This window comes from Salvelinus alpinus, chromosome 26 (genome assembly GCF_045679555.1).
Source record: "Salvelinus alpinus chromosome 26, SLU_Salpinus.1, whole genome shotgun sequence".
NCBI classification, from domain to species: domain Eukaryota; kingdom Metazoa; phylum Chordata; class Actinopteri; order Salmoniformes; family Salmonidae; genus Salvelinus; species Salvelinus alpinus.
Window position 1 is genome coordinate 24,317,710 of NC_092111.1, and position 71,557 is coordinate 24,389,266.

Genomic DNA, 71,557 nt, shown 5'->3' on the forward strand with positions numbered 1-71,557 from the left:
TATGTAGTAGAGTGTAGCTGTATGTAGTAGAGTGTAGCTGTATGTAGTAGATTGTAGCTGTATGTAGTAGATTGTAGCTGTATGTAGTAGAGTGTAGTAGAGTGTAGCTGTATGTAGTAGAGTGTAGCTGTATGTAGTAGAGTGTAGCTGTATGTAGTAGAGTGTAGCTGTATGTAGTAGAGTGTAGCTGTATGTAGTAGAGTGTAGCTGTATGTAGTAGAGTGTAGCTGTATGTAGTAGAGTGTAGCTGTATGTAGTAGAGTGTAGCTGTATGTAGTAGAGTGTAGCTGTATGTAGTAGAGTGTAGCTGTATGTAGTAGAGTGTAGCTGTATGTAGTAGAGTGTAGCTGTATGTAGTAGAGTGTAGCTGTATGTAGTAGAGTGTAGCTGTATGTAGTAGATTGTAGTAGATTGTAGCTGTATGTAGTAGAGTGTAGCTGTATGTAGTAGAGTGTAGCTGTATGTAGTAGAGTGTAGCAGTACGTAGTAGATTGTAGCTGTATGTAGTAGATTGTAACTGTATGTAGTAGAGTGTAGCAGTATGTAGTAGATTGTAGCTGTACGTAGTAGATTGTAGCTGTATGTAGTAGATTGTAGCTGTATGTGATTGTTCATACTCTATGTTTATGCAACATCACTGATCTCCCTTCTCCCCCTTCACCTCCATCGCTCCTTCGCTCACTGCAGAAGTTTATACAGTACCCCCTCTAACATCCAACACACACACATACACAACCACACACACTTGAACACCTAAATTAACAATTCATTACAATACTTATACCAACACCAAACTTTCAAGCACACTGACACTTCCCACTAGCAACAAACTCTTAATAAACTATTCTAACACAAAAACAAAATACTTTGAAACTATAACATCCATTCAATGTTCCCTGACTGACTCAATTGGAGTCAGTATCCAGCCACATACAGCTAGAACTCTATTCACCTCTATGCCCTAAAGAGCTTGGACCCAGCACCAGCTTGGACCCAGCACCAGCTTGGACCACCAACAATCATTGAGACAGATTTCTCTGTGTGATTCTATTTTTTATGTAAACTTTATTTAACTAGGCAAGTCAGTTAAGAACAAATTCTTATTTACAATGACAGCCTACTCCGGCCAAACCCGGACGACGCTGGGCCAATTGTGCGCCGCCCTATGAGACTTCCAATTACAGCCGGATGTGATGCAGCCTGGATTCGAACCAGGGACTACAGTGACGCCTCTTGCACTGAGATGCAGTGCCTTAGACCAGCAGCCATATAATCTCTCTCTAGAACCCACTCTGGCTGTTCCACTCTACACAGCAGACACCGCCAGGAGGAGGAAAGACCGAAAGATGGAGAGATGCAGGGGTTAGGAATAATGGGTTAGGGGTTAGGAAAGGGTACGATGGTTGTTTAAGGGGCTCTGAGGTTAAGTGACTGCACCATTTGGGGTCAGGGGCAAACTGGGGTTAGGAATAATGGGTTAGGGGTTAGGGTTGGGCTAAGAGTCCAAGTCAGTGGATCATGATTCTTGACCCATTGTGGAGGCAATATGGGTTATAACTAATGATAAGAGGTTTTAAGGGATACAATTAATGTTTAGGTTTAGATTATGGGTCAGGGTTAGAGGTCAGGAGGTTCTTACCCATGGCGGCGGCGGTGCGGAGGTCCACGGACACGGGAGCGGTGGCATGCGCTCCCATGAGGCCGAGCAGCAACAGGAACAATGGCGGAGTGGGTATCATGATGACTGAAAGATCCAACTGGAACAGGACCCAAAAAGTACCGAAAAGGGACCAAAAACGACCTTAGCACCAGAGAAGAGGGAGAGCAGTCCTAGAGCGGTGGCCCAGGAGAGAGTGACTAGGCGAGGGGAGAGAAGAGGGGATAGTGACTAGGCGAGGGGAGAGAGGAGGAGATAGTGACTGGACAAGGGAGGAGGAGATTGACTAGGCGAGAGGAAAGAGGAGGAGATAGTGACTGGGCAAGGGAGGAGAGGAGGAGAAGAGGAGAGAGTGACTGGGCGAGGGAGGAGTGGAGGAGAGGAGGAGAGGGGGAGAGCGAGGCGGGACGGACACACAGTCTCCCAGTCACAGCTACTGGTTATCAATGCAACGGCTTCAAACTCAAACCACAGACAGCCACCCTCTGTACCACTGCCACGACTGTGTGTGTGTGTGTGTGTGTGTGTGTGTGTGTGTGTGTAGGGGGGAAATACCTGCTTTGGGAGGACCTACACTGTAAAATGGTGGTCAGGGAAGAACAAATACACCTTGATATGGGTAGACTGACTGACTGAGTGTGTGTGTGTGTGTGTGTGTGTGTGTGTGTGTGTGTGTGTGTGTGTGTGTGTGTGTGTGTGTGTGTGTGTGTGTGTGTGTGTGTGTGTGTGTGTGTGTGTGTGTGTGTGTGTGTGTGTGTGTGTGTGTGTTGCTTGGCTGGTGCAACAGTTCAAGGTTGGATTTGGCCAAAGCTCAAATAAACAGCAACATGAATTCCTCTTTTCTCCTCATGTTCCCTCGTATAGCAAACACACCTTTACTGCAGGATGTTGAAGAGCTGCCTTACACAGCATACAGTGTTCCTGCTAGACTGTGCATGGTGAATGTGTGTGTATGTGTGTGTGTGTGTGTGTGTGTGCATGGGCAAGCGTGTGTAATCACTCTACTAATGAATGTAGCTTACATTCAGGCTGCGGACGCGTTCCATTTCCCAAAGGTTTTCTCCTTTACTTGTTTCAATACTTTAGACATGCATCCTTCCATCCTTTCCGACATTAAGGGCAGGTCTTCGTCAGGATCATCACCCATTGCACAAATCCTTGAGGTAAGAAGTACTGCTGGTTGCCATTCTTCCCCTCTAATCAGGGAATGATTCAGACCTGGTTGAGTGGACTAACCAATCAATGACATTAATCAATCAATTAACTATTGGGGGGAAAGACAACTAGCAGTACTGCCGACCTCAGCTTTCGATTAGAGAACACCTGACAGAGGAAAACAGAGAGAGGAAGGATGTCAAAGTACTCCCTGTACTGCATCATGCTGTGAGAGGAAGGATGTCAAAGTACTCCCTGTACTGCATCATGCTGTGAGAGGAAGGATGTCAAAGTACTCCCTGTACTGCATCATGCTGTGAGAGGAAGGATGTCAAAGTACTTCCTGTACTGCATCATGCTGTGAGAGGAAGGATGTCAAAGTACTCCCTGTACTGCATCATGCTGTGAGAGGAAGGATGTCAAAGTACTTCCTGTACTGCATCATGCTGTGAGAGGAAGGATGTCAAAGTACTTCCTGTACTGCATCATGCTGTGAGAGGAAGGATGTCAAAGTACTTCCTGTACTGCATCATGCTGTGAGAGGAAGGATGTCAAAGTACTTCCTGTACTGCATCATGCTGTGAGAGGAAGGATGTCAAAGTACTTCCTGTACTGCATCATGCTGTGAGAGGAAGGATGTCAAAGTACTTCCTGTACTGCATCATGCTGTGAGAGGAAGGATGTCAAAGTACTCCCTGTACTGCATCATGCTGTGAGAGGAAGGATGTCAAAGTACTTCCTGTACTGCATCATGCTGTGAGAGGAAGGATGTCAAAGTACTTCCTGTACTGCATCATGCTGTGAGAGGAAGGATGTCAAAGTACTTCCTGTACTGCATCATGCTGTGCCATCCTCTCCTCTACCAGGTAGGCAGTGTGCCCCTGCAGCCAAACAGCAAACATCCTCCATCTGAAAACACACACACAAACACATACACAGAACAGAGACCTCTTTTCTCTCTGACATACCCGACCCAACCTCGCATTCCAATGTGCCCCACACCCCACCCACCCCCACACACACACTCTCTTACACACACACACCACCCGAACAAGCCCTGATTGAGGAGAACAGGGGAATGTGAGTTGAGGCTGTGTACTACCTATCCAGACAGATTTCCTACTGAACACGCTGCTAAGTCAACAGTCGGTGTGTGTGTGTGTATGTCTACACATGAGTGTATGTGTGTCTGTGTATCTCCAGGGTGAGAGATGAATGATCAGATGGGGTGTTATTCCTGGATGCCACCTCTAGGAATAGTTAGCCTGGTATCCTTCTCACATGGAGAGAACACACACACCCCCTCCATCTCTCTCTCTCTCTCTCCCTCTCTCTCTCTCTCTCTCTCACACACACACAGACACACACCCTCCATCTCCCTCTCTCTCTCTCTCTCTCTCTCTCTCTCTCTCTCTCACACAGACACACACCCTCCATCTCCCTCTCTCTCTCTCTCTCTCTCTCTCTCTCACACACACACACCCTCCATCTCCCTCTCTCTCTCTCACACACATACAGACACACACCCTCCATATCTCTCTCTCTCACACACACACACACACACACACACACACACACACACACACACACACACACACACACACACACACACACACACACACACACCCTCCATCTCTCTCTCTCTTACTCTCTCTCACACACACACACACTCTCAATCTCCCTCCCTCTCTCTCACACACACACACAGACACACACCCTCCATCTCTCTCTCTGACACACACACACACAAACACACACACTTATGTAACAGCAGGTAGAGGAGAAACACCAACACGTGAGGTAGCTGTACTAACCATATACGTATACAGCACCTGCCTGCTAACCACACTGATGATTCTACAGATCATCTTGATCCAAGTCAGATTGTCTTGTGGGTAATCAACTCAAAACAAGAACATCTAACTTTGTCTTAATACAAGATGGAAAAGGTCTTGATAAGATAGATTGTATTTTTATAGTCTAAACTCGACCCAAATAAACTCAAGAAACTCGACGCAACCCAACTCAACAGACCAAAACTCGACAGACCAAGCCAAGATAACCTTATCGGAGGTCATTGTACAATGAATGGCCACTCTGGGAACAGGACATACAGGCAGGCGTCCATTGACACACAGGTAACCAGACATGACTAGTAAGGACCACCTTAGAAAAGCTGCTGTAAAACATACTTCAGATAACGTGTAGAAGAATCTGTTAGACGTGTGCACGCACACACAGCCTGACTGTATTTGAGAAATGAATAGCTTGTTAATGTGCAGGTTTTCAGATTCTCAAAGTGTATGTGGGGGGGCAGACTGTGTGGGTTTGGAAAGACTGCATGGATTTCTTGTTAGACCACAAACATAAATATTGAAACAAGTTCCCTTTTTACCATCTCAGAATAGTGAATAAATACTGACACAGCGGGAACGGACCGAGGCATCCCATCCCCCCAACCCATCACACCAATTCTGGGTGCCACTGGCGGACTTTGCTATGTTTAATCCGTTTCAATTTAAAACAGGCCCACAGGCCACGAGGTTCCCCGCGGACAATAGACAGATTTAGTTTTTCTCCCACTGTGTGGTGCATTAAACGGTGGAATGGGGGGTTGTAAAGCTGTGTGGTTAATCCATGTTGCATAATTACTTTTTGATGCGGTGTCACTAGCCTATAATATGTGATTGAATGAAGACCAGTTGGTGGACAAAACGCTTAAACCACCCCGATTGGTCAGGCAACTGTTGGGAGGGGCGGGGGGAGAAAATTCATTCCAAATGACAAATAAAATGCCAAGGAAAAGTCCAAATGTGCAGTCAGCCAAAAGTGAGTTTTGTATGCCAGGAAAACAGTATTGTTTGCATGATTGTTGAGATGAGAATAGGCCTGTTGTATTCATTTTCAACACATGGAAAGTGCCACAATGGACTCATCAGCTATTGGTTATGTGAGCAAAGCAACCTGATGGCCAGTTATAACTTGCCAACAAGTGTTTTATTAAACACTTTAGGCCCATATATATGTAAATTGCGCAGCAGGTAAGTTTGTCAACAAAGAATGTTGATATATACTGTACTGTTGCCTACACAGACACTGACTTGCCTGATTGATAAGATTGTCCATATAGCCTATGTCAGCACCAAAACAAGCTCATTGCTTTCTAGATATAGGCTATAGGCTTAATGGCCAGGTAAAGCATCTTACATTTTGTCATTTACCATTAAAAACATTTCGTAGAAGGTGAATAATCTGTGAATAATAAACTGAGAGAACTTGCATGGACAGGAGGGCCTCCAAATTGCTAAGCACTGTGTTCACACCGGGGAAGTCCTGGAAAAATGAATCACAAACCTAAATGAAGGGCCCCTCCTAATCACACAGAAAGACACACACACACTAAGAGTAGCAGTAATGTTATGACTGCGCGGAGCGTGAATAGAACTCCTGTGGGGCTCCACGGGCCTCTCTACTGCTGGAATGAGGGAGTGTGTGTGTGTGTGTGTGTGTGTGTGTGTGTGTGTGTGTGTGTGTGTGTGCTAGAGGTCTGTGAACAGTATACATTGCTCTTGCCTGATTTAGTGTAGTACAGGTATATATAGTGTGTGATTTAGTGTAGTACAGGTATATATAGTATGTGATTTAGTGTAGTACAGGTATATATAGTGTGTGATTTAGTGTAGTACAGGTATATATAGTGTGATTTAGTATAGTACAGGTATATATAGTGTGTGATTTAGTGTAGTACAGGTATATATAGTGTGTGATTTAGTGTAGTACAGGTATATATAGTATGTGATTTAGTGTAGTACAGGTATATATAGTGTGTGATTTAGTGTAGTACAGGTATATATAGTGTGTGATTTAGTATAGTACAGGTATATATAGTGTGTGATTTAGTGTAGTACAGGTATATATAGTGTGTGATTTAGTGTAGTACAGGTATATATAGTGTGTGATTTAGTGTAGTACAGGTATATAGTGTGTGTGGTGTGCTTCTCCAGCCAACAGTAACAGCTCGCTGGCCAGTGATTTTTTTTTTTTTACATAACCAACCCCTCTGTTCTCACACACACACGGCTCCTTTCCTTCCTTATCCTCCCCCTAGCCTTATCCTCAAACTTAGCCTTATCCTCCACCAGCCTTATCCTCCCCCTACCCTTATCCTCCCCCTAGCCTTATCCTCCCCCTACCCTTATCCTCCCCATAGCCTTATCCTCCCCTAGCCTTCCCCTCAACCCTAGCCTTATCCTCCCCCTAGCCTTATCCTCCCCTTAGCCTTATCCTCAACCCTAGCCTTATCCTCCCCATAGCCTTATCCTCCCCATAGCCTTATCCTCAACCCTAGCCTTATCCTCAACCCTAGCCTTATCCTCCCCCTAGCCTTATGCTCCCCTAGCCTTATCCTCCCCCCTAGCCTTCCCCTCAACCCTAGCCTTATCCTCCCCCCTAGCCTTCCCCTCAACACTTATCCTCTCCCCTAGCCTTCCCCTCAACCCTAGCCTTATCCTCCCCCAGCCTTATCCTCCCCCTAGCCTTCCCCTCAACCCTAGCCTTATCCTCCCCCTAGCCTTCCCCTCAACCCTAGCCTTATCCTCCCCCCTAGCCTTCCCCTCAACACTTATCCTCTCCCCTAGCCTTCCCCTCAACCCTAGCCTTATCCTCCCCCAGCCTTATCCTCCCCCTAGCCTTCCCCTCAACCCTAGCCTTATCCTCCCCCTAGCCATATCCTCCCCCTAGCCTTATCCTCAATCCTAGCCTTATCTTCCCCCCTAGCCTTCCCCTCAACCCTAGCCTTATCCTCCCTCTAGCCTTCCCCTCCCCCCTAGCCTTATCCTTCCCCCAGCCTTCCCCTCAACCCTAGCCTTATCCTCCCTCTAGCCTTCCCCTCCCCCCTAGCCTTATCCTCCCCCCTAGCCTTATCCTCCCCCCAGCCTTATCCTCCCCCTAGCCTTCCCCTCAATCCTAGCCTTATCCTCCCCCCAGCCTTATCTTCCCCCCTAGCCTTATCCTCCCCCCAGCCTTATCCTCCCCCTAGCCTTCCCCTCAACCCTAGCCTTATCCTCCCTCTAGCCTTCCCCTCAATCATAGCCTTATCCTCCCCCCAGCCTTATCTTCCCCTCAACCCTAGCCTTCCCCTCAACCCTAGCCTTATCCTCCCCCTAGCCTTATCCTCCCCCCAGCCTTATCCTCCCCCCTAGCCTTATCCTCCCCCCAGCCTTATCCTCCCCCTAGCCTTATCCTCCCCCTAGCCTTCCCCTCAACCCTAGCATTATCCTCCCCCTTAGCATTATCCTCCCCCCTAGCCTTATCCTCCCCCCAGCCTTCCCCTCAACCCTAGCATTATCCTCCCCCTTAGCATTATCCTCCCCCCCAGCCTTATCCTCCCCCTAGCCTTATCCTCCCCCTAGCCTTCCCCTCAACCCTAGCCTTATCCCCCCCCTAGCCTTATCCTCCCCCCAGCCTTATCCTCCCCCTAGCCTTATCCTCCCCCTAGCCTTCCCCTCAACCCTAGCATTATCCTCCCCCTTAGCATTATCCTCCCCCCTAGCCTTATCCTCCCCCCAGCCTTCCCCTCAACCTTAGCATTATCCTCCCCCCCAGCCTTATCCTCCCCCCTAGCCTTATCCTCCCCCTAGCCTTCCCCTCAACCCTAGCCTTCCCCTCAACCCTAGCCTTCCCCTCAACCCTAGCCTTATCCTCCCCCTTAGCCTTATCCTCCCCCTAGCCTTATCCTCCCCCTAGGCTCCACGGGTGGGAGAGAACGAGAGAAAGATAGAGATGTCACTGTGGGATGGGAGTGTCATCCATACTGTACATCAAATACACATTCAGAGACACAAAGGCAAGGAGACCCCAGCTAGTCCACTCCCTACCATCAAGGCCCTTCAGGTAGATCGGAGAGGATTGGATAAGCAGCACTTTATACTGTATGGTAGCAACTCCACCCCACACACACAGGGAAATGGCACTCTCTGGTGGAACGGCTTGAGTACTGGACATCAGTGTACAAACAAATCCACTATATGGAGAGGACAGAAAAACACACACACTAAAGCAACCAGATGGATCAATGGTAAGTAACATGCCTTTATTACAGTCCAACAACCTGAACAGAACCGTCTGTCTCAACAATGAGCCTCAAAATATATCAGTCACACACGTAGGCACATATACATTCATACTCACATAAACAACATACAGAAGACACACACACACCGATGTTTTATTTTTTGACTTAACCTTTATTTAACTAAGCAAGATATGAAGACAGGAATAACAACCCCCAGGTCTGTCAGAAGAGTATGGGTGAGAAGTCACAGTGGAAGTGGCTGCTGTGTATATGGGGAGGGCTCTCATTCTCAGCCTTCACACAGGTGGGGGGATCCAGGAGGGCCAAGGGCGGTGTGGGGGCTCTGGGCTGGGGGGCGCTGACCCCTCTGGGGTGGGGGTGTCGCAGGGTAGAAACTGGGGGCAGGACCTGGGCCTGGGTAGAGGTGTGTGTGAGAGTGTGTGAGGGTCTCTGGGAGTGTGTGTGTGAGCGGGGATAGTAAGTGGGTGGCAGGTAGGAGGAGGAGGTTGGGTGGTCTCGGCCCCCCAGTGTGGTGGTAGTAAACTGGGAACACTGGTTACGCTGCTGGATGACTGCTGGGTGGCTGTAGAGCTGATCCCACGGGTACGACTGGTAGGCTGTGATACCACCTAGACACCCACACACACACACACACACTGACTCTACTGTCCAATCTCAAATTTGGTGTTTGTGTCTAGGTGGTATCCCGACAGTGACTCACCGTGTATCCCAGACTGCAGTAGGATCTGTCCCCCTCCTGTCTGTGCCTGGAAGTAGGTGTGGCCTCCAGCTGCATAGGTCACTACCCCGGGCCCACCCCCTGGACCAAAGGTGAGGTAGGAGGGGGGAGGGGCGCTCCCCTCAGGGGGGTTTGGGTTGAGGTAGGGGGAGGGGGTGAGGTAGGCCAGGCGGGAGGCCTGGGGCTGGTAGGAGACTGTAGCGCCACCCTGGTGGCTGGAGGTAAGGTAGTGCTGAGGATCTATCTTCACTGAGCTGCTGCTGCTGGACAGGAGATCACTGCTGTAGTCAAACAGAGAACTGAGGACGACACACACGCACATAACGTAAAGGGGATGAGCAGTCACAGATATAGTCAATCATAAATCAATCTGGTTTAATTACAAGTTGCCACGGGGAGACACCTCCAGCACAGAAAATGTCTAACGTGCATTCTGTGAGAAATGTTCTGAGAGGCTGGTAGGAAGACAAAACAATAGACTGTGACTTTGCCAGCTGCTACAGGATCAGTGTTCAGAATGCCATTGTTTCTTCAGTAGCTCTGATGTCAATCACCATCAAACAATATGAGAACAACCCATAGATTTCAGTGGCAAGTCTAGTGACCATCAACCCATACAACCAGAACACTGGAAATAATGTGTATTACAGACAGGGAAAACATAGTGTTAATCACTCTAAAATGAACTGTATTAATCTTCGATATTTCCCATTACACATAGGCATGGATGTCTTATGAGTCACATTCAGCCTACGTCAAGTAATGTCATTCAATTACTCACCCAGAGTCAGTCTGCAGGGTGAGTCCCTGTGTGTCTCTGTTGGGGGGGTGGGGCTCCAACACATCCATGAAGAAAGGCGATGTTGGGGTTGGTTGCGGGGTTGGTGGAGTGGGGCTGGGGGTAGGGTTGGGGGGGTTCAGGAAGGTAGTCAGGAGGGGGAGGCTGGCACGTCGTAAAGGTGGTGGGCTATACATGATAGGAGGTAGGTGCTCCACTGACCCTCCCTGAGGTCCTGATGGTAGCCCTCTCTCTCCTCCTGACCTGCCTGGGAGCCACAAACATATACAGTCAAACATTAACAAACATCAACAATTGTTTGTGTAGTGTGATTGATGGATGGAAAGATTGACTGCCTACCTGTAGGGCTGGATGAGAGGCTGGCTAGCAGGGTGCTGTAGGAAGGGAGGGCCTGGGTGGTAGGATGGGGAGGCAAGGAGAGACCAGCAGGAGGGAGGAAGGGGGCGATGTGTCCTGCAGCTGCCCTATAGAGACAGAGTTAGTATAATCATAACTCAGCGGCCATTATCGCCCAGCTCAAGACCCTGTCAGCCCAACCAATGTGGGCAAGCTTCAAGACCCTGTCAGCCCAACCAATGTGGGGAAGCTTCAAGACCCTGTCAGCCCAACCAATGTGGGCAAGCTTCAAGACCCTGTCAGCCCAACCAATGTGGGCAAGCTTCAAGACCCTGTCAGCCCAACCAATGTGGGCAAGCTTCAAGGGAGGGTGCACATTGTCTGGAAGAGTTAATAATGGCTGTTTTGTTCTTTATTGTGGATGTCTGCAACCGGGGATCATATCATACTGCGGTCTGAGCCTACCTAGGGTGTGGGTGTGGTGCAAGGAGGGGGGTAGGGTTGGGGTCAGGGAGGCGGCTGCAGGTCTGTTTGTGTTCTGGCTTCACTGTAGAACGACTGGCCTTCCTCCACTTGGCCCTACGGTTCTGAAACCACACCTGACAAACAGAGAGGGGGGAGGGATGAGAGGAGAGACGGAGGAGGGTAGAGAGCGAATGAGGCAAAATATAAACCTCAAATCCTATTCCCCAATCCTAATAGTGTACGTAGGTCAAAGGTGACAAACCCTCCTCCTGGAGAGTACTAACCATGATCCTCTGGGGTGTGACGCCCACCGTGGCGGCAATCTCCTTCCTCTTCTCTCCATCTGGGTAGTGGTCCTCCTGGAACATTCCCTCTAGCTGCTCCAACTGGTCTACACACACACAGAGGTTACACACAGACAAAGGCAATAGGTCAGAGCGGAAACACACACACACACACACAGAGGTTACACACAGACAAAGGCAATAGGTCAGAGCGGAAACACACACACACACACACACACACACACACACACACACACACACACACACACACACACACACACACACACACACACACACACACACACACACACACACACACACACACACACACACACACACCTCACCAGTGCTGTAGAGTGTTCTTGTCTTCTTCTTGGGCAGGGAGGGCAATAGGGAGGGGTCTCCCATGGTTACCGCTGGCAACAGGGGGAGGGGAAGCACCTGGCCACGCCCCCGGGCGCTGTAGCCAATCGAACGGCGAGTAGAGTACACTCGAGTCACCTTTACCTGTGGAGGAGCAGTGTGTGTGTGTTCGTTCTATTTATCCAGTCCTTTCACAACTCCAAGTATCTAGGGGTTAGTGGCTGTGTGAACTTTTTAGAGCACTGTGCAGGACACCATTGTAATGACATCACTGCTGACAGTATGATGTCATCTCCTCCCATCTGTCTTACCTGTAGGCTTTGGGTGGGAGGAGGGCTGACACTATGTGGGCGCTTCACCCCACTGGGCAGAAGGGGTTGGGGGTGAGGTTTAGGCTGGGTGTGGAATAGGAGAGGTCCGGGGGGACAGTAGAACCCCATCCCAGAGCTCAGGTACCCAGAGTCCTCATGAGTGGTGCTCGTCATGCCGACAGGGTCAGTTGTCACGCCGACGAGGTCGAGAGACAGAGCAGGCTCCATCACACCTTTCTGCTTTTTTTCCTCCTCTACCTTCTCATCTCTCTCTCTCCTGTCCTTCATCTCCTCTTCACTCCCTCTCTTATCCTCAATTTCCACTGCCTCCTCCTCTTCCTCCTTCTCTTTTTCTGCCCTCCCTATCCTCTTTCTCAACTGTCTCTTCTCCATCTCCCCTCCCTCCTCTTCAAAATCAACTATCACCTCACTCTCCTTTTCTCTTTCTGTTACTCCATCCTCACCCATCTCTCCATTCTTCTCCATCTCTCCTCCATTCTCTTCTTCCTCCTCCACTCTCTCTCCTCCTCTTTGTCCAGTGTCCCATTCTTCTATCTCTCCCACCTCCTCTCCTCCGGTCTCATCATCTCCACGGTAACTCTCCTCCTCTTCATCCTCCTGTTCCTCACACAGGAGGCTTGGGCAGTCTGCATACAGCCACACAGAGCGAATTAGCATGACATAACACTGTCATAATATGAAAAAACACTCACTGACAGCATGATGGAGTGGCACAAAGTGACAAAAAGTTCAAAATAGCGACACTGAGTATCACTGGGTAATGACTAGTCAGGTAAAAGCAAATACTGGTTTGGGTAAAATGAGAAAAATCTAGATTGAGGTGATGTCATCATGTGGGCCTAGCTTCCGCATGCACATGACAGAGTGCTCCTCTGTGTTCTAAAGACTGTAATGAAAAGACCAGGTAGGCTGAGGCCACACGCTGCCTCACCTGCTTGTTAATTAGCTTCAACTGGGTTAGCTGAGGGAGTGAACGTTATTTATAATAAGGGTTACATGGAGAAAATCGGACCTCACTGAAATGAAAATGGATGGCCCTTCCTTCAGCAAAATATATTTGACCTAAAACCTCCCTGAATGCTTGACAAAAACAAGTGACCCTCCCCTCTACCCCGTACCTCTCTGATTCAGAGGGGCTGGGTTAAATGAGGAAGACACATTTCAGTTGAATGCATTCAGTGGTACAATTGACTATACCCAAAATAATCATTAAAACAAAGTGGATAGCAGAGAACATGTCTACCATTTACTCTCACTTCTTGGACAGACCAGCACCTAGATGTGTAGTTTTAGAAACAGTTTTTCGGCCTGTCAGCATTGCATGGCAACGCAGGAATTTTGATAGAGCACAGGGCTGCTGGTTACTCTTCTTCTGTAGCTTAACCCAACGACAGAAAGTCACAAGTGTTTCCCTAAAAGCTGTGTGGGTTTAAACATATTCTATTGAACAGAAAGTGAATAGCTTAATCAATTGAGTGACAGAATTAGATTACTTCCCAAGCAAAGTAAAAAAATAAAGAATCCTCAGCTATAGAAGGTTGTTGCTCAGCCTCTGAATGTCAAAGAAACGAAACAATGATATCCCCATATGCATCGGAGTCACGTCTTTACTGGGTATTTTACAGCTTGTTTCTAGCATAAAGTCACTAAAAGTGGCAGTAAAAGACTCTTTTGAAAAAGCCAAACGATCAGCCTATATCGAATCTCCCATTCCTCTCAAAATGTTTTGAAAAAGCTGTTGCACAGCAACACTGCCTTCCTGAAGACAAATAATGCATACGAAACACTTCAGTATGGTTTTAGACCCCATCATAGCACTGAGACTGCACTTGTGAAGGTGGTAAATGACCTTCTAATGGCGTCAGACCAAGGCTCTGCATCTGTCCTCGTGCTCTGCATCTGTCCTCGTGCTCTGCATCTGTCCTCGTGCTCTGCATCTGTCCTCGTGCTCTGCATCTGTCCTCGTGCTCTGCATCTGTCCTCGTGCTCCTAGACCTTAGTGCTGCTTTTGACACCATCGATCACCACATTCTTTTGGAGAGATTGTAAACCCTAATTTCTAAGCAAATACCTGGAGGCAGGGCTTTCTCCTATAGAGCTACATTTTTATGGAATGATCTGCCTATCCATGTGAGAGACACAGCCACAGTCCCAAACGTTAAGTCTTTACTTAAGCCTCATCTCTTCTGTAGGTCCTATGATTGAGTTTAGTCTGGCCCAGGGGTGCGAAGGTGAACGGCAAGGCACTGAAGCAACGAACCGCCCTTGCTGTCTCTGCCTGGCCGGCTCCACTGGGATTCTCTGCCTCTAACCCCGTTACGGGGGTTGAGTCACTGGCTTACTGGTGCTCTTCCATGCTGTCCCTAGGAGGAGACACCGACGGGATATTCCTATCCGGTTTTGCGCCCCCTCGGGCTCGTGTGGTGGAGGAGATCTTCGTGGGCTATACTCAGCCTTGTCTCAGGGTAGTAAGTTGGTCTGTTTATATCCCTCTAGTGGTGTGGGGGCTGTGCTTTGGCAAAGTGTGTGGGGTTATATCCTGCCTGATTGGCCCTGTCTGGGGGTATTGTTGGACGGGGCCAGTGTCCCCCGACCCACCCCTGTCTCAGTCTCCAGTATCTATGCTACAATAGTCTATGTGACAGGGGTCTGTTATAGCTTGTGTAATTCTCCTGTCTTATCTGGTGTCCTGTGTGAATTTAAGTATGCTACCTAATTCTCTCTCTCTCCCCTCCTGGAGGACCGGAGCCCTACGACCATGCCTCAGGACTACCTGGCCTGATGACTCCTTGCTGTCCCCAGTCCACCTGCTTGTGCTGCTAATCCAGTTTCAACTGTTCTGCCTGCGGCTATGGAACCCTGACCTGTTCACCGGACGTGCTACCTTGTCCAGGACCTGCTGTTTTCGACTCTCTCTCTCTACCACACCTGCTATCTCGACCTCTGAATACTCAGCTATGAAAAGCAAACTGACATTTACTCCTGACCTGTTGCACCCTACAACCACTGTGATTATTATTTGACCCCGCTGGTCATCTATGAATGTTTGAACAGCTTGAAGAACAATCTGGCTTTAATGGCCATGTACTCTTATAATCTCCACCCGGCACAGCCAGAAGAGGACAGGCCACCCCTCAGAGCCTGGTTCCTCTCTAGGTTTCTTCCTAGATTCCTGCCATTCTAGGGAGTTTTTCCATGCCAACGTGCTCCTACATCTGCATTGCTTGTTGTTTACATCTGCTGATGTAAAAAGGGCTATATAAATACATTTGATTGATTGATTGATTAAGCATCACGGACCAAAGCGCTGTGCTTTTTACAATTTTCTTAAATAAAAAGCAGGCATATGGCATAGTCTACCAGCTCATAACCCCTCAATTGGAGTCTTGGTTTTAACTTAACAGCCCTTCACTGACACACAGGTAGGCTATTTAAAGAGTGCATGGATGGATATAGCAGCCTATAGCCTAATGTAATCTGTCAAACAGGACAGTCTACCTCTTTAACTTAAATTGGAAGAAATAGGCTCCAACACAAAGCCCTGTTGTTGTTAGTAAAGTCTAATTCAAATGAAGATGTTGAAATGAATAATGCCTACTGGAATTTGCTTACTTTCAGCACCATGAGCTGTCCATTTCTGATTCATTGCGCTGCAGCTGCTGCTTCAAGTTTCAGCACCACAATGTAAATTACTCAAATCTGGCTTATTGTGAGGTCAATAACTCAAATAAATGATAGTAGTAGCAAGCCGGGCCTCCCGAGTGGCGCAGTGGTCTGCCACTAGAGATTCTAGGTTCGAGTCCAGTCACAGCAGGCCGCAACCTTGACCCAGCGTCGTCCGGGTTAGGGGGGGGTTTGGCCGGCAGGGATGTCCTTGACCCAGCGTCGTCCGGGTTAGGGGGGGGTTGGCCGGCAGGGATGTCCTTGTCCCATCGCGCACTAGCGACTCCTGTGGCGGGCTGGGCACAGTGCATGCTGACACGGTCGGCAGGTGTACAGTGTTTCCTCCGACACATTGGTGCGGCTGGCTTCTGGGTTAAGTGGGCATTGTGTCAAGACGCATTGGGGCTTGGCAGGGTTGTGTTTCAGAGGATGCCTTCGCCTTTCCTGAGTCCGTACGGGAGTTGCAGCGATGAGACAAGACTAACTACCAATTGGATACCACGAAATTGGGGGGGGGGGAAAATGATATATATATATATATTTTTTTTAATCGCCAAACTTTTCTGAGTCAAGATCACTTTCGCAGTCAAAAAGCAAGCAGAGATCTACTGCTCAGAATTTTTTTTAAACATGACTTACATTTTTTATGCTTTAACCTAATAAAAACAGCTCTGTAGGAATGAGATTTGTGCAGTAGGCCTAATACATTATCACAGCATATTAGCTATATGCCTAGCCTACCAATATTGTTCTTCTCAGACCATATTTAGATTTCAAAACTCAAGTTTTGATAAGCATGTACCATTAAAAAAAAGAATATATATATATATTTGCTTTTTTATTTTTACTGCTGATGGTACATGCATTTGATGGTCATGGTACTTTCAAAACAACTTGGAACTCTAAAAAAAAATATATCAAATCATGACTTCAGTGAACTTCAGGTCGGAAAGTCGGCGCTCTAGAAAGATGCCCGTGTTTCCGACTTGAAATTCCGAGTTGGATGACCATTTAAAATGTTTTTCCCAGTCTGACCTAATTTTATTCCCAGAGTCCCCAGTTCTCGAAGTCGGAGATTTCTGAGTTTCCTGTTGTTTTGAACATGGCATTAGTCTCAGCAGAGGGAGAGATAGCAGCAGAGGGTCCGCCTCTCACGGTCACTGCTCTCTCCTTCCTTTCCTCCGGTGAGACTGACCAGAGAGAGGGGACACCGTCTTCCAGCTGATTGCAAATCTCAAGTCGCACCACATCTGCCTCATGCACAAATGAATGTTCCTATGATCAGAAAAAGTGAAATATTCCTCAATATTAAAATCGTCAAGACAAACTGCTAATAAATATAAGAATTGAACAAAAAAACAGGGCTATCAATACACTTGGCTACTCATTCATTGCAGATGCAGCGCAAGTGGAAGTAGGGAGAGGCGCTTTACGTTTTGTAATAGTGTTGAACAAAAACAGTGTTGACAGTGTCGAATAAAAACTTTGACATGAACTCACTCATAAAAACAGCAGCTCTGTGCAGTATACTTTAACAGTCTCTCTCTCTGGTCATGGTTTTGCAAGTTATGAAATCTCATGTAGGCTAATGACTTGAAGATCGACCAGGCAATCGCGCAGTTAGTGACCACTGAGCTATAGGTTACTACACGCAAGATGGACTAGGCCTAATCAAATAATATTTTCGTAAGAAGCCTTTGACTCTCCTCCTGAACTGCCACCAGAGACCTACACAGTACAGCCATTGGTTAGGCAGCATACAAAAATAGTTTTTGATCAGCAAGAGCAGAGCAGGTAGGGGCTCAGGGTTGGAATGCAGCTTAGCTGTATACACCATCCCATCAGTTATCTTAGAAATATACCTTTGCTCTGTGACTCTCCAAACATGCACTTCATAGCCTGTAGATCATTGTATTGTGACCACGCTAAATAACCTATTAGGCACACTTCATATTGCACACCCAGCTGATAATCAGAGAAGAGTGGCAGCATCAGGCACACGTTGATATATAGAAATGTAATCAATTACATGACCCTCCCCTAGACTAGAAAAATATATCTATACACACTGAACCCTCCCCTTGACTAATTTATAAAAACCCTCTTAGGCTTCACTCCCCCCTATCTGTGATACCTAATGTAACCCTCATCCGCCACCCGTTCTGCCAGTCACATTCCGTTAGAGGTCCCTTAAGCACACACATCCCTGGGTCGCTCCTCTTTTCAGTTCGATGCAGCTAACGACTGGAACGAGCTGCAAAAAAACACTCAAACTGGACAGTTTTATTTCCATCGTGAATATTCTTACTGACACTTGTGGCTGCTTCGCGTGATGGATTGTTGGTATCTCTACCTTCTTGCCCTGTGCTGTTGTCTGCCATGTTTTGTGCTGTTACCGTGTTGTCATGTGTTGCTGCCATTATGTATTGTTGTCTTCGGTCTCTCTTTATGTAGTGTTGTGGTGTCTCGTCGTGATGTGTGTTTTGTCATATATATATATCCCAGCCCCACATGAGGCCTTTTGGTAGGATGTCATTGTAAATAAGATGTTCTTAACTGACTTGCCTAGTTAAATTTAAAAAATACATTGAAAAAACATTACCCTCCCCTAGTTTCATCCAGATAGCCTAACGTCAGTCATTATGTAGCCTACATTTCGATCCATCCCTAATAGCTAACGTTAGCTTTCTAAAGTATAAGGCCTTTATATAGTCGCAGCCTGCTTCTTATTAAAACTGCCCAACGAAACAAAGTTAGGCTGTTAGCTAGGCCACTTGAGCAAAACGTCTAACTACTTAGATACTGTTCTTCTGTGAAACGACGGGAGAATTAACCTATTAGTTAAAGACCGAGTTAATTACTGTTTGAACAATGAATCAATTAATTAAACGACTGCAAGGTAATGAGTTAATTTCTTCCTCACCGTAATCATCCGCTGCCTCACGCATGTCATCCATAACGAACCTGCTTTCACGAGCATCAAACTCTAAACTAGCAATTTATTTACCGATAAAGTCAAACACGCTTTTTTGGAATTGATGCATGAGTTTGCACCGTTTCGAGACAAGTGATAAGGTTGATTGACCAATTAGCTAGTTGAAGACAGAACAATCACATGTAGCGGTTGAGCTGAATCAGCCAATGAGAGTCCTCAACGATCCGAACAGAACCGAGTAGGGAGATTCCATTGATCAGAACACCTGGGAACAGAACGCGTGGGCCTAGGGACCTACATTACTACACGAGTGTGATGTTAATTCCAGCACCCTTGTTGTGGTAATGCTATGTATAAACTAGCTCCATAATATGAAAACAAAATGAAATTCAGATCATTATTGTAAAAAAACAAAAAAAGATCTAGACTGATATGGCCGGCCAGTTCCTCTATCAATTCAGAGGCAAGACACCCTTCAAACGTTTGGTGGCATTCAAGGCAATCGTGATGAGTCTAACAGATATATTCGTATTTTTATCTAGGGGGTATGCAGGGACCTTATGGCTGGTTTATGATGAAATGTGTTACTCATATGGGGGTTCAGTTCTACAGCTGTAGGGTGCAAATATGGTAGGCCTACAATAATTGGTTTGTGCTAGTGATATGTCACCCACAACAGTGAGCTCAGCTCCATTGACTGTAACTGGCTACCCAGCACCACTTCATTCCCTTCACATCTCTATAATATACTGTTACACGATTCACAAAGAATCAAGTACAGCAAGTACTAGCAGCAACCCCAATATATCACCCTTCTCTCCCCTTCGCCAGCGAATCAGACCAGTAGGTTATGTAGCTTCGGGGAGGTATGTGGCGACTGGGATGTAACACCATAGTCAAACAGCAGAGGGCAGAGTGTCACACCATCACCCAGCCAGCGTCACTCCATCCATCTATGACATGGTAAACCCTCCCATTCTCCCCCCTGCTTCTCCCTGAAATGTACTGTACACACTTACACTCCTCTAGGATTTAAAGGCATTGGATTGGTGTAGACTGAAGGAGCGTCTGTCTAGAATAATACCTACCTACACCATTCCATTCCACTCAGATCTACTCAAATGTTTAGGCACCAGGAGGTAGAGGTTAATGATTTGAGATTTATTGTGTCAGAGCGATATGTTTGTCAGTTCTATATGTGATATTTCTATTTTATCTGCACTATACAGAGCTCTCAACACCATTAGTCCCCTCATGTTCCACCCCATACCCTCAGCCAATAAAATCACAGACGACAGTGTGTTAACCAATGAGGTCTTTTATTTGGAACAGAGTGGCAAATTAGTGGCAGGGCCGTGGCGCAGAGGTCCGCCTCCCGGCGCTCAGCAGCCAATGACAGAAACAGCCTTAAAAAATGCAAATGTATAAAAACAGGATGGGTAACAGCAGACACAGTGTGGTGTGGCCTTCCACCAACTTGGCACACACACACACACACACACACACACACATACACACACACACACACACACACTCTCTCTCTCTCTCTCTCTATTATTTGGCTATGCAGACTTATATGGGTACAAACACATGTTAACAGTTGGAAGGTAAGTTTAGAAAAGACAGTTCAGGTCAGTTCTGTCTGTGATGTGTGATGTCAGTCAGTCCTGCTACAGACAAACAGACCGTGAGTGACAGATTGTGTGTGAAAAAGCAGACTAGCCCCACATTCAGCAGTGAACAGGTGAGACACACACACACACACACACACACACACACACACACACACACACACGTCTGATGTGAAATAAGAGTGAGGCGTTCACTGCTTAAAAAAGAGGGGGCAAAGCAGTTGAGGCGTACACACACACAGGGGTACAGGTGTGACTACCTGACTATGGAAGAGCGTCAGAACTGCTGGAGCAGGTAAAATACACACCTGCCCACAGTACATTCCTCTCAGAACACACACACACACACACACACAATCACACACACACACACACACACACACACACACACACACACACACACACACACACACACACACACACACACACACACACACACACACACACACACACACAAGTATAGTTTGACTCCCATGCAGTTGTTCTACAGTACTGAATATATTAGAAGCTACTAGTCCAGTCGTACTGGTGTGTTGGTTATTGTTACAATCTTAGATAGAAAGCACAGCCTCCAACTCAACTCCTGTCCCCACACCTACCCACAGCCCCCACCTCAACTCCTGTCCCCACAGCCCCCACCTCAACTCCTGTCCCCACACCCACCCACAGCCCCCACCTCAACTCCTGTCCCCACACCTACCCACAGCCCCCACCTCAACTCCTGTCCCCACACCTACCCACAGCCCCCACCTCAACTCCTGTCCCCACACCTACCCACAGCCCCCACCTCAACTCCTGTCCCCACAGCCCCCACCTCAACTCCTGTCCCCACACCTACCCACAGCCCCCACCTCAACTCCTGTCCCCACACCTACCCACAGCCCCCACCTCAACTCCTGTCCCCACAGCCCCCACCTCAACTCCTGTCCCCACACCTCCTGATGGACAACTTCTACTTGAAGAACCACTTTCAGCATCGTAAGCCCCTCCCTCACAGTCCCAAAGACCAGCCCACCCCCAAATAGACAGCCAATGGTAGAAGAGAAAGAAAGAGCATGCAGGGGATTGGATGGATACATGCTTGTGCCTTTACACAACGGACCAAACTCTAACCAACCAGCAACTGATCAGTCACTTATTAATAATGTACTGAAACCAGCTTGTGTGATGATGATGATAATAATATGTTGAGTGAGTGATATGATTTATATATATATATATTTAGTCAATGAAGCGCAAGTGATATATGTGTGTGTGTGTGTGTGTTTGAGCTTGTGAGCGCATGCTTGCATGTACGGCGTGTGTATATTTGCTTAAGTGTGTGAGTGCGTACTTGTGAGTGTGTGTGTGTGTGTGTTGAGAGCACAGCTCCACAGATTGACGTGATATAGAAATGGTGATCATGCGACTGGTTAGTGACAACGACAGAAAAAGTATTTCATACAATGATATTTACATATAAACTTTTGAAACCGCTAAATACACATCCTTTCGTTCGTTCGAGTATTATTTTCATTATTACTATTATTTACCAACCAGCCCAGAACATTGATATATTATTGGTTATTATTACTATCCATAGAACTAATCACCTTTGTACAGCGTAAAGGAGCAACCCAGACAGCTAGCCGCTAGCCCTGTGTTAGCATACAGCACCAGGGTCGTATTCATTGACACACAACGGAAAACGTTGTAAAACATTTTGCAATGGAATACGGAAATGTGCTTTTCTTATTGGACCAGGTAGTCTTAGGTCCAGGTAGTCCTTCTCCCTGTTTCAGTCTGTTTTCTTTGTTGGTGCCTAATGAATACAACCCAGGGATGTAGCGGAGGGTAAACACTCGTAATCTGTTGTTTAAACACCCCTTTACTTGGTGAACAGTGTTTTTACACAACTACTATGATCAGGTAGCGTTGTTAGCATTAGCTAACGTTTATGTTACCCCAGCGGTTTGTTTACCCACCATTTTATTTAACACTATATCCCTGGTTAGAATCCCTTGCTAACTACCAGTGAATGCTGCCACAACGTTGTCCTGAGGTTGTCAGAGCGTTGTGGGAGGGTTCCCCTACTCTGATTGGCCAAGCACAGAGAGAGGGGTCCAAGCCATGTGTGTGTGTGTGTGTGTGTGTGTGTGTGTGTGTGTGTGAGAGAGAGAGAGAGCACCAGGACAATGGAAGGCACTACAATAGAGACCTTTCCTCTAACCTTTGACCCCAGTGTCTGTGTGGCCAATCAGATGACACTCTCTTTCCTCTGTTTGTCTCTGTCTCTTCTTCTCCACCATCCCTCTTTCACTTGGCTCATTCGCTCCGTGGAACAGACACTAGAGTATTGTGCTGGAACACCGGATAAGAGCTTGTGTTTTTACAAAAGAATCAGTTCATTACATCATCAGAACAATAATCATATAATATCAATAACATTTACTTAAAAATAAAAAAAAATGTGTATCACGTTTTTATGTAATTTTTTCCAGCTGATATATTTATTTTGTTATTTTTTTAAAATGTATTTATATTTTTTAAAGAAATGTTTGAGTCCATGGAGAGACGGGCACTCTCAGGAACAACTGACATGGAGGACAGGAGCATAGGAGAAAAGAGAGGGAGGAAGATATGGGAGAAGGATAGGAAGGAGATGTGAAGCGACAGGACGGGAAGGGAGCTGGAGTAATAAGCATCTCTCTCTCTGTGTGTGTTATGCGTAGAACTCCTCCTGTTTGTCAGCTTTCTGGTAGGTGACGGTGGCCTGCTTGGGTTCCTCCAGCGTGTAGCTGCCTTCATCTTTCTTCTTCATCCTGTACACCAGCAGCATGACCAGGAACGCTGCGAACAGGGCCCCCACCACGCCCCCCACTATCACCGCTGTGGAGGGAGAGATAGAGGAAGGGATGGCGGGGAGAGGGAGGGAGGGACAGAGTGAGAGGAAGGGAGAAAGAAAGAAAGAGGAAGGGGGAAACAGAGAGAGACATATGGTCAAACAATGTAGAACTCATTCTGAATAGGACAAAAGATTGAGAACATGTAAAGAACAGAGACACATACACTAATGCCATGCAAGTGGTTGAAGTGGGCTAGTGCTGACCACTGGTATACAGACCACTGGTATACATACCACTATACAGACCACTGGTAAACAGACCACTGGTATACAGACCACTGGTGTCTCTAATTGTCTACTGCTTCTATATGCCTTCTGGAGAATATGGAATCTAAATAGATTAAAATATAATAAAATTACCCCGGTACGGTAGATTGAATGAGTTTAGTGAGTACCGGCATCTTCAAGTACCACTTTAAGCACTGCAGGCAATGCTAACATATGAACTGACGTCTGACATGATCATCTATTATACCCCAAGCTGTGTGTATTTACATAGTATCTACATAGTATACGCTATCATGTGTCATGACCGTCCCTACATATTAACATCCTGTGTCACTAAGACACACAAATCATGTGTGGGCTACTGTTCCTACATACTACAGCACACTAACAGCATGTGTGTCCAGCGCACAGACACACTAAGGACACAGTTAGCCTGCTTTGACTCCTGCTCTTTACCGATCACCACGAAGTCAGCGAAAACCACCGCCAGCAGGCAAGCAATCAGAATGGCTGGGGGAGAGACAGACAGCCAATCAGAATAAAGACAAAAGCTACGCCGTCAGAAGAATACGGAGAGAAAGAGAGAGAAGGAGTGAGAGAGACGAGTAGAGGGAAAGAGAGAGAAGGAGTGAGAGAGACGAGTAGAGGGAAAGAGAGAGGAGTGAGAGAGACGAGTAGAGGGAAAGAGAGAGAAGGAGTGAGAGAGACGAGTAGAGGGAAAGAGAGAGAAGGAGTGAGATATACTAGTAGAGGGAAATAGAGAGAAGGAGTGAGATATACTAGTAGAGGGAAATAGAGAGAAGGAGTGAGAGAGACGAGTAGAGGGAAAGAGAGAGAAGGAGTGAGATATACTAGTAGAGGGAAATAGAGAGAAGGAGTGAGAGAGACGAGTAGAGGGAAAGAGAGAGGAGTGAGAGAGACGAGTAGAGGGAAAGAGAGAGAAGGAGTGAGATATACGAGTAGAGGGAAATAGAGAGAAGGAGTGAGATATACGAGTAGAGGGAAAGAGAGAGAAGGAGTGAGAGAGACGAGTAGAGGGAAAGAGAGAGAAGGAGTGAGAGAGACGAGTAGAGGGAAAGAGAGAGGAGTGAGAGAGACGAGTAGAGGGAAAGAGAGAGAAGGAGTGAGATATACGAGTAGAGGGAAATAGAGAGAAGGAGTGAGATATACGAGTAGAGGGAAAGAGAGAGAAGGAGTGAGAGAGACGAGTAGAGGGAAAGAGAGAGAAGGAGTGAGAGAGACGAGTAGAGGGAAAGAGAGAGAAGGAGTGAGAGAGACGAGTAGAGGGAAAGAGAGAGGAGTGAGAGAGACGAGTAGAGGGAAAGAGAGAGAAGGAGTGAGAGAGACGAGTAGAGGGAAAGAGAGAGAAGGAGTGAGCGAGACGAGTAGAGGGAAAGAGAGAGGAGTGAGATATACTAGTAGAGGGAAAGAGAGAGAAGGAGTGAGAGAGACGAGTAGAGGGAAAGAGAGAGAAGGCGTGAGAGAGACTAGTAGAGGGTAAGAGAGAGAAGGCGTGAGAGAGACTAGTAGAGGGTAAGAGAGAGAAGGAGTGAGAGAGACTAGTAGAGGGAAAGAGAGAGAAGGAGTGAGAGAGACTAGTAGAGGGAAAGAGAGAGGAGTGAGATATACTAGTAGAGGGAAAGAGAGAGAAGGAGTGAGAGAGACTAGTAGAGGGAAAGAGAGAGAAGGAGTGAGAGAGACTAGTAGAGGGAAAGAGAGAGGAGTGAGATATACTAGTAGAGGGAAAGAGAGAGAAGGAGTGAGAGAGACGAGTAGAGGGAAAGAGAGAGAAACAGTGAGATATACTAGTAGAGGGAAAGAGAGAGAAACAGTGAGATATACTAGTAGAGGGAAAGAGAGAGAAGGAGTGAGAGAGACGAGCAGAGGGAAAGAGAGAGAAGGAGTGAGAGAGACGAGCAGAGGGAAAGAGAGAGAAGGAGTGAGAGAGACGAGTAGAGGGAAAGAGAGAGAAGGAGTGAGAGAGACGAGTAGAGGGAAAGAGAGAGAAGGAGTGAGAGAGACGAGTAGAGGGAAAGAGAGAGAAGGAGTGAGAGAGACGAGTAGAGGGAAAGAGAGAGGAGTGAGAGAGACGAGTAGAGGGAAAGAGAGAGGAGTGAGAGAGACGAGTAGAGGGAAAGAGAGAGGAGTGAGATATACTAGTAGAGGGAAAGAGAGAGAAGGAGTGAGAGAGACGAGTAGAGGGAAAGAGAGAGAAGGCGTGAGAGAGACTAGTAGAGGGTAAGAGAGAGAAGGCGTGAGAGAGACTAGTAGAGGGTAAGAGAGAGAAGGAGTGAGAGAGACTAGTAGAGGGAAAGAGAGAGAAGGAGTGAGAGAGACTAGTAGAGGGAAAGAGAGAGGAGTGAGATATACTAGTAGAGGGAAAGAGAGAGAAGGAGTGAGAGAGACTAGTAGAGGGAAAGAGAGAGAAGGAGTGAGAGAGACTAGTAGAGGGAAAGAGAGAGGAGTGAGATATACTAGTAGAGGGAAAGAGAGAGAAGGAGTGAGAGAGACGAGTAGAGGGAAAGAGAGAGAAGGCGTGAGAGAGACTAGTAGAGGGTAAGAGAGAGAAGGAGTGAGAGAGACGAGTAGAGGGAAAGAGAGAGAAACAGTGAGATATACTAGTAGAGGGAAAGAGAGAGAAACAGTGAGATATACTAGTAGAGGGAAAGAGAGAAGGAGTGAGAGAGACGAGCAGAGGGAAAGAGAGAGAAGGAGTGAGATATACTAGTAGAGGGAAAGAGAGAGAAGTGAGAGAGACGAGTAGAGTGAAAGAGAGAGAAGGAGTGAGAGAGACTAGTAGAGGGAAAGAGAGAGAAGGAGTGAGAGAGACTAGTAGAGGGAAAGAGAGAGGAGTGAGATATACTAGTAGAGGGAAAGAGAGAGAAGGAGTGAGAGAGACGAGTAGAGGGAAAGAGAGAGAAGGCGTGAGAGAGTCTAGTAGAGGGTAAGAGAGAGAAGGAGTGAGAGAGACGAGTAGAGGGAAAGAGAGAGAAACAGTGAGATATACTAGTAGAGGGAAAGAGAGAGAAACAGTGAGATATACTAGTAGAGGGAAAGAGAGAGAAACAGTGAGATATACTAGTAGAGGGAAAGAGAGAGAAGGAGTGAGATATACTAGTAGAGGGAAAGAGAGAGAAGGAGTGAGATATACTAGTAGAGGGAAAGAGAGAGAAGTGAGAGAGACGAGTAGAGTGAAAGAGAGAGAAGGAGTGAGAGAGACTAGTAGAGGGAAAGAGAGAGAAGGAGTGAGAGAGACTAGTAGAGGGAAAGAGAGAGAAGGAGTGAGAGAGACGAGTAGAGGGAAAGAGAGAGAAGGAGTGAGAGAGACGAGTAGAGGGAAAGAGAGAGAAGGCGTGAGGGAGACTAGTAGAGGGAAAGAGAGAGAAGGAGTGAGAGAGACGAGTAGAGGGAAAGAGAGAGAAGGAGTGAGGGAGACTAGTAGAGGGAAAGAGAGAGAAACAGTGAGAGAGACGAGTAGAGGGAAAGAGAGAGGAGTGAGATATACTAGTAGAGGGAAAGAGAGAGAAGTGAGAGAGACTAGTAGAGGGAAAGAGAGAGAAGGCGTGAGGGAGACTAGTAGAGGGAAAGAGAGAGAAGGAGTGAGAGAGACGAGTAGAGGGAAAGAGAGAGAAGGAGTGAGAGAGACGAGTAGAGGGAAAGAGAGAGGAGTGAGATATACTAGTAGAGGGAAAGAGAGAGAAGTGAGAGAGACGAGTAGAGGGAAAGAGAGAGAAGGAGTGAGAGAGACTAGTAGAGGGAAAGAGAGAGAAGGAGTGAGAGAGACGAGTAGAGGGAAAGAGAGAGGAGTGAGATATACTAGTAGAGGGAAAGAGAGAGAAGGAGTGAGAGATGGGAGTAGAGGGAAAGAGAGAGAAGGAGTGAGAGAGACTAGTAGAGGGAAAGAGAGAGAAGGAGTGAGAGAGACGAGTAGAGGGAAAGAGAGAGAAGTGAGAGAGACTAGTAGAGGGAAAGAGAGAGGAGTGAGAGAGACGAGTAGAGGGAAAGAGAGAGAAGGAGTGAGAGAGACGAGTAGAGGGAAAGAGAGAGAAGGAGTGAGAGAGACGAGTAGAGGGAAAGAGAGAGAAGGAGTGAAAGAGACGAGTAGAGGGAAAGAGAGAAAAGGAGTGAGAGATGGGAGTAGAGGGAAAGAGAGAGAAGTGAGAGAGACTAGTAGAGGGAAAGAGAGAGAAGGCGTGAGGGAGACTAGTAGAGGGAAAGAGAGAGAAGGCGTGAGAGAGACGAGTAGAGGGAAAGAGAGAGAAGGAGTGAGAGAGACGAGTAGAGGGAAAGAGAGAGGAGTGAGATATACTAGTAGAGGGAAAGAGAGAGAAGTGAGAGACTAGTAGAGGGAAAGAGAGAGGAGTGAGAGAGACGAGTAGAGGGAAAGAGAGAGAAGGAGTGAGAGAGACTAGTAGAGGGAAAGAGAGAGAAGGAGTGAGATATACTAGTAGAGGGAAAGAGAGAGGAGTGAGAGAGACGAGTAGAGGGAAAGGTTTGCTATGGGTGGTTTAATTTTTCAGACCGACCGACAGACAGTGTTGTGTGTGTGTGTGTGTCCTCACCTATCAGAACCTCCTTCCTCTCCAAGATGTTCTTCTGAGGAAGTTGAGCGGCAGAACTTCCTGTGTTAATTGTGTTGCCAATCAGATCAGGTTCTGCCCCAGTCTCCATGCCACGGCCACGCCCAACAACCTCATTGCCCTGGCGACGGTCCTCCTCCCGGATCTCAAAGTCTCCGCTAGGTCCATTAACCCCTAATTCATTGTTCTGAGAGAGAGAGACAGAAAGAGGGACAGAGAGAGAGAGAAAGAGGGACAGAGAGAGAGAAAGAGGGACAGAGAGAGAGAAAGAGGGACAGAGAGAGAGAAAGAGGGACAGAGAGAGAGAGAGAGAGAAAGAGGGACAGAGAGAGAGAGAAAGAGGGACAGAGAGAGAGCAAAATAAAGAGAAAGGAAGTGAGAGAGAGAGAAAGACACACAATTACCATGTCAGTTCAGATAGATTGGTGATCGGGGAAAGGGGATACCTAGTCAGTTGTACAACTGAATGAGAACCCAAATAAACGTCACATTATCTCCAGAAGCTGTGGAGTGTTTCAGCCTATTTAGCTGGATGCTAATCATGTAATTAATCATTAACGATGCTACTAACGAGGAGCCTCGGTCTTAACGAGGACCACCTGTGTCTCTCACTCCACATGTGATGGATAAATACACACAGGATACACACAAACACACACCATTGTCGTAGAGGGCTGCTGTGGGCGTGTGCTCCTCTCTGTGGGTGTGGCTTTAGTAGGCGTGGTCACCAGAACACTGGGCCTAAAGGGGGTGGAGCTAGACCTCTCAGTTAGGGCTGGGCCAATCGTAGTGGGTGGAGCTGTTGTCTCTGGGAGGGGTGTGGTCTCTGTCTCTGTAGTGGTCACTTCTTCCTCTTCTTCTTCTTCTGTGGTGGTCTCCATAGGCATACTGGTGGTGGGGTCTGGGGACAGGTAGACATCCTCGTCCTCTTCTTCTGTGGTGACCAGGTCCTGCACGCCACTAGAGGGTGCTGCGCTCTCCGCCAGAGGCGTCGCTGTGCTGGTGGTCGCCATGGGAACAGCCGCCGGGCCACGGGGTGAGATGGTGGTCTGGGCGGCTCTCGCTCTTTCACGTTCTCTTTCTCGTTCCCTCTCTATTTCCCGTTGCCTCTCTCTCTCTCGTTCTCTCTCCCTCTCCTTTTCTCTCTCCCTCTCTCTATCCCTCTCCCGCTCTCGTTCTCTCTCCCGCTCCATCTCCCTTACTCTCTCTCTTTCCCTCTCCCTCTCTCTCTCCCTCCCTCTCTCCCACTCTATCCCACTCTCCCCCTCTCCCTCAGTGGGTAGTGTGGTGGGGAGAGCGTCAGGGTTGGGATTGGGCTCGGCTGCAGGTGGGGCTGAGGGGGCGGGGCCAGTGGCCTGGGTGGTGGAAAGGGGGAGGGGCTCCTCAGTGGTGAAAGACACACCCACCGCTGTAGGGTTGACCTTCACCTCTGGAACTATGGAGAGAAAGAAAGAGGGAAGGAGAGGGATTAACTGTTAAACTAAATATGAACAAAAAAAATTATCAGAGTGAGAGGAAATGAGAGAGATAGAATGGCTAAATACAGTCATAGAAGCTAATCTGAAACAGAAATAGAATGGCTAAATACAGTCATAGAAGCTAATCTGAAACAGAAATAGAATGGCTAAATACAGTCATAGAAGCTAATCTGAAACAGAAATAGAATGGCTAAATACAGTCATAGAAGCTAATCTGAAACAGAAATAGAATGGCTAAATACAGTCATAGAAGCTAATCTGAAACAGAAATAGAATGGCTAAATACAGTCATAGAAGCTAATCTGAAACAGAAATAGAATGGCTAAATACAGTCATAGAAGCTAATCTGAAACAAACAAAGGCCTCTTACAAATAAGCGTTATGGAGGTAATTCTACACACACACACACTGGTGCATTAACCAAACATGGGAACTGGACACAGACACAGAACACACTCAAACTAAAACACACACAATGGCCTGTCTGCATGAGATCATCTGATCTGCTGTCTGTAATCAGATTACAGTAAATAAGATCACTTCATCTGGGTGGAGACCTGGCTACTGGGAGGGTGTGTGCACGCGTTCAGTCTGAGTGTTCAGTTCCTGTGTTTCGTTAATGCTAGGCCGTGTATGTGTGCGTTTATGCGTGTGTATGTGTGCGTTTATGTGTGTGTAGTCCCTGTGTTTAATTTGACCTCAGATTTGGGGTTGGGAGTCAGAGCTGCAGATTTAAACACAGCAGCTGTCACCTCTTAAACCAACAGGCTGCAGAGAATTCACACACACACAATCTAACATAGGCCCCCTACACGTTCAAACATGCCTATGTTAGATTGTGTATGTGTGTGTACATATACCCCCTACATGTTCAAACATGCCTATGTACACACACACACACACACACACACACACACACACACACACACACACACACTACACACACACACTCACAGCCAGATCCAGAGCCAGAGAAGAGGTCTTCATCATCATAGAACTCATCTCCAGAAGAACCTTCTAGATCTATAGACGGAACCCAGGTCTGACCCTGGAGAGAAAGAAAAGACAGGTTATTCTTCTCTCTGTTTGTTTTGTTCATTTCATCCATCATAGAAAAGTTAGTTAGATGAGACTACTTTCAGAATGATAAAGCCAAAGACATGAGAGAGGAACTATCCATTAGGGAAAAAGAAGAAGAGACAGAGACTAGAAAATAGAAGAGAGAGATGGACCATTATCTTCCATTAACAGGATAGAGAAGACAAGGCATCTGTTTCTCTCTCTCACACGAGAGACTGTCAGACTGTTCTATTGAGTTCTAGAACTGACCACTATTGAGTTGAGTATAAGTACTATTGTAGAGTCTAAACCAAAGCTGAAAGTTTGGCAGGACAAAGTTGTTTTTAGTTCTATAATGGCTTAGAAGAAGAGCTGTTTGTTGGTAATCTCAATAATTGGATGTTGGATACATAACAATGTCTGTCATATTTTTATACAGCCCAGAAACACTGTTCCACCTGAGAGTTACATACAGTCAGAAAAATAACAAACGATGAGAGAGACGTTTCATTACCAGCATAAAACCAAAACACACCACAACCATAGTACACCACAATAATCCAGGTAGGTACATTAGAACAGCTCATCTACATTTCAAAACAAACTGGGATTTAAACAAACGCAGATTAACAAGCTGTGCACTGCGTTTGTCTTTTAACTGGGATTTAAACAAACGCAGATTAACAAGCTGTGCACTGCGTTTGTCTTTTAACTGGGATTTATGCTACTGTCTGGTCCTGTGGTCGTGCTGTGATGACCTAGCCACCCCAAACTCAGGTCAAGAGAAAGGTGACAGGGTCAGGGTGAGCTCCCGCCAGCCTGAATGTCCTCACCTCCACCCTCTCTGACCTTCCCCAAAACGGTTAAGTCGCCTACGGCTGAGGACATGCCACTTCATACGGCTATTGGGAATAGGGATGTTAGATATGGGGTGACTTGGAAAGATGTGGGGTGGTTTATGGTAGATATGATAGGTTCAGGGTAGATACTGTAGATTTTATTTGGATAATTACTGTAGTACTATCAGCTAGCTTCCTACTGTTCATTATAAACTGTTGTGTAAGCAGTCATCATATCATAAAGTCAACATCTGGCAGGCAGGAAGAAACAGGCAGACACACAGACAGACAGTGCCAGTTAGCTAGTGTAATCTCACTGCTCTCTCTGCCTCCAGGAAACACAAAGGAAATTTGATGCCACTGAAAGCCAATTAAACCATCATGGAATGTAGAAACCTGACCTCGATGTGGCACTTCTTACTTCACTATGGACCGTACTAGAACCACATTTCACTATGGACCGTACTAGAACCACATTTCACTATGGACCGTACTAGAACCACATTTCACTATGGACCGTACTAGAACCACATTTCACTATGGACCGTACTAGAACCACATTTCACTATGGACCGTACTAGAACCACATTTCACTATGGACCGTACTAGAACCACATTTCACTATGGACCGTACTAGAACCACATTTCACTATGGACCGTACTAGAACCACATTTCACTATGGACCGTACTAGAACCACATTTCACTATGGACCGTACTAGAACCACATTTCACTATGGACCGTACTAGAACCACATTTCACTATGGACCGTACTAGAACCACTTTTCACTATGGACCGTACTAGAACCACATTTCACTATGGACCGTACTAGAACCACATTTCACTATGGACCGTACTAGAACCACATTTCACTATGGACCGTACTAGAACCACATTTCACTATGGACCGTACTAGAACCACATTTCACTATGGACCGTACTAGAACCACATTTCACTATGGACCGTACTAGAACCACATTTCACTATGGACCGTACTAGAACCACATTTCACTATGGACCGTACTAGAACCACATTTCACTATGGACCGTACTAGAACCACATTTCACTATGGACCGTACTAGAACCACATTTCACTATGGACCGTACTAGAACCACTTTTCACTATGGACCGTACTAGAACCACATTTCACTATGGACCGTACTAGAACCACATTTCACTATGGACCGTACTAGAACCACATTTCACTATGGACCGTACTAGAACCACATTTCACTATGGACCGTACTAGAACCACATTTCACTATGGACCGTACTAGAACCACTTTTCACTATGGACCGTACTAGAACCACATTTCACTATGGACCGTACTAGAACCACATTTCACTATGGACCGTACTAGAACCACATTTCAACTGGAACGCTATTCACTCTATAATGCACTATTTCTGGCACCCTATCCCCTGTATAGTGTCCAGCTTTTGGTCAGAAATAGTGCTTTTTCCTCTTATAGTGCACTCCTTTTGATGCGCTGTGCTTTAGTTATAGTAGTAGTGCACTACAGGGAATAGATTTTCTCTGAGTGATTAGTGCTTTTTGAGGTCAGTTTGGATTATTCAAAAAGAATCACGTTTTTCTATTTAGTTTTTGATACTTTTTTAAACATTGAATGCGTTATGAAATAATGACTTTAAAGTGATTCAAATGCCAAAATATTGAAAACATTCCATTGTCTCTGTCAGGTCCACATTGGGTAAACATCAATAGAAAAATAGGAAATTACTATGAAAAAAATAAAAATAAACAGGTTTGTATATGTATTTCTTCGTTTTTAAAGTCATTATCTCATTTCTGATCAGGCAGTAGCATCCAGCCAGCCAGCTAGACAACCATCTACCGTTATCTCTGATCAGGCAGTAGCATCCAGCCAGCTAGACAACCATCTACCGTTATCTCTGATCAGGCAGTAGCATCCAGCCAGCCAGCTAGACAACCATCTACCGTTATCTCTGATCAGGCAGTAGCATCCAGCCAGCCAGCTAGACAACCATCTACCGTTATCTCTGATCAGGCAGTAGCATCCAGCCAGCCAGCTAGACAACCATCTACCGTTATCTCTGATCAGGCAGTAGCATCCAGCCAGCCAGCTAGACAACCATCTACCGTTATCTCTGATCAGGCAGTAGCATCCAGCCAGCTAGACAACCATCTACCGTTATCTCTGATCAGGCAGTAGCATCCAGCCAGCCAGCTAGACAACCATCTACCGTTATCTCTGATCAGGCAGTAGCATCCAGCCAGCTAGACAACCATCTACCGTTATCTCTGATCAGGCAGTAGCATCCAGCCAGCTAGACAACCATCTACCGTTATCTCTGATCAGGCAGTAGCATCCAGCCAGCCAGCTAGACAACCATCTACCGTTATCTCTGATCAGGCAGTAGCATCCAGCCAGCCAGCTAGACAACCATCTACCGTTATCTCTGATCAGGCAGTAGCATCCAGCCAGCCAGCTAGACAACCATCTACCGTTATCTCTGATCAGGCAGTAGCATCCAGCCAGCCAGCTAGACAACCATCTACCGTTATCTCTGATCAGGCAGTAGCATCCAGCCAGCCAGCTAGACAACCATCTACCGTTATCTCTGATCAGGCAGTAGCATCCAGCCAGCTAGACAACCATCTACCGTTATCTCTGATCAGGCAGTAGCATCCAGCCAGCCAGCTAGACAACCATCTACCGTTATCTCTGATCAGGCAGTAGCATCCAGCCAGCTAGACAACCATCTACCGTTATCTCTGATCAAGCAGTAGCATCCAGCCAGCTAGACAACCATCTACCCTTATCTCTGATCAGGCAGTAGCATCCAGCCAGCCAGCTAGACAACCATCTACCGTTATCTCTGATCAGGCAGTAGCATCCAGCCAGCCAGCTAGACAACCATCTACCGTTATCTCTGATCAGGCAGTATCATCCAGCCAGCCAGCTAGACAACCATCTACCGTTATCTCTGATCAGGCAGTAGCATCCAGCCAGCTAGACAACCATCTACCGTTATCTCTGATCAGGCAGTAGCATCCAGCCAGCCAGCTAGACAACCATCTACCGTTATCTCTGATCAGGCAGTAGCATCCAGCCAGCTAGACAACCATCTACCGTTATCTCTGATCAGGCAGTAGCATCCAGCCAGCCAGCTAGACAACCATCTACCGTTATCTCTGATCAGGCAGTAGCATCCAGCCAGCCAGCTAGACAACCATCTACCGTTATCTCTGATCAGGCAGTAGCATCCAGCCAGCCAGCTAGACAACCATCTACCGTTATCTCTGATCAGGCAGTAGCATCCAGCCAGCTAGACAACCATCTACCGTTATCTCTGATCAGGCAGTAGCATCCAGCCAGCCAGCTAGACAACCATCTACCGTTATCTCTGATCAGGCAGTAGCATCCAGCTAGCTAGACAACCATCTACCGTTATCTCTGATCAGGCAGTATCATCCAGCCAGCCAGCTAGACAACCATCTACCGTTATCTCTGATCAGGCAGTAGCATCCAGCCAGCTAGACAACCATCTACCGTTATCTCTGTGCTCCCCACACTCACTGTACAGTCTTTGAGTCATCCTACTTAGTTAGGCTAGTAGCTGCCTAAGTATGCTGCAGAGCTGTCTGAAAATAATTGTACTAGTTCTTCAAAGTACATAAGGTATATATTCAAGACTGCTTATTACTACAACTATCAATCGGGCAGAGCTACCTCACGAACGGTCACTAACCCTCTTGTCTGTACATTCCTCTCTTATGCGGTCTGTGTGTAGACCATCCGTCTCTGTCCAAGCCGGGAAGAACAGGTGCAATGGATTATGGTCATTTTAGTTAATAACCACGTTTCTACGCTGAACTAGGTTGAATATTTGCCTAATGAAAACTCCCAGCATCCCACATACAGTCGTTCTTGATTTAATTTCTCTCGTGAATGATTTGATTTCTCTAGAGAAACGGCTCGCTGAGCTCACAAAAAAAAGAACTAAAATGTAATTCAACTAATTGAATTGACTCAACACTACCTCTGAGATAGAACTATAAGAGATCGAAAGATATAGGTCCAAATGAAAGTTCTTACAAATGGGAGAATTACTAAATGTTGTTTTGATTCTCTGAGCAGGTCTGTAGAGAAACAACATTCACATGGGAGTCAGGAAGTTTGAAAGTAGGCTGAACCTTTCTTTTATAGCAGGGCTACTGTTACTAGCAAACCCAACAATCAGTCAGCACTGAAAAGTGCTGAAAAGACATCTCAAACCGTTCATGGCAGCAGTGTGTGTGTGTGTGTGTGTGTGTCTATAGCAAGGATCTGTTTTACAATGAGGCCCGTTGCTAGGAGCAACCTCTGCCTTTCACAGAAATTCACATCTCCCACAGTGAAGCAACCACACACACAACCTTAAATGAACACACACGCAAACACAACTTATACGTACACACATGACTGTAACTAAATAGGCAGGAGTTACGTAACACCAAATAAACAACCCAAAAACAAGTTAAAAACAGACTGTTTCTCTCCTCCAGCTCTCGCCCTTCATCGGTCTCCCTTTATCTTTCCTTTCATCTGTTTTTCTCCCTTATCTATCCCTCCTTCTCTCTTTATCTCTCTCTCCCACACCCTCTCTCCCAATCCTTCTCTGATTGTTGTTGGAGCTGTGTCAACAACCCCCTCCTTCCTCTCCTCTCATCCTCCTATATTTCCCCTCCTCCTCAGGCTAGCTGTGAGAGACTGTCCCTTGAAGAAGCCTCTCACATACCACCCCTGATTATATATATACACACACACACACACACACACACACACACACACACACACACACACACACACACACACACACACACACACACACACACACACACACACACACACACACACACACACACACACACACACACACACACACACACACACACACACACACGTACTGTGTTTCACGCCTGCTTTGTTTTCCTCTGTGTTCAGTCTGAGTAAGCATGTAGGTTATGTCTGTGTGTGTTTATGATGTGTATGTGAGAGAGAGATAGAGAAGGACAGAGAGATGCATGTAGGTTATGTCTGTGTGTGTTTATGATGTGTATGTGAGAGAGAGATAGAGAAGGACAGAGAGATGCATGTAGGTTATGTCTGTGTGTGTTTATGATGTGTATGTGAGAGAGAGATAGAGAAGGACAGAGAGATGCCTGTAGGTTATGTCTGTGTGTGTTTATGATGTGTATGTGAGAGAGAGATAGAGAAGGACAGAGAGATGCATGTAGGTTATGTCTGTGTGTGTTTATGATGTGTATGTGAGAGAGAGATAGAGAAGGACAGAGAGATGCATGTCTATAGAATTGTTTATGTATGTATATCCTTTATGTTTATTCTATGTTTATCCTTCTACAGTAATGTCTCTACATCCGCAGGGTCAATATATATGAGTGCATATTACAAATGTAAATGTATGGTATGACCTAATTCTGGAGTGTGTTACTCTGTGTATAATGACAGGATGTGTGTACATACGTATGTCTGTGCTCGTATAAACAAGTGTGTGAGAGTGTATGTAATCACAGGGTTTGTTTGTGGTGTGTGTGTGTGTGTGTGTGTGTGTGTGTGTGTGTGTGTGTGTGTGTGTGTGTGTGTGTGTGTGTGTGTGTGTGTGTGTGTGTGTGTGTGTGATGTGATTTTGGGTGGCGAATACAGCCGAGGCTGCAGTTTGTCTGCACACAGACAGTCAGGAAAGTCAGCTAAAAACAGAAGCACATGTACGCTATACAACACAACGGTAGTAAACACACCACACTGAGAGGTGGACACACACACATACAATGCATTATGATGTGGTTATAATGAGTGTACGACTTGTCATGAGCATGTATGACATTCTTATAATGTCTTATGAATATATCTTGAAGTGTAACAAATATCGTGAACACATGGATGTTAAAAGCAGGATCCGAAAGGTCAAGTGAGCCAGCTAACTTCTGGGTTGTTACATACAAGTCAGTCTTTGTTTCAAGTCAAACTTATGGTGTTCTTTCAGAATGTTTAGGAAAGTTAGCTGGCTAACTCTTTCATCCTGTTTTGTGACAGTTCTACCCCTCAGTAACCCCACACTTATTCAATGCACTGTAATGTGTAGACTGTAGCAGATAGAACCGTAGGGTATAGAGCAGAAATTCTACATGCCAGTGAATCATATCCATTCTACAAAACACATTATTATCTAGCCATTTGGTTCCATGACGTTGCACCCTCCAGTCTATAATAAGCCCCTTTGTTTTTGAAGTTAACTGTTGTTATAAGTTGCTGTATGAATGACATGTTATTTTAAGTCCAGGCTTTTCCTGTCTTTACTGTTTTCCAGTGTGTGTGTGTGTGTGTGTGTGAGCGCGCACGCGTGTTTTTCTGGTTTCTAACAGGTTGATCCTGCTAGGTCAACCAGCTCCCTGCTCTCTCTCACAGAGACAGGGAGCTAAACTGTGATTCACATCAAAATACATATCCTGCTACAGCGGATTAGAGGCTAGTGGTTCATAACACACAGTCTGCTACACAGGAGTAGAGGCTAGTGGTTCATAACACACAGTCTGCTACACAGGACTAGAGGCTAGTGGTTCATAACACACAGTCTGCTACAGAGGACTAGAGGCTAGTGGTTCATAACACACAGTCTGCTACAGAGGACTAGAGGCTAGTGGTTCATAACACACAGTCTGCTACAGAGGACTAGAGGCTAGTGGTTCATAACACACAGTCTTCTACACAGGACTAGAGGCTAGTGGTTCATAACACACAGTCTGCTACACAGGACTAGAGGCTAGTGGTTCATAACACACAGTCTTCTACACAGGACTAGAGGCTAGTGGTTCATAACACACAGTCTTCTACACAGGAGTAGAGGCTAGTGGTTCATAACACACAGTCTTCTACACAGGAGTAGAGGCTAGTGGTTCATAACACACAGTCTGCTACACAGGAGTAGAGGCTAGTGGTTCATAACACACAGTCTGCTACACAGGAGTAGAGGCTAGTGGTTCATAACACACAGTCTGCTACACAGGATTAGAGGCTAGTGGTTCATAACACACAGTCTGCTACAGAGGACTAGAGGATAGTGGTTCATAACACACAGTCTGCTACACAGGACTAGAGGCTAGTGGTTCATAACACACAGTCTGCTACACAGGAGTAGAGGCTAGTGGTTCATAACACACAGTCTGCTACAGAGGACTAGAGAATAGTGGTTCATAACACACAGTCTGCTACACAGGACTAGAGGCTAGTGGTTCATAACACACAGTCTGCTACACAGGACTAGAGGCTAGTGGTTCATAACACACAGTCTGCTACACAGGACTAGAGGATAGTGGTTCATAACACACAGTCTTCTACACAGGACTAGAGGCTAGTGGTTCATAACACACAGTCTTCTACACAGGAGTAGAGGCTAGTGGTTCATAACACACAGTCTGCTACACAGGATTAGAGGCTAGTGGTTCATAACACACAGTCTGCTACAGAGGACTAGAGGCTAGTGGTTCATAACACACAGTCTGCTACACAGGATTAGAGGCTAGTGGTTCATAACACACAGTCTGCTACACAGGAGTAGAGGCTAGTGGTTCATAACACACAGTCTGCTACACAGGAGTAGAGGCTAGTGGTTCATAACACACAGTCTGCTACACAGGACTAGAGGCTAGTGGTTCATAACACACAGTCTGCTACACAGGAGTAGAGGCTAGTGGTTCATAACACACAGTCTGCTACACAGGAGTAGAGGCTAGTGGTTCATAACACACAGTCTGCTACACAGGAGTAGAGGCTAGTGGTTCATAACACACAGTCTGCTACACAGGAGTAGAGGCTAGTGGTTCATAACACACAGTCTGCTACACAGGATTAGAGGCTAGTGGTTCATAACACACAGTCTGCTACAGAGGACTAGAGGCTAGTGGTTCTATGTCAATACTTTGCATATGTATGAATTCCATAACTGTTGATGTGCAAAACTGTTTTCCAGTCCCAGCTCAAGCTTATTATTTTGTGTTCCTGATAACTGCATGCTCTGGTTTAGTGCTTTATGATTGCCTCAAGCAATTACAGGCTCCCGAGTGGCGCAGCGGTCTAAGGCACTGCATCTCAGTGCTAGAGGCATCACTACAGACCCTGGTTTGATTCCAGGCTGTATCACAACCGGCCGTGATTGGGAGTCCCATAGGGCGGCGCACAATTGGCCCAGAGTCGTCTGGGTTTGGCTGGGGTAGGCCATCATTGAACCTCTACTCAGACGACACCATTCTGTATACATCTGGCCCTTCTTTGGACACTGTGTTAACAAACCTCCAAACGAGCTCCAATGCCATTCAACAACTTCCGTGGCCTCCAACTGCACTTAAATGCTAGTAAAACTAAATGCATGCTCTTCAACCGATCGCTGCCCGCCCGACTAGCATCACTACTCTGGACGGTTCTGACTTAGAATATGTGGACAACTACAAATACCTAGGTGTCTGGCTAGACTGTAAACTCTCCTTCCAGACTCACATTAAGCATCTCCAATACAAAATTAAATCTAGAATCGGCTTCCTATTTCGCAACAAAGCTTCCTTCACTCATGCTGCCAAACATACCCTCGTAAAACTGACTATCCTACCGATCCTTGACTTTGGCGATGTCATTTACAAAATAGCCTCCAACACTCTACTCAGTAAATTGGATGTAGTTTATCCGTTTTGTCACCAAAGCCCCATACACTACCCACCACTGCGACCTGTATGCTCACGTTGGCTGGCCCTCGCTACATATTCGTCGCCAAACCCACTGGCACCAGGTCATCTATAAGTCTTTGCTAGGTAAAGCCCCGCCTTATCTCAGCTCACTGGTCACCATAGCAACACCCACCCGTAGCACGCCCTCCAGCAGGTATATTTCCCTGGTCATCCCCAAAGCCAACACCTCCTTTGGCCGCCTTTCCTTCCACTTCTCTGCTGCCAATGACTGGAACGAATTGTAAAAATCACTGAAGCTGGAGACTTATATCTCCCTCACTAACTTTAAGCATCAGTTGTCAGAGCAGCTTACCGATCACTGTACCTGTACACAGCCCATCTGTAAATAGCCCACCCAACTACCTCATCCCCATATTGTTATTTATTTTTGCTCTTTTGCACCCCAGTATCCCTACTTGCACATCATCATCTGCACATCTATCACTCCAGTGTTAATGTTAAATTATAATTATTTTGTCACTATGGCCTATTTATTGCCATTCCTCCCTAATCTTACTACATTTGCACACACTGTAAATAGATTTTTCTATTGTGTTATTGACTGTACGTTTGTTTATCCCATGTGTAACTCTGTGTTGTTGTTTTTGTCAAACTGCTTTGCTTTATCTTGGCAAAGGTCGCAGTTGTAAATGAGAACTTGTTCTCAAATAAAGGTGAAATAAAATAATATAAAGCCAATGCGTTTATCAGGAGTTTATACGTGTAGTAATATGGTGACTCCGGTAGTCAGTGGAGCGGTGTTTCCTCCGACACATTGGTGTGGCTGACATCCAGGTTAAGCGAGCAGTGTGATAAGAAGTAGATGCACAGGCAGGTCATGTTTCAGAGGACGCATGACTCGACCGCCGCCTCTCTCGATCCCATTGAGGAGTTGCAGAGATGAGCCAAGGGACCTAAAACAGGGTAGAAAATACACTTGTGCCCATACCACCCTGAACACGCCTGCTCAGGGTCGGGTCTGGTTAGTATCGGGATGGGAAACCACCTGGGAATACCAGGTGCCGTAAGCTAAATATAAATAAAACATTTAATCATTTTTTTGTTGTTGATTAGATTGATATTCAACCCCGAGCCAGGGGTTTTCCTATCAACTTGTGTGTTTCACTGGGGACGGGGGGGTTGAAAACATTCTGAAATATATAAAAATGTATGTCCCCCCACCTCTAAAACCAAAGTTGTGTCCCTGTCCTAAGTCAACACCTTAGAATTCCCTTTGGCAGTGATTACAGCTGTAAGTCTTTCTGGGTAAGTCTAAGAGCTTTGCAAACCTGGATGGTACAATATTTGCCCATTATTCTTTTTTAAATTCTAAAAGCTCTGTCAAGTTGGTTGTTGATCATTGCTAGACAGTCATTTTCAAGTCTTGCCATAGATGTTCAAGCTGATTTAAGTCAAAACTGTAACTAGGCCACTCAGGAACATTTAATGTCTTCTTGGTAAGTAACTCCAGTGTATATTTGGCCTTACATTTTAGGTTATTGTCCTGCTGAAAGGTGAATTTGTCTCCCAGTGTCTGTCAGAATGCAAACTCTATTCCTTTTATTTTTATCCTAAAAAACTCCCTAATCCTTGCCGATGACAAGTACCCATAACATGATGCAGCCACCACCATGCTTGAAAATATGAAAAGTGGTACTCAGTGATGTGTTGTGTTGGCCCAAGCATAATGCTTTGTATTCAGGGCAAAAAGTTATTTTTTTGCAGTATTACTTTAATGCCTTATTGCAAACAGGATGCATGCTTTGGAATATTTTTTATTCTGTACAATCTTCCTTCTTTTCACTCTGTCATTTAGGTATCTATAATGTTTTTGATCCATCCTCAGTTCTCTCCTATCACAGCCATTAAACTCTGTAACTGTTTTAAAGTCACCATTGGCATCATGATAAAAATCCCTGAGCAGTTTCCTTCCTCTCCATCAACTGAGTTAGGAAGGACACCTGTATCTTTGTAGTGACTGGGTGTATTGATACATCATCCAACGTGTAATTAATAACTAAACCATGCTCAAAGGGATATTCAATGTCTGCTTCTTTTTTTTACCCATCTAGCAATAGGTGCCCTTCTTTGAGAGGCATGGGAAAACCTCCCTGGTCTTTGTGGTTGAATCTGTGTGTCACGTTCATGGTATTGATGAGACCAAGGCGCAGCGTGATATGAATACATACTTCTTTTAATGAAGAAATAAACACTAAACAAACTAACAAAGTAACAAAACGAACGTGAAGCTATATAAACCGAGTGCTGACAGGCAACTACACATAGACAAGAACCCACGAATACCAAAGGGAAAATGGCTACCTAAATATGATCCCCAATCAGAGACAACGATAAACAGCTGCCTCTGATTGGTGAACTGAATTCAGGTTCCCATAGACCTACATATGCCTAGACTTACAAACACACCTAGACATGAAAAAAAACCTAGGCAATACAAAACAATCATACCCACCCTCGTCACAACCTGTCCTGACCAAAATAATATAGAAAACATAGAATACTAAGGTCAGGGCGTGACACTGTGCTTGAAATTCACTGCTCGGCTGAGGGACCTTAAAAGATAATTGTATGTGTGGGGTACAGAGATGGGTAGTCATTCAAAAATCATGTTAAACACTATTATTGCCCCCAGAGTTAATCTGTGCAACTTATTATCTGACTTGTTAAGTACATTTTTACTCCTGAACTTATTTAGGCCATAACAAAGGGGTTGAATACTTATTGACTCAATTTTTTTTTTAATTCTAAAAACATAATTCCACTTTGACATTATGGGATATTGTGTGTACAACAGTGACACAAAATCTAAATTCAATCAATTTTAAAATCAGGCTGTAACACAACAGAATGTGGAAAAAAGTCAAAGGCTGTGAATACTTTCTGAAGGCACTACATACTGTATGTGGCACAAGCGAGAATCAAATCCACAACCTTGGTGTTGCACCATGCTGAGCTACAGTGAGTGGACTAACACATTTAGAAAAAAGGTCATTTAGCAATATTGTCCTGTGTTCATCACAGTTCCAACCCCCTCTCTGCATCTATCTATCCTCTTCCTCTCCCTCCTGTCTTCGACAGCTGGTTGACTTGGGTGGCAGCCAGGCTTGGTCACGGAGTTTGAGAGAGAAAGAATGGGTGGCAGGTAGCCTAGCGATTTAGTTCGTTGGGCCAGTAACCGAAAGGCCGAAGGTTCGAATCCCTGAGCCGGCTAAGTGGAAAATCTATTAATGTGCCCAAGGCACATAACCCTAATTGCTCCTGTAAGTCACTCTGGAGAAGAGCGTCTGCTAAATGACTACAATGTAAAAAGAGAGAAAGAGAGAGAGGAAGACAGAGGTGGAGGTATTGTGTGTGTGAGGAGTGTGACAGAGCGATTGGGTTACCAGGTGATGACCTCGTTTAGACACCTGCCACCTTCAGCAGAGATTAACACAGAAACCCTTCGCACGCACACACATACACTTGGCAGCGAAACCAAGTTTCAGCGGGACCAGTATCTTAATCCTGTCAAGGTAGAGTTAGGGGACAGAGAGAATCCTGTAACAGCGATGGTAGCTTAACTCTGCATACATCGGTTGGGTTTGTCCTAACAGAACTCGGCTAGGCGGACGTCTGTGATCGCATACTCCCTGAAGACCTTCACTTGAAAAACGAGAAAAAAAGCACCAATATTACTGTTGTTTGTCCCTTTTGAGCCACTGTAGCAACAACATAGCCAGAAACACTTCCTCAAAATAGTCTGAATTTATCTAAGATGAATCAAGAAATGTGTCATTAATTTTGACGTTTTTGCCGAGGTCTTAGTCATGCAGTTTTACATCTAACTAAGATGTTTGGTGCCGTATTTCTCAAGTGAAAAAATGTGCATAAAAACAAACACTTCCTGTTCACACTCCTACTAGGAGTAGTACTGTTGACAAATCAAAGACGAAGGAGCATAGACTTTGGCTACCGAACTTCGACTTGCCTCAAGAAAAAATGGTGTGCTCACGAATATCCGAGAAAAAAACTATCAAAGCCTGCTAATTGAGTTATGAAACTCTGACAGACATAACGGTTTGATAGAAAAACACAGCTGGAGAACCATTGTTTTTATACGCCACTTAGCAGAGGCTTTTATCCAAAGCGACACACAGCAGAGTGGGTGCATACATTTTTTGTATGTACATGTGATCCCTGTGGGAAGTAGAACCCACAACCTTGACGTTGATAGCGCCAGTCTTAAAGAGTCCCAAAATAATAACATATCTGCTTATGTGTACAATAACATATATGTCTAAAGAGGAGAGGGGTGGACATAGAAAAAGTAGGGAGATGGAGAGAGGGGGAGGATGGAGAGAGGAGGAGGAGGATGGTGAGAGGAAGAGGATGGTGAGAGGAAGAGGAGGGTGGTGAGAGGAGGAGGAGGGTGGTGAGAGGAGGAGGAGGGTGGTGAGAGGAAGAGGAGAATGGTGAGAGAAAATACAAGAGCTGCAGCAGTCAGATGTATATCTGTATGTAGGAGCCAGCTGTTACACTAATCCACCAATCCAACAGGATTATAGACCACGTCACACAGAGAGAGAGACAGAGCGAGAGAGAGAGAGAGAGAGAGAGAGAGAGAGTGACAGAGACAGAGAGACAGAGACAAAGAGAGCGAGAGCGAGAGTGACAGAGACAGAGAGACATAGACGGAATAGTATTCCATTATATATGACTTTATGAAAGATGCATCAGACCGTGTGTTTGTGTGTGATGTCTTACTATTCTGTCTGCCAACAATGCCCTCAGACACAGTGTGTGTGTGTGTGTGTGTGTGTGTGTGTGTGTGTGTGTGTGTGTGTGTGTGTGTGTGTGTGTGTGTGTGTGTGTGTGTGTGAGATTATAGCCTAGCTGAATGGCTTGTTTCACCAGGCCAGTAGGAGGGCGTGGCTCCTGTGGTCTTCACTGTTCTGGTGTTCCTAAGAAACTTTTCAAACGGCTTCAAAAATGTGCTTGTGTGTGAAAGAGAACCTCATGGACCAAGCTTCCTTTGTGTGTGTGTGAGCGAGCAAAATAATGTGTGTGTATGTGTGTGAGAGAGTTTGTGGGGAGGGAGGGTGAAGAACTTATAGCAAAGAAATCAATGTTGACCTTTAAACTTTTGAATAGATTGGCTGGCCAGACGGCAACACACACACACGTTGATGGGAATCCCATTTGTCTGACAGATTAATCAGAATCACAAGAGATACATATTATAAGACTCATGTGATCTATTCATTACAGAAATTATTCAGAAAAGGGATAGAAAAGGAGGAAGGGAGGACAACAGGGAGAAAAAGAAAATAGGGTAAGGAAAGAGAGAGAGAAGGGGTAGAGAAAAAGCGAGAGAAGAGAGAGAGAGAAGGGGTAGAGAAAAGGCGAGAAGAGAGAGAGAGAGAAGGGGTAGAGAAAAAGCGAGAGAAGAGAGAGAGAGAGAGGTAGAGAGAGAGAGAGAGAGAGAGAGAGAGAGGTAGAGAGAGAGGTAGAGGTAGAGGTAGAGAGAGAGGTAGAGGTAGAGGTAGAGAGAGAGGTAGAGGTAGAGGTAGAGGTAGAGGTAGAGGTAGAGGTAGAGGTAGAGGTAGAGGTAGAGGTAGAGGTAGAGGTAGAGGTAGAGGTAGAGAGAGAGAGAGAGAGAGAGAGAGAGAGAGAGTCAATTGAATTGAATTGAATTGAGAGAGAGAGGTAGAGAGAGAGAGAGAGAGAGGTAGAGAGAGAGAGAGGGGTAGAGGTAGAGAGAGGTAGAGAGAGAGAGAGAGAGGTAGAGGGTAAAAGGGGTAAAAGTGTTTCATCTCTGATGCAGGGAAGGAAAATATAATCAGTTCTCTGTAATTCAATCTGTAATAGAGAGAGGCTCCACGTCTGTGTCTGTGTGTGTGTCTGTGTGTGTGTGTGTGTGTGTAATATAAATGATACATGTGACCTACCTCACACATCCAACACTCCGACACACACACACACACACACACACACACACACACACACACACACACACACACACACACACACACACACACACACACACACACACACACACACACACACACACACACACACACACACACACACACACGCCTAGACTAACTGCTCCTGTTGATTGGTGGTTCAGAGACATTTCCACCCAATCAGTCACCAGTGTGCCTCACACGGATCCCTATTGGTCAATTAACTTTGAATTCCCATAGTGTACTAAGTTAAAACCATTATAACAGGTTATGACTGATTTAAAATGGTGCTCTTATGTTAGCAATGCTTCTCTTAGTAGTCTCTTACCAGGGTTGTGTTCATTTGGCACAATACATGAGAAAATGTTTTGAAACGGAAGAGGTACTATCTCAACTTGTCTAATAAAAGACGCTCATTTTCTTTTTTAAATGTTTTTCCTGTTTAGTGCCTAATGAATGCTACCCATGTCTGAGCCCATGCCATTGTAAGTACTATTTATGAATGAACAGTCTGTCTTCATGAGACTTTCAATATTAGCTGCACCTCAACAGATAATACTGAACAATAAAATACCACACCATTTATGGCACCCTTATCTTTTTCCCTCTCCCCCCCTCTCTAATCCTTTCCAGGTTGTTCTGTCCATTCAATCCCTCTCAGCTCTACTAAGCTCTTTATAAACATCCGTTAACCACCACTCTATCTTTCTACTGCTGACCCTTCCTACTGTACCTCTCCCTCCCTCTACCTCTCCTTCTCCCTCTACCCATCTCTCCCTCTACCTCTCCCTCTCCCTCTACCCATCTCTCCCTCTACCTCTCCTTCTCCCTCTACCCATCTCTCCCTCTACCTCTCCTTCTCCCTCTACCCATCTCTCCCTCTACCTCTCCTTCTCCCTCTACTCATCTCTCCCTCTCCCTCTCCTTCTCCCTCTACCCATCTCCTTCTCCCTCTACCCATCTCTCCCTCTCCCTCTACCTCTCCTCCCTCTACCTCTCCTTCTCCCTCTACCCATCTCTCCCTCTACCTCTCCTTCTCCCTCTACCCATCTCCCTCTACCCATCTCTCCCTCTCCCTCTCCTTCTCCCTCTACCTCTCCCCCCCTCTACCTCTCCTTCTCCCTCTACCCATCTCTCCCTCTACCCATCTCTCCCTCTACCTCTCCCTCCCTCTACCCATCCCTCCCTCTACCTCTCCCTCCCTCTACCTCTCCCATAACTTGGCTGCTACTAACTTCTCTCTCTGAGTCTATATTCCCCCCCCCCCCTCCTTAATGTAGTGCGTCTGGCGAATGTGAGTCAGTCTGTCTGGACTCAGTATATCATCATATCACATGACAACTCCATTCAGTAGGGACAAGACAATATCAATCACACACACACGTCTCTGTGGCCTGGCTCCCTGCTGGTTGAGATTAGGGGTAATCCAGAACTGTTGGGATGAAAGATTAAGAATGAATTACCTGCTGCTGGTGAGACAGAGAGAGAGCGAGGGTGAGACAGAGAGAAAGAGAGAGAGAGAGGGTGAGACAGAGAGAGCGAAAGGGTGAGCTAGAGAGGGTGAGGGTGTGTATCATTCATGTCTGTGCGTGTATGAGAAGCCTGAAACTATAGACAGCCTGTATTTTTTTTACACCTTTACTTAACTAGTTAAGTCAGTTAAGAACAAATTCTTATTTTCAATGACAACCTAGGAACAGTGGGTTAAATGCCTTGTTCAGGGGCAGAACAACAGATTTGTACCTTGTCAGCTCGGGGATTCATGCATGCTTGCAGTGTGTGTGTCACAGGAGGTTGGTGGCACCTTAATTGGGGAGGACGGGCTCGTGGTAATGACTGGAGTGGAATCAGTGGAATGGTATCAAACACATCAAACACATGGTTTCCACATGGTTTCCATGGTTTCCATGTGTTTGATGCCATTTCATTCGCTCCGTTCCAGACATTATTATGAGCCGTCCTCCCCTCAGCAGCCTCCACTGGTGTGTGTATCATCCATTTCTGTCTCCTCATGCAGACACACACACACACACACACCGATCATTAACTTCAGTAGCTCATTCAGGCTGCAAACGCCTTGGAAAGAACCATCTAAAGAGCTGGGGTTTAAAGGTCAACCCAAGGGGTTCTAGCACACACACACACTAGTGTCTAAGGCTACGTTTATACTTTGCTTTGAAGCACAAAATCTATTCCCTATAACGCCAGACATTGAGTCCATAATCAAAGATTATCTTTTTCATTCAGGCAGTATAGTAATAGTTCAGATTAAGACATTAACCAATCAACTAAGAATTTCCTTACAGCATTACACTTAGTTCTCTGTTAGAGTCGCAGAACGTAACAAGGTATACAGATACAACATTACATTGTAATATGGTGCACTTGGATTTTGAAAAATCTATATAAAAAAGACCCCTTTCTTGTTTGTTTAAGGGTAATCTGCTTCTGTGGGGACACAGATGGAGGCTGAATGTCTGATGGTTGTTCATGAGGATAACACAGTGGTTCCACCTGATCAGGCCTGTTTAATGTTCTGGTGACCCACAACATACTCTCTATAACACACTATAGAACAGTACATTACATATAGTAACATCGACGACACAATGGGCAATACTTGCATCTACACACGGTCATCTGTGGTTAAACTCTACATGAGCATCTGTGGTCGAAATCTGATCCTTCTCTAGTAATGGAGGAAGAAGGAGGGATGGGAGATGTAAGGAAGGAGGGAGAGGGAAAATAGGGGAGAGAGATGTACTAAGAGAGAGATAGATTGAGAGCAAGATGTAAATAGGGAATCTCTGAGATAGCGAGTAGAGATGTAAAAATGGAGGGATGGGGAGGGAGAGGGGGAGTGAGGGATGGGAGAGGGGGAGTGAGGGATGGGAGAGGGGGAGTGAGGTATGGGAAGAGACGGTTGTAGCAGGAGCTCTGACCTCGTTCACTCCTCTGTCGCGACATCGGCTAAATTATTCAAAAACACACACGGGAAGCCCCCCCCTCTCAGACAAAGCTCAAAGGCCAGATCTACAAATACACACTTCCTGTGTCCAGCAACATAACCCCACAACATATCAACACACACATGCACAAATCAAGACTAACAGTGAAATGCTTACTTAAGGGCCCTTCCCAACAATGCAGAGAGAAAATAAGAGAAATGATGGAAAAATAATAAAACGAGGACTAAATACACGAGTACTAGTACGAGTTGATGTGCAGGGGTACGAGGTAATGAGGTAGATATGTACATAGGGCAATATGGCAAAAAATGAAAACACAAAGCAGACCAAACTCTTTGGTCCGTGATGTACTGGGCCGTAAGCACTACCCTCTGTAGCGCCTTGCGGTCGGATGCCACACATACACGCGGCTTGGGCGGTATCCAGATTGCCATACCTTCATACCGACATTGTGCCATACTGGGATATCCAGTAATACCAGCACTGAACACAAGGGGTGCTATTTTCAAACCCCACTGAGCCTCTAATCGAAAATCCCATAGAGAATGCTAACTAAATATTAACGAGCGCATTACAAAAATGTTATAGTCTCTGACAAACTATTTTCAGGACAGACATCCCAGCTCATAAAGTTATACAAGTAAGTCAAAAATGCTACTCACAGTTTGCTGCACGCATAGAACAGATATTACACAGCAAGGCTCTCGAACCAGAAGGGGATTCTCTGCTATTGTCAAGTGAAGCTTGATTTTGGAAGAAGCTAACCACTTAGCTAGATGGCTAACTAGCTACTAAACTAGCAAACCAAAAGCACGACTGCAGAGCGTTTAGCACATTTTAGACAGTTAACTTAAAAGGTGCAATATGCAGAAATCCTAATTTCCGTTTATGTGACAAAACAAGCAATGTATACTGTAGAGAATCATTGTACCATCTATACCGGTGTGAAATATATTTTCAATAACCAAAAATATTGTATTTTCAACTGGTAGATATGTACAGAAAGTAAAAGATGCAAAAAACGAAACTTAAGAACGGGAAGCATAGAAATAGCGCAACAGATCTACCGTTTCTTAGACTTGCTTTCAATAAGAATGACAGATCTATAACTCACATTTCGTTGTGAATTTGGTCAGGTCGCCCAAAAAGTTATATATTGCAGCTTTAATAGTTATAAGATATCTAGCTGGCAAACATTTAGTTGTGAATTCCATACTGTAACTAGATCACCTGGCGCGTCCTGCACAACAGTGAGTGAATCACAAGGCTCCGGGTTTTCGTCATTGTGTGCTTGTAAACAAACACCACGTGACTCGGGACTACTGGTAAGCTTCATAAATGAAGAATTATGTGACAGGTGAAATGAAGAACGCAATCTTCTTTATCTCCTAACGTATTGCACAAGTTGACTGCAGGTGTTTACTTAAAAAGTAGCTACAAATATTAAAATGTATTAAAACAACTTCAAACGGTATTGACAGTGGGCCAGCAACTGTTGATGTTGAGACTGGTGTTTTGCGGGTACTATTTAATGACGCTGCCAGTTGAGGACTTGTGAGGCGTCTGTTTCTCAAACTAGACACTCTTATTTACTTGTCCTCTTGCTCAGTTGTGCACCGGGGCCTCCCACTCCTCTTTCTATTCTGGTTAGAGACAGTTTGCGCTGTTCTGTGAATGGAGTAGTACACAGCTTTGTACGAGATCTTCAATTTCTTGGCAATTTCTCGCATGGAATAGCCATTTCTCAGAACAAGAATATACTGACGAGTTTCAAAAGAAATAAAAATGTTCTGGACATTTTGAGCCTGTAATCGAACCTACAAATGTACAAATGCTGATGCTCCAGATACTCAACTATTCCAAGGAAGGCCAGTTTTATTGCTTCTTTAATCAGAACAACAGTTTTCAGCTGTGCTAACATAATTGCAAAAGGGTTTTCTAATGATCAATTAGCCTTTTAAAATTATAAACTTGGATTAGCTAACACAACGTGCCATTGGAACACAGGGCCTGTCACGCCCTGACCTGAGAGATCCTTTTTATTCTCTATTTTGGTTAGGTCAGGGTGTGACTAGGGTGGGTACTCTAGTTTTTGTATTTTTATGTTGGCCTGGTATGGTTCCCAATGAGAGGCAGCTGTCTATCGTTGTCTCTGATTGGGGATCATATTTAGGCAGCCTTTTTCCACCTGTTGTGTGTGGGATCTTGTTTTTGTATTGTTGCTTTTTTAGCCCTACAAAGCTGTACGTTTCATTTGTTACTCTTTCTTGTTTTGTGCCGGTTATCGTAAATAAATAATGATTAACCTACCCCATGCTGCATCTTGGTCCGCCCATCCTTCCAACAACGATCGTTACGGGGCCTCTGTATGCCTATGTAGATATTCCATTAAAAATCAGCCGTTTCCAGCTACAATAGTCATTTACAACATTAACAATGTCTACACTGTATTTCTGATCAATTTGATGTTATTTTAATGCACAACTTTTTTTTGCTTTTCTTTCAAAAACAAGAACATTTCTAAGTCCCCAAACTTCTGAACGGTAGTGTGTACATACATACACACGGTATACCGCCCAAGCTTAACGCACACACATGGATCCATCCACATCCATCCATGTTATTGGTTACTGAGGTTAGAAGAATGCTAGTTGTCCCCAAGAGCCACGAACTAAAACAACCAAAACATGTCAAACATGCCATCTCTGTTATCCATTAAACCAGGGGTTCTCAAAAAAAATGTTTTTTTACATTTCATTTTTTAATGAATATTTCTAACAGATTAAACACATTTTGGCCAAGGGACCTGTGGAATACGTTTAGAAGATAAAATACAATACGATGTAATATTATTAATAGATCATTTATGTTCTTAACCCTGGGCAACATGGAGGTTGATTGGGATATTTGGTATCTGCTCCACCAATTATCCATTCTTCAACTTAATGAGCGACTGTCTTTAAAAAGCAACAAATCCCTTTGAAGACGGCCTGTGGAATTGATATGGGTCAGAAACAGTTATTCTAGTGTCAAAATTGACTACAAAGTGTAAATAGGATGATTTCTATCATAAAGTCAGTCTCTTCTAAAACAGAGTTTGGGTTTGATTGCCCACTAACATTGGAGGAACATCTGTGATGATTGCACTCTAGCCAATAGGATGAGTGAGACAGACCTGCCCAGCAGCTCCGACTGTTTACATAAGACAACACGTCGCACATTTAACTTGAGAAATATTGCCCCAAACACCCTAGTTAGATGTAAAATTGCCCAACTAAAACATCCTTGGCAAAAACGTCAAAATGAATGACATATTTCTTGAGTTATCTTAGATTCATTCTGGGGGTTTTGAAAACGTGAAATAGGCTTCCAGTGTCTCATGGGGGGACAAACATTAACCAAACGTGGAATCGGTCAGGAAACACCTCCAAGACTGAAAATGTGTTTTTATAATGAGTAAGAGAAAAACACACGTGCCAATCGACTTGTTCAGTGGCTCTTTAACACTTCTAATATTCCCCTCCAATTTTTTTGTTTTTTTCCTAAACGCACTGGAATTTAAAGCATGAATCCTTAGTTGCTACATCGATCTTTGGTATGGAATACCACAGTATACCCATTGATTCTTGAAGAAAATAACTTAGAAATGCCTCATGAGCTTAGTTCAATTGTCGTACCTCATCAGAACCCAAAATTTCAGCTTGTTTTACTCTAATGTTTGTAAAAAATGTAAATGTAAACAAACACTATATAGCCTCAAAACATGGTTAAAACTACAATTTTGATGTCATGGATGGTCATTCCTTGCATCTATAGCTCTGTTTATGAATTTGAGAGTGGTTACATTTTTCCAGGCCCATCCCTCAGATTTTTACCAAAACAGAGTAGAATTGCAGGAAATTAGCTAGAAAACTGCAACATTTTCTCTCTGATGCCAAGAGGAGGACCTTTAAAATGTTCCTTTCCAGGGCCCGAGACTTGGTTCATCCGGCCATGCACTGCCGAAGTCATAGTAAAACTCCTTGTATGCTATTTTTATCTCACTTGAATTATGAGGGGGTCCCTGATGTATTTGCCAGCACAAAAGGGGTCCCCGGTCTGAAAAAGTTTGAGAAGCCCTGCATAAACGGTATCTCAAATGTTAGTCTACCTTTATCGCTCCTGCCTCTCCTGCTGGGAAGCTGAATTTCAGAGTTCCCTACAGGGCGGATCAGATTTCTGACCACACCCATCTGGTCTCCTTGGTAACCTAATTACCATGATCGCTACGGAAACACGTGAGACAGATAGAGAGAGAGATGGAGGGAGAGAGAGGGAAAGAGAGGAGAGGAAGGATACATGCACGTCACCAAACACACATGCAAGGAAGAGAAGCAGACAACTGAGAAGGAATAGAGGTGAAAGATGCATCACACACACACACACACACACAGAATCACACACACACACCCACTAAAAAACCTATATGTTTATGTGAGGGAGTGCCCTGTTTCTGGTTTATATTTATAGTGAAGCCCCAAAACAGAGATCCCAGAATGCTTTGTGGTTTTGGAGACAGTACGCTGCTGCTGCTGCTCTCTCATTTACAGTCCTGTTATAGAATGCACACACACAGTTTCTCTCAGTGTGCATAAATGCACGTGCACACTAAACACAGGGAGGTTGAGGGAGAGAGAGAAATAAAGAGAGGGATATGGATAAAGAGGGAGGTTGAAGGAGAGAGAGATAAAGAGAGGGATATGGATAAAGAGGGAGGTTGAAGGAGAGAGAGACAAAGAGAGGGATATGGATAGAGAGGGAGGTTGAAGGAGAGAGAGATAAAGAGAGGGATATGGATAGAGAGGGAGGTTGAGGGAGAGAGAGATAAAGAGAGAGGGATATGGATAGAGAGGGAGGTTGAGGGAGAGAGAGATAAAGAGAGAGGGATATGGATAGAGAGGGAGGTTGAGGGAGAGAGAGATAAAGAGAGGGATATGGATAGAGAGGGAGGTTGCGGGAGAGAGATAAAAAGAGAGGGATATGGATAGAGAGGGAGGTTGTGGGAGAGAGATAAAAAGAGAGGGATATGGATAGAGAGGGAGGTTGAGGGAGAGAGAGATAAAGAGAGGGATATGGATAGAGAGGGAGGTTGAGGGAGAGAGATAAAGAGAGGGATATGGATAGAGAGGGAGGTTGCGGGAGAGAGAGATAAAGAGAGGGATATGGATAGAGAGGGAGGTTGCGGGAGAGAGAGATAAAGAGAGGGATATGGATAGAGAGGGAGGTTGAGGGAGAGAGAGATAAAGAGAGGGATATGGATAGAGAGGGAGGTTGAAGGAGAGAGAGATAAAGATAGGGATATGGATAGAGAGGGAGGTTGAGGGAGAGAGATAAAGAGAGGGATATGGATAGAGAGGGAGGTTGAAGGAGAGAGAGATAAAGAGAGGGATATGGATAGAGAGGGAGGTTGCGGGAGAGAGAGATAAAGAGAGATAAAGCTGTGACAGCAGCAGTAGTGTGGTTGTCATAGCGATGGCCATGGAGAGCAGGTAGAGCAGTGTCTCCTGGGAAATGAGCTACACTGGCCTCCCTCCCCCTCGCTCTCCATCCCTCTCTCCCACCATCCCTCCCTCTATTGGTCTCTTCACAGCTCTCTACATCTCACTTTGCGTTCCATCCATTCATCTTCATTGTCGATTCTCTCCTTCTATTCATGTCTCCCTCCCTCCTTTTTCTTTCCTTCCTGTGCATCCCCCTCTTCCTTCTCTTGAGAATATGAGTGTGTGAGGATGTCTGCAGTACTGCCCAATTACTGAGGGTTTGTTCTGTGTGTGTGTGTGTGTGTGTGTGTGTGTGTGTGTGTGTGTGTGTGTGTGTGTGTGTGTGTGTGTGTGTGTGTGTGTGTGTGTGTGTGTGTGTGTGTGTGTGTGTGTGTGTGTGTGTGTGTGTGTGAGAGAGAGAGAGAGAGCTAAAGAGTAAAGACTGTAGTTGACTGTACCCAAGCTACATAGGCCCGTCTGTAAGCACTAACACTACCAACACACGAACACATGCACACCTTATACAGTAGATAGTGTGTAGATAGTGGCAGATGGATAGAGATGGGAATCTCCCTATCTGACACCAGACACACATTACACTGCAGCCCCTACATGGAGCAATTTTGCCTCGTGTGCAATAAGTCACTATTTCAGGTGAAAACACTAAGCCTGGGGAAAAAACTCCTTCTATCCCCACACCCTATCCCCTTCCTCTAACCCCTTCCCTGTCAGTATTTAGAGAGCTGAAAATGACAGGCTAGGTGTGGGTACCATGATGATGTCATACCTCCATTAAGCATGTTGGAGGGTAGAGACATATTATGAAAGGTGTTTCTTCTGGACCTGGGGGACCACCAGACAGTCCACCTTTTTGTTTTAGCCCTGCACTAGCACACCTGACTCAACAAAACCTTTGGTTATTTGATTCAGGCGTGTCAGGTTAGTGCAGGGCTGGAACAAAGATGTGGCTTGTCTGTATGGTTGTCCCTCAGGAGAGCGAGGGGAAACACTGGTTCCACCTATTCACGGCTGTGTCCCATCACTGAACACTAGTACAATAGAGGTAAGGGGAGCCGAGGGGTAGGGAGTAGGGTTGAGACATCATCACTACACTGCTTGTTATCATGGCAGGCTCAATAGACTAAAGGGTCTATCAGAGTACCAAACATGTACGCGTATGCACAGCAGTGTTCTAGAATATTGGACTGTTGGCATTCATACTTTGAATTCTCAGCTCAGCTCAAGGAATTTCTCCAGCAGTCAACACATTCAAATTAATAGAGGACGCGTACCAGAGACGCGTTGGTTGGGAATTGTGGGGAGGTGCGTGTTGGGGCTGCGCCCCTCGCAGATGGTGTCCTCAGAGCCGCGTAGCTATGTCACAACGGGGTGGCGGACTATCGCATCTCAGCGTCTGTGATTTTAGCTTTAGGCCAACACAGACCTACTGTAAGCCTACACACGTACAGACCTACTGTAAGCCTACACACGTACAGACCTACTGTAAGCCTACACACGTACAGACCTACTGTAAGCCTACACACGTACAGACCTACTGTAAGCCTACACACGTACAGACCTACTGTAAGCCTACACACGTACAGACCTACTGTAAGCCTACACACGTACAGACCTACTGTAAGCCTACACACGTACAGACCTACTGTAAGCCTACACACGTACAGACCTGCTGTAAGCCTACACACGTACAGACCTACTGTAAGCCTACACACGTACAGACCTACTGTAGGGAATAACAGAGCTCTGGATATGAGCTGAGAGCTGTTTCATTTCCTACTACTGCAGTGGAACTGGCCCCAACCCTGAAAAATGGATCCTAGGCTACATAGTGTAGTATAGGTATTATTACACACTATGACCTATATACTGTATGTGAGTTCATGCTGTTATCTGTTTCCATACCCATCTGTGTATGTGTGCCTCTATACAGATCGATGTGTGTGGTAGAGTCTGTCCTCTAAAGGAGTGAGAAGGACCCACATCCTGTGTCAAATTTCCTCTCACATTCCACATTCTCTCTCTATCCCCCTCTCTCTCACACTATTTTCTCCCTCCCTCCGTCCTTTGCTCTCTATTGGGGGCTTGGTCTACCATTTCAGGCACAAGAAACTGATTCATTGCACAAACCAAACATGATCCTCAAAAACACCCCACTTCTCACACACACACACACACACACACACACACACACACACACACACACACACACACACACACACACACACACACACACACACACACACTACATAAAAGCTCTCTCTCATTTCATACACACCACAAAAAAAGCTAGCACACAAACCCTGGCAGGAAAAGACAGGCAGACACACACACAAGGTCGTTGTGGGATGCAGCAGATGTCTGTGGGAAAATCACGCTTCATCTAAATTTACATGGCAGGAAATTACATCATTGCCTCATATCACAGGAAATAAATACCAATGCAGACCATCCACTAAGGATTGAACCAGGACACACACATGGCCAGTCATTCACTGGAGGCAGCAAAAGATCTGGGCAAGTAAGCCAATCTGTGTTGTGCGCCTTTGATGTGTGTGTGTGTGTGTGTGTGTGTGTGTGTGTGTGTGTGTGTGTGTGTGTGTGTGTGTGTGTGTGTGTGTGTGTGTGTGTGTGTGTGTGTGTGTGTGTGTGTGTGTGTGTGTGTGTGTGTGTGAGACTGTCCCCAGGGCAGGGCTTTCTTGGGTTGAGGACTCTACACAGTCTATGCAACAGATCCTAAGGATCTACGTATTTTTGTGTGGCTGAAGTTTTGGAACGTGACGCAAACGGAGCTCCATACCTCCATTTGTGTAGACTGTGAAATCACTGTTGAGAGCCCTTTCCTGCGCATAGCTGAGATCACTGATGTATGTGTGATGTGACCTGTGCCAGCATGAGAAACACACCTGCCCCCGTGTGTGTGTGTGTATCATCAGGGTCAGATTAGAGGGAGGTAGGCCGCCAACAGCACCGACTGACACAGTTATTCGTATGTGTGCGGCCTGCCAAAGGCTATGGCAGCCAGCGGTACCGGCCTGGTCATTCAGCTCCGAGCACCAGGCCACCTAGACACTCCCATTAAATAGGTTACTGTAGAGCCGGGGAAATACAAGCGATTCACACGTTATCACATACAGCGCCGTCCAAGACTTGTTGGACAGCGAAGTCAAACTTGTAGTTTGAGCTCTACTCCAGCAAAATGAATCCAAGATCACATAGTGAATAAGAGGAAAAGTACAGAATGTCCCCTTTTAATGCTCCCAAGTGGCGCAGTGGTCTTAGGCACTGCATCTCAGTGCTAGAGGTATCACTACAGACCCTGGTTCGATTCAAGGCTGTATCACAACCGGCTGTGATTGGGAGTCCCATATGGCGGTGTACAATCCGGGTTAGGGTAGGCCATCATTGTAAATAAGAATGTTCTTAACTGACTTTTAACTGACTTGTCAAGTTACATAAAAAAATTAATTGGAGGATATTTTAGGCATTATGTGCTTTACCATTTTAAGCCAATAGCACTTTTGCATCCAAGATGGACTGTAGACGGACTGTAGATGGACTGTAGGCTATATGAAGAATTGTGTTATCATACTAAGAGCACAACGAACGACTTCTCCCGGTATGGAGGATAAATTGGTACCGGCTGGTGAGGGGGTGCTGAATGCGCATATGCGCGTGACGCACTGGTTGGTTCCGGGAGACGTGCGCATTCCTAATCAGTTCGCCTCGCGATTCCCGATGACATCATTCCCATCCCTTGCGCACCGCATCGCGTTTCCTACAGCCCACCCCTTCTTCACCACCACATACACACACCCCCTCCGGTTACCAGAGAAGCCCCTGCGTTTTCCGGACAGGCCTCGTTAGCTCTCACCTCCGCCTCGGAAATAGACGCACGCACATAAAGAGGTCAACCGGGCAGCAGATCGAACACCCCACCGTGTCCCCTCGCCGCAGTAGGCCTACGGACTCGAGCATAATTACCGGGGGATGTAAGTGAGCTCGCGAATCAGACGCCACAGAGCAGTTAACCGAATAAAGACCCGTAATAACCTAAATTAGAACGGACCCACTAATTACGCACACAACTCTCGAGTTCTCTCTGTGTGTGTGCGTAATTAGTGGGTCCCTTCTAATTGAGGTTATTACGGGTCTTTATTCGGTTAACTGCTCTTTGGCGTCTAATTCGCGAGGCCTTTCTAAAAAATTAACCCCTGTCTCTGAGACACAAAGACCCGGGCAGAGACTGGGGCCGCGAGCCAGACGCGGGAGTCACGGGCGGCTCGCGACCAAATGTGGGTCGAGTCCAATATTTACTACCGATCACCGAGTAGTACTGCTGCCTCATTATCCACGAGCAACACACACAGGCAGACACGCACGCACACACACCAAATATATAGTTTATCAATACCCTATGGCCTATGCTATGGAACCCTAGATCCCGGACCACGTTGCGACATGATACATCCGTAGAAATGGAACAATAGAATACAAAAGCCCCGGCAGACCAGTGCCCTTACCAGCGCGGAGTGAGCGAGCAGCGCCGCGAGGATCGTCATCAGACACGGCGGCAGCTTCATGCTGTGGCTGGGGGGCGCGAACCTTCACCGGGGAACAAGCGCTTCTCTCCGTAGGCAGTAGTCTCCAACTTCAGAGTGCACCGCCCCTCCTCGCGAACATCCGTCTGGCGTTTTATTAATCCGTATCGGTAAAACACTAAACCGGCGTGTGTCCTTCTCCGGTAATGGTACCAGGCATAAAACGAGTGGAGATTCCTTCTTCCTACGATGGAAGCCTTTTTCTTTCTATTATTTTGTCCCCCTCTGTTGGACCCTTTAGTGTTCAAGACCTGGTAGATATAGCCTACTACCGGGAGATGCCAGACCTCAGCTCTATCCTCCCCCTCTCTGTCGAAAGCAGGATGTTCCTTATTATGGCGACGCCGCTCGGCCTGGGAGAGTCTGGCAGAAGGGGTGTGTGTGTGTTAGGCGGGGGGGGGGGGATCTCCTCTGGCGGGCGAGGCGAGGATGCCCCCTGCAGCTCCGAATAGGCACCCACTGGCTGTTCCTCGCCTCTCTCACACACACACAAACGCATTCATACACATGGTTGGGCGGATTACTTGAAAAAATGAATTCCTTTAATGATTATAGTTAGGCTTACATGAAATAAAGTAATTAGTAACGTAATCCTTTGAATTACTCAAAAGGAGTAATGTAATCCGATTACTTTTAGACCAGACATAGCCGAATTTAAATTTGCAGCGTTTAAAATTGTTGTATTTCATTTAGTAACATTATTTCCAATAGTGTAAGAACATAGAGAACCTATAATTCACATGTTCTAAATGTGTGGGCATACAGGCTACACAAGGTTCCAAAATATTGTCACGGTGGCCTATTCAAACTGGTTGAATGAATAGACACGGCTTCAAAACATTCACACCTGGCCCACTGGTCAATCAAAGAAAAAACTCATGTCCGCAACTCTGGTATGCTCCCATGGTGATGTAATCAGACGCACAAAAAAGACAGCGTTTTGATCCGAAGACATTTCGATCTCTCTGTCTTTGTTGTGCGTCTGATTAAATCACCATAGGAGTAGTCTACCAGAGTTGCCGACATTCCTTTTTCCCTTGACGTTATTCTGTCCTGCACCTGATAAATTGGATATGCATGTTTCTCTTTTCCATTGGTCAATCACAGTCGTCTGTTCTCCATAAAGCTCCTGCCTTGCTTGCTGCTTTGTAGACTATTTAGACCCACTGTGTACGCTGCAACCTGGACTCAGAGGTAGACGTAATATAGTAAACGTAAATTCGGAGTACCCCAATTAGTATGTTATGTTTCGTATGATATGTATTCATTTGTGGATGTGCATCATCCATTTTGTATAAGTTATACATTTACATTTGTATGATGTTACAAATTCCAAATTGTCTGTGATGAGATTCAAACACGCTATATTTTGGTTGGTAGATGTTTGTGTTATATATTTTTTGCCATAAGTAACTTGTCTTATGTAAGTATGCTAAAGGTAAACATCTATTATTTTGAGTGTCACTTATTTACGTTTACTATGTTACTTATAGTCTGAGACCAGGCTGCACATTCGCTCTCTTCCCCCTGTGCGCCCAGAGTGGGCCTGGCGGACAGAAAATTTGACAATGTGATATGAGAGCACAAAACATTATGTAGGCAAATTATTCTATTGGGGGGGTGGGGGAGTCTGAATACTCGGGAGCCCTATTTAGCCAGTAAAATATAGAAACAATAGCCTAATTGTCAAACCCAAACTTCATGACAGTTACTGGTTTAGGTTGCACATCAAAATATCTTGAATCATGCATTCTTGCTTGGATTAAACCAGTTATTGAATCATACTTAGGCCTACACTTCTTAATAAAGCACACTGAATGACTTTAAAGAATCGTGTGACCTACAATAAGAATCCATCCACCTTTGATGGGCGATCAGCAAGACAATAGAATCGAGAGCCTGTGAGACTTGAGGGTGCACTAAATGATGGCATTGCTGAGAAATTTTCATCAAATGTTCCTCTTGATAGCAGATAAAGTAATCCAAAATATAATCAGCTGTTAAGAATGTAACTAATCTGATTACTATATACCTAATCCCCATTACATGTAATACGTTACTACCCAACCCTGCAAACAAACACACACCTCCCGGTGAAAGAACACAGGGGCCGAGGTAGAGCACATTCCACACTGCAGGGTGCATGGGTGAAACTCCAGGTTACCAGGGATGTGTCTGCGTTCAAAACAACTGGGAACTCGGAAATCTCTGACTTCTGAGTGTTCCAAGACAACTTTGAACTAGGAAAAAACTAGCTCCGACTGGGAAAAATCCCTTTGAACGGTCATCCAACTCGGAATTCAAGCCGGGAACTCCTGCCTCTTTCTAAAACTCAGACTTTCCAACCTGAAGATCACTGAAGTCATATTTTACCTATTTTATCCCCCTGAGTTCCCAGTTGTCTTGAAAGTACCATTAGGCCAACCGGAGTCAGAGGGCCTTCACACCAACATATCCGCTGATTCTACAGTAAAAGTAAACTGGGTCGCGTTCAGTAGCCTAGGCTAGAGGCACAGGGAAAAACGTTTTGAAACATTTAACTGAACTTGAAGGTCAGTCAATTTCAATGTGTTTCTATGTTATTGCCTAGGCTACTCTACTGCTATGACCCTTTCCATTATACTGAGGTGAGGTGACATTAGCCTATTTTTATTGGGCATGTGAGTGCATGTTCCCATGAGAAGTACCACTCTCCTGCCATTTTCTGACTTGTCCTTTGTTTTTCCGAGAACAGTTCAGCAGCTGAAGGCAAGGAGAAGAGAATGACTCTGTTGACTAAAGGAGTGTCTTCTGATGTAATGGTTTTTAAATATTTTAAACTGCACAAATGGCATCAAGCTGAATTACACACAATTTACAATGAAATAATATTTTTAAAAGGAGGCATTACAAAACACCATAATTATACAAATATGTCTTTCCTGATTCCCTTACCCTAACAAAAGTTGATACAAATTCTGGGATTGTTGGTTTATTTGGTGGCTGTATAAAAAAAGCTCTTCCTTTCTTGGAGGACAATACAACTATACTTATTTTATAGGCTTCAAGGCTAGTACTGTTTTATCACTCTGCAGAGAGAAGGCTCTATATGTGTACTCTTAAATGATCAAACCAATCAAAGAATAAATAGAAACCAATCAATCATCCTAAATGTAGCTAGGTGACAACCACATCAGTCATGGATAAAAAGCTTCCTCGCAGCAGTTATATCAGCTCAAGTAAGAAAAGACAAGTGATGTACTTTGCATCTCCCTCACTCCATTGTTAGGTGTGGTGAGGATTATCAAATCCCATCTCAACACGGCTCCATGTGTTACCCAACACAAATCAGAGACACAGACAAACAAAAACCACTCGAAATGACACTTCAAATTTTGACTGTTTTTTTTGTTCAGTTTTGTTTCAAAATAAAGACTCACATCATTGTTTAGAGACAATCTACAACAGGAGTTACAAAAAATAGTTGCCCAGGCAATAAACATACACAGGTTTCTGTTATAACTATACACATTATGGTTACAGGTGGTGCTCCTATTCATATACACAAGGCTCGCTGCCCCAAATGTACACCGTGTCGCTGCCGTCTGCCACAGCGGTAATCATGGTTACAGAGGGCAAGACAGGCGACGCCCGGTCTTTTCCCGGGGGACATGGACATATGATATGATACATCACTTTTACAGGACTAATATAGGTCAAAAAAAACAAACACACCACTCTCCTCTTTTCTGTACAACTCATTGTTTCACTTTACCCCCCTGAGAGAGGGGGAGATTGGGCAGATAGAGGGGTTTGAGGTAGACTCAGCGATGACAGTACACCGTAGAGCTACTTCCTTCTTTGAGACTTAAGTAACAACACCTTTCATATATCATGCCTCAAGATGAGCCAATAGTGGTAGTGTTGGCAGATTTGAAATAGGTTGTTGTAGACGTCTGCAAGCAGGAAGTCGCTCCGTTGTGTACCATGTCATATCACGGCGTCTACCTTTAAACTCACGGCCCCTCACCCCCTTCCCTCAGAATTCCTATAAAAAGATCTAAAAAACAAATACAGCTTCATGTTAAAGCAGAAATGACTACTACTAACAGTGTGTCCTGTGGTGGTGGTAACAATCCCCAAACTACACCGCAAACGTTTTGCGTGTTCCGTAAGCGTAATGTTTTTGGACTGCTACACCAGAAGGGGGAAACCACTTTATCAGTTATTTACACTTCAGTCAGACGCCAGGTCTCTCTCTGCGTTTTAAATAGACTTGAAGTGTAAAAAGACTTGTCTCGTTGATTTCAGTGGATTCGTTTCAACTGTGGCTAACAAATGTTTAGTAAATGGATAAGCCACGTTTGCCATGTAGTTTGGGGGTTGGGGAGGTGGTGTGGTTCAGGCAGTGAGTAGAAGGTCAAACCAGAGGGTGGTGGTGGGAGGGGGCTTTGTACAAGTACTACGCAGTATAGAAAGGGCTTTTCAAAACAAAAATTTGATATTACAATTTACAATATACAACAACTTATATGTCACAACCAAGGAGGTGAGAATATACACTGAAATGCACAATAGTTTTTCTAAGATTTTAGTTTTTTGTGTGAGTTTTTTGTTTTTTTATATCGTCTGATACCAAAAAGGGTGGTAAATCACTTTTACATTACAAGGGTTTACAAATGTACAATTATACAGTCAGAAATATGTGTTCACTACTAGGATACATTATAGATACAGATTCAACATCAAAAACCAGAAAAACTACAAAGTTTTATATATATATTTATATATATATATGCAAAGGTCTACACCAAGTATACACGCTATATATAGAAGCAAGACCGGAAACGAATCTCCCATGCTAAATGATCTGTGTGCTGGTAAGCTCATGGTGCGTGTGTAGCATGTGTGTGTGGTGTGTGCGTGTCTGTTTGTGTACGGTGTGTGTTGTCTGAGTTGGTGACGTCAGACAAATTAAATACGTTTGTTCCATCCCATACTTGCGATAGGACAGTGTGTGCGCCGCAGCAGTAGCAACAAAGTTAAATGATTCTAATTGATTTAAAAGACAAATAAAGGAAAACAAAAAAAAGGGAGAGGAATGGAGGGGTGGGATGCTTGGGTTGGGGGAGGGGCTAAATTAACCAAGGCTTCCTGTTTAGACAGGCCCCTCCCAATGGGCTACCATGGGGGTAAGAGTGAGCGGGAGGGTTGGAGTATTTAAAGAGGGTCCTACATGATGTAATTGGGGGGTAGGATAGTAGTTTACATGATCTCATTAGGAGGGGAATAAAGGGGAGGAGGGGGTATAGGGTTACGGGTGTCGGGAATAATGGGGTATATATGGATAGTAGTTTACACGATGCCACTAGGCGGGCCACTCCGTTCTTCATGTAGGGTATAGGCCAGGGGTTATGGTACAGAAGACAAGACATTCCAATACAACGTCAGCTGTGCACAGAGAGAGGGTGGGTTTATGTTGAATGGCCACCGTTCCACCAACACCCAGCAGGTGATCTACTGCACACGGCTGACGTACATGTTGGTCCGTCTTGTCCTTAAGGGTAGTAGTTTACATGATGCCATTGGGAGGGCCACAGAGAGGGCCCAGGTCCACTCCATTCTTCATGTAGTATTTCTCCAGCTTAGCCAGGATGTGTTTGCCATACGTATACTTCCTCAGAGTGGAGATGTGGGGCCGGATCTGATGGGGAGAGAGAGGGAGAAATAAGTACACACACAATTGCATAACCATCGATACATATATTTCTAGAGCTTTGAGAACACGAATGAAAAACCGCTATACAAAATAAATCACACACACACTACTTCTCTCTTTCAAACACACACACAGGTCCCAACCTTGTGCATTACGATCTTCCTCTGTGTTGGTTCAGCCACGTCAATCATCTTCTGAACCACGTAGTTGGCGTACTGGTCCTTCATCATGGTGTACAAGGCGCTGTGGGGCCCCTCCGTCAGGCTACACACCTCGTCTATCAACACGGCCCGCTCTGCACGGGACGCATGGCTCACACACTTCTCCACCACGTTACTGCAGAGAGAGGCTGGGTTAGCCACGGATTCTGCTTGGCCTTTTGCGTTCTAGGCCAGGTTAACTGTAACTTTGACAACCACAGATTCAAAACGGGTTTATAAACAATGTTCCCTCTATGCTACGTACGGGCAAGCAGCTCTCCTGGGACTGTCGCGCAGAATAAATATCAACCCGCGCAGAGAAGCACAAGATTTAACTTCACTCAACTAGTTTTCCCCTTTAGTTAACACTACCTATGTGGGAATTGTGATCGAATCAACTCAAGATCAGCCACTTTCAACGCAACATACCGAAACAAAATTATGCAAGATATTTTCTTGTAATAATAATAATAATAATTCATTTTATACAGTGGTTTCTTGTGTCAAACAACATTTTCATTCACGTCCTTGTCTGAAGGACAAGTGGATAAACAGGTTAATGTCAAGCCCTGCATGTTTTTTCCCAAAAGTCTCATGGAATGTAGGCCTACATTGAACACCACACATTGGCTGCTACTGTAGGCTTCATGATAGAACAGCTATTTCCATGTTAAAATGTTATAGGATGCATGTTTTCCATTGTTTTTGATGGTATGCCACTCTGGTAGGCCTACATTATGATCCAATAGCCACAGTAGTCTACTTGGCCACTGTTATAACTAACTTAAAGCGGTTTGCGCTGAGCAGACCTGAAATTTGGTCAATGACCAAAAAAATGATAAACCAATATGATTGCTTGATGTGCGAGTGTGTACCTGGCAAACTTGTGTTGGCTCAGCCCCAGTACGTTTCCTCTGATCTCAGCTACTATCTTACTCTTGTCCTCCGCTCTGCCGTGTTCTAATACATGCTGGATCACATAGTTACCATACTGGTCCTGGACAGAGAGAGAGATTTACACACAGTTTGGCATTTAGCTACTTGACAAGGCTGAACATTTGTTCAACCAGTTCCAGCCTTAAACACAATACAGAATGTCAGTGTGATGACAATGTTCTGATCTGGACATCAGCAGATGCAAAACAAACATATGAACAATTTTGCAACAAAATGTCTGGTGAAACCGGTGGTGTGTGCGTTTTACCTGCACCAGTTGTTCAGTGTGTTGGTGCAGCTCCTCCAGAATGGGCAGGGTCTGGTCTGGAAGGCAGTGTTCTAGAATACGCTGGATCACTCTACAGCCGTAGGGGTGGGTGGAGAGGGCAAACACCTGCAGAGACACACACATTATGCACACACCTAGACCTTAACACACCTGACATAACTGATGGCTCATTCACACACCAGTGAAAGACTGAAGAAAGCCAATTCCCAATGACCAACTTAACTAGACAAACAATCACTAACGTTTACACAACTATCTCCTGAGTGGGAATGGAAACACGCAGGAATGTGGAAATCGGTACAATTGAGAAAACCAAGAGCCCAATCCAATGTGACTAATATACAGACAATCTTTATGTGAGCTGAAAAACCACAATTCATAGTGCATTAGCTCACTCTCCCACAGTCAGCGAAGCACAGGCACAATATTCTCTTTAAAAACACACTCTTTATGGTCATTTTTCACTTTAGCCAGTGGATGGAAGATGGTTGCCTCTGGGTTGCCACTGGGCTGCTGTTGCCATTAACATGGTGACCCACGTGTTCCCTGCAGGCGATGTGTGTGTGTGAGAGAGAGTGTGCGCGTCACCCACCTGTCCCTTGAAGGCGTCTATTATGAAGTGTAGTGCGTGGGGCTGAACACACTCAATACACTTCTGCACCACGTGGTTGCCGTTCTGATCCTTCACACACTTCAATACATGGCCGTCCAGCTCCCGCACCATCTCACTCTGCAACACACACAGGGTTAGAGATAGATGAACACACCAAAGCACACAGTCTATAGTTGTTATTTGCGTGGAGGCTCCTCATACACAGACATGGACGATGTGCACACACACATGGCAGTACAATACGTACTATAACTTGTTGATCTGAGGGGATGAACTCCAGGGCCTTCTGTATGACTCTACAGCCATACATCTGCAGGGCCAGAGACAGGACATGACCCCTGATCCTCTCTGCTAGAGCCAGCTTTTGGTCCAGACTGCCAAACTACACAAAGAGGGAGACCGAGAGAGAGAAGAGACAGAACAGCTAACACAAACACTTCTGGATGATGTACAGTGCCTTCAAAAAAAGTATTCACACCCCTTTAATTTTCCCCATATTGTTGTGTTACAGCCTGAATTTAAAACGGACTAAATTGAGCTGTGTCACTGACCTACACACAATACCCCATAATGTCAAGGTGGAATTATGTTTTCAAAAATGTTTACAAATGAAAAGCTGAAATGTCTTGAGTCAATAAGCATTCAACCCCTTTGTTATGGCAAGCCTAAATTAGTTCAGGAATAAAAATGTGTTTAACAAGTCCCATAAGTTGCATGGGCTGTGTGCAATAAGTGTTTAACATTCTTTTTTTAAATGACTACCAAACACCTGTACCCCACACACGCAATTATCTGTAAGCAGTGAATTTCAAACACAGATTTAACCACAAAAACCAGCAAGGATTTCCAATGCCTCGTAAAGAAGGGCACCTATTGCTAGACGGGTAAAAATACAAAAAGTAGACATTGAATATCGCTTTTAGCATGGTGAAGTTATTAATTACACTTTGGGTGTATCAATACACCCAAAGATACAGGCGTCCTTCCTAACTCAGTTGCCGGAGAGGAAGGAAACCACTCAGGGATTTTACCATGAGGCAATGGTGACTAAAACAGTTAGAGTTTAATGGCTGTGATAGGAGAAAACAGACGATGTAACAACATTGTAGTTACTCCACAATACTAACCTAAATGACAGAGTGAAAAAGGAAACCAGTAAAGAATAAAAAATAAACCTAAATATGCATCCTGTTTGCAATAACGCACTAGAGTAATACTGCAAAAAAAATGTGGCAAAGAAATTAACTTTATGTCCTGAATACAAAGCATTACTAAGGGGAAAATCCAACACATCACTGAGTACCACTCTTCATATTTTCAAGAATGGTGGCGGCTGCATCATGTTATGGGTATGCTTGTAAATCGTCAAGGAATATGGTTACAGGACAAAAATAAACAGAACAGAGCTAACCACAAGCAGAATCCTAGAGGAAAACCTGGTTGAGTCTGTTTTCCAACAGACACCGGGAGACAAATTCACCTTTCAGCAGGACAATAATCTAAAACACAAGGCCAAATATACACTGGAGTTGTTTATCAAGACGACATTGAATGTTCCTGAGTGGCCTAGTTAAAGTTAACTTAAATCAGCTTGAAAATCTATGCAAGACTTGAAAATGGCTGTCTATCAATGGCCAATCTGACAGAGATGGAAGAATAAAAAATAAATTTAAAAAAAGGGAAAATATTCTACAATCCAGGTTTACAAAGCTCTTACAGAGACTTACCCAGAAAGACTCACAGCTGTAATCACTGCCAACAGTGTCTTTCTGGGTAAGTCTTTAAAATCCTGTTTTCACTTTGTCATTATAGTGTAGAGTCTAGATTAAAATATTTTTTGGGGGGGAATTCAGGCTGTAACAACAAATGTGTAATAAGTCAAGGGGTATGAATACTTTCTGAAGGCACTGTAGCAGTGAAAACACATAATTTACACACAGAGACAGGCCTGTTAGAAATTAGCCCCCCAAATACACACAACTCAAAGAACTTCTGGATTAGGTACCTGTCAAAAAACACACAATTGCCCACATACACACAGACGGGTCTGATACCAACATAAACGTTCACACAAACCTCAAAGAACTTCTGGATGACGTAGTTTCCAAAGACGTCGACCATGAGTTGATAGGCAGCCTGGAGGATCTCACTAAAGACCAGCTGACGCTCTGCTGAGCTGGCCCTCTCCAACTTCAACTGGATAAACCTGGAGGGGGAAAATTGTTATTGTTATTTTCATTATCATCTTTGACTCAACTAGGGATAAAACGGTTACCGGTTTCACGATAAACCACGGTAAAATGCCCAACGATTAGTATTACCGTTTCTAACTTTAATTATCCATTAAATCGTTTGATTACCAGTTTGAAAAACTCACAGTAAATACTGTCCAGCATCAACCAAAGTTGGCAACAGTCTGACGCAGGCGCAGCATGCAACGTGGCTTTGTTTTGTGTGAAAACATGGTGGAAGGCAGTGACGGCGCTCAGGAGATTTTTCAGCCTTCTAAGAGGACCAAATCTGAAGTGTGGTCGTATTTTGTGTTTTACAAGAGTGCCGAGGGAAACTTAAATCGAAGATGGTCACCCTGTCTGCAGAACATGCAACACTTCAAATCTCTTGAGTCATCTTCGTGACCACCCCCTACCCCACCTACTTTATTGCAAATGCAAGGTCAATTAACTTTCAGCTCAATGCATGATGTGGGGACTTCGGAATGGGGGAAAATGTCATGGTTTGTCCATCTAACTTGCTAACAGCTTGTCAATAATGTAAACTGAAGCTTTCAGTGTTACCTACTGTTGTAAAAACACTACACGTTGTTCTGCTGTTGTATGGGTCGTGTGTCTGCAGACTCTATTCTCCCATTGCACACGATAACTAGTACTTTAGTCACCCAACCAACACATTTTGTTCATTTCAAATCTGTCAGTTGTCGACTTGGTTGTAAAAGTGTTCCAACTGGAGAAACACTATAGACTCCTATACAAGACAATTTTTGGGCTCATTGCAATTACTATCACTGTCTTAAGACTCATTTGTATTTATGTAAATTGTGCATGGGGTCATTGCATATACTCAAATGCAACACAGAACATGGACTGTGTATGTGTAATAATAATAATAATAATTATAAATGTGACAACACCAATAATAATGCATTTGCTATTCCCTATTATCTTTGCAAATTTAATTTTTTTTAAAAAAAAGAGAGAGGCCTGCTGCCGTGCTGGTCCTGGCTGAACTCCATGTGTGTGTCTCTACCTGCTGCCGTGCTGGTCCTGGCTGAACTCCATGTGTGTGTCTCTACCTGCTGCCGTGCTGGTCCTGGCTGAACTCCATGTGCGTGTCTCTACCTGCTGCCGTGCTGGTCCTGGCTGAACTCCATGTGCGTGTCTCTACCTGCTGCCGTGCTGGTCCTGGCTGAACTCCATGTGTGTGTCTCTACCTGCTGCCGTGCTGGTCCTGGCTGAACTCCATGTGTGTGTCTCTACCTGCTGCCGTGCTGGTCCTGGCTGAACTCCATGTGTGTGTCTCTACCTGCTGCCGTGCTGGTCCTGGCTGAACTCCATGTGTGTGTCTCTACCTGCTGCCGTGCTGGTCCTGGCTGAACTCCATGTGTGTGTCTCTACCTGCTGCCGTGCTGGTCCTGGCTGAACTCCATGATGTGCCCAGCAATCTCTCTCAGCTGCAGGTTGGGGTAGCGGTTGTTCCGGAAGTCTTCCAGGAGCCGGCTCCGCCCTGACGGCATCACATCCGACATTCCGTAGCGTAGCCGTGACGACGGGAAGAGCTGGCTGCTGGGAGAGAAGAGGGAGGAGCCAGAACTGGCACTGCGATATTTCGCCTCCGCCCCCGGAGCAGCAGAAATGAAACGACCACTGCCATTGGTCAGCCCTCCTGGGGGGAGGGTTCAGAGAGTAGTGATGGTTAGTACTGATTGGATAACATAATAATAACAATGATAGAATGTTATAATACACTAACCCCAAAAATACAATGCAAGTTATGTCAGCATGTTAATAGACTTCATCACTCACCCAGGTTGAGGTTGGATGAGGAGCTGTGATTGGACAGAGATGGGGGTGGGGTTAGGGAGTGGGAGGGGCCTTGGTTGGGCAGGGGCATTCCGACAGGCCCGGGGGAGGAGCTAAAGCCCAGGGTTCCGTTGTAGAACCCCCCGTGACCAATGGGAGTGAGACTCGACTGGGTGCGTTTGTACAGGTCACTACTGCCGGTCAGAGAGTCACGACGAGAACCACTCCCACCACTGGAGTTAGCCACTGGAAGGAGACAACCATAAAACACACACACAGCTGTCACTATAGTTGGCCGGTAGAGGGAGTTATACACAGAGGAGAGCAGGCTACAGACAGTTAAACACAGAATGAGAAGCCTCTCCATCCAGCCTCCTGAATATCAGCCTTGGGTTGCACATGGATAGAGAGGGAGAGAGATGAGACAATAAAACACCACAGACACA

General features: G+C 45.3%; 4 protein-coding genes and 1 long non-coding RNA gene across 10 annotated transcripts in view; all 5 read right to left on the reverse strand.

Moving 5' to 3' along the window:
• Positions 1 to 2,137, reverse strand: part of matn1 (matrilin 1) — an 11,361-nt gene extending 9,224 nt beyond the window's left edge. For 2 of the 3 annotated variants that reach the window (XM_071368366.1, XM_071368364.1), the window contains exon 1: positions 1,640 to 1,980. In XM_071368366.1, the coding sequence (XP_071224467.1) occupies positions 1,640 to 1,739 (100 nt within the window). In that variant the 5' untranslated portion in view covers positions 1,740 to 1,980. Of the gene's footprint in view, positions 1 to 1,639 lie in introns of all 3 variants that reach the window. The other variant, XM_071368365.1, reaches the window with a different exon arrangement.
• Positions 2,138 to 9,031: 6,894 nt separating this feature from the next.
• Positions 9,032 to 18,951, reverse strand: nobox (NOBOX oogenesis homeobox). Its single transcript, XM_071368367.1, has 9 exons — positions 18,790 to 18,951; positions 12,183 to 12,829; positions 11,853 to 12,015; positions 11,509 to 11,615; positions 11,225 to 11,358; positions 10,763 to 10,887; positions 10,406 to 10,670; positions 9,607 to 9,923; positions 9,032 to 9,514 (listed from the first exon to the last, which is right to left on the reverse strand). Exons 1-9 carry the CDS (start codon positions 18,821 to 18,823, stop codon positions 9,108 to 9,110), a joined length of 2,199 nt encoding a protein of 732 aa, XP_071224468.1. The 5' UTR covers positions 18,824 to 18,951; the 3' UTR covers positions 9,032 to 9,107.
• Positions 16,694 to 17,771, reverse strand: LOC139555002 (uncharacterized). Its single transcript, XR_011670925.1, has 2 exons — positions 17,367 to 17,771; positions 16,694 to 17,141 (listed from the first exon to the last, which is right to left on the reverse strand). It is a non-coding gene; the product is annotated as an uncharacterized lncRNA (long non-coding RNA).
• Positions 18,952 to 22,891: 3,940 nt separating the features above from the next.
• Positions 22,892 to 59,712, reverse strand: sdc3 (syndecan 3). Its single transcript, XM_071368368.1, has 5 exons — positions 59,261 to 59,712; positions 30,557 to 30,650; positions 28,784 to 29,559; positions 28,107 to 28,311; positions 22,892 to 23,300 (listed from the first exon to the last, which is right to left on the reverse strand). Exons 1-5 carry the CDS (start codon positions 59,318 to 59,320, stop codon positions 23,134 to 23,136), a joined length of 1,302 nt encoding a protein of 433 aa, XP_071224469.1. The 5' UTR covers positions 59,321 to 59,712; the 3' UTR covers positions 22,892 to 23,133.
• A 2,992-nt stretch (positions 59,713 to 62,704) lies between these two features.
• The window catches only part of pum1 (pumilio RNA-binding family member 1), a 36,815-nt gene continuing 27,962 nt past the window's right edge, over positions 62,705 to 71,557 (reverse strand). For all 4 annotated transcript variants that reach the window (XM_071368372.1, XM_071368370.1, XM_071368371.1 and 1 more), the window contains exons 16-24: positions 71,115 to 71,357; positions 70,707 to 70,974; positions 69,151 to 69,280; positions 67,322 to 67,456; positions 67,054 to 67,191; positions 66,441 to 66,566; positions 66,112 to 66,233; positions 65,180 to 65,372; positions 62,705 to 65,021 (exon numbers count right to left, since the gene is read on the reverse strand). In XM_071368372.1, the coding sequence (XP_071224473.1) occupies positions 64,890 to 65,021; positions 65,180 to 65,372; positions 66,112 to 66,233; positions 66,441 to 66,566; positions 67,054 to 67,191; positions 67,322 to 67,456; positions 69,151 to 69,280; positions 70,707 to 70,974; positions 71,115 to 71,357 (1,487 nt within the window). In that variant the 3' untranslated portion in view covers positions 62,705 to 64,889. The remainder of the gene's footprint in view (positions 65,022 to 65,179; positions 65,373 to 66,111; positions 66,234 to 66,440; positions 66,567 to 67,053; positions 67,192 to 67,321; positions 67,457 to 69,150; positions 69,281 to 70,706; positions 70,975 to 71,114; positions 71,358 to 71,557) is intronic.

What these genes read in the sequence shown, in the direction of transcription:
- nobox (XM_071368367.1), bottom strand. Translation starts at nt 18,823, where the DNA reads ATGGATGACATGCGTGAGGCAGCGGATGATTACG. An exon ending in GCACCACACCCACACCCTAG is followed by an intron (nt 10,888 to 11,224) that starts GTAGGCTCAGAC and finishes CTGTCTCTATAG; the next exon opens with GGCAGCTGCAGGACACATCG. An exon ending in ACCCTGCAGACTGACTCTGG is followed by an intron (nt 9,924 to 10,405) that starts GTGAGTAATTGA and finishes TGTCGTCCTCAG; the next exon opens with TTCTCTGTTTGACTACAGCA.
- sdc3 (XM_071368368.1), bottom strand. Translation starts at nt 59,320, where the DNA reads ATGAAGCTGCCGCCGTGTCTGATGACGATCCTCGCGGCGCTGCTCGCT. An exon ending in AGCAGCCCTCTACGACAATG is followed by an intron (nt 28,312 to 28,783) that starts GTGTGTGTTTGT and finishes TCTCTCTCTCAG; the next exon opens with AACAATGAATTAGGGGTTAA. An exon ending in GAGGAAGGAGGTTCTGATAG is followed by an intron (nt 23,301 to 28,106) that starts GTGAGGACACAC and finishes CTCCCTCCACAG; the next exon opens with CGGTGATAGTGGGGGGCGTG.